The sequence below is a fragment of the Arabidopsis lyrata genome (genome assembly GCF_000004255.2).
Source record: "Arabidopsis lyrata subsp. lyrata unplaced genomic scaffold ARALYscaffold_8, whole genome shotgun sequence".
Classification (NCBI taxonomy): Eukaryota; Viridiplantae; Streptophyta; class Magnoliopsida; order Brassicales; family Brassicaceae; genus Arabidopsis; species Arabidopsis lyrata.
The window spans coordinates 10,368,586-10,440,674 of record NW_003302548.1 but is presented as its reverse complement, the minus strand read 5'-3'; the positions used below and the strand labels follow the sequence as shown (position 1 = coordinate 10,440,674).

Sequence of the window (72,089 nt, the reverse complement as noted above, 5' to 3'; positions counted from 1 at the left end):
CAACCTGTACAGTACTACGGGTCATGATCTAGTTTCTATTGTATTTAACATAATTTGTATATGATTCTTTCCAATTTCATTTAAAAATATTTTATATAAAAATATAGAAAATAATTTTATTTTTAATTAAATTATTATTTATTAGATACCTAAATACAGTCAAAATAGTAGCCATCAAAAAGTAGACAAGATTATATAATTCTATAATTTGTATTTTTGGATGAGCAGATCTTAATCTTTCTTAGTGCATCAAAAACTTCTGGTGTTATTGTTTCGTATTACATCCAAAAAATTATGAAAATTTATAGATTCGATAATTGCTTATTTTGTTTTATGTGTAACTGGTTTTACAGGTACCACATTATTTAGAAAATATGGATCATAACAAAAACAATTCTAGGTTGCATGATATCTAAAAAATATGGTTAGTAAAAGAAAATTATAAGTGTTGTAATATTTAAAAGATATGGAATATAAAGTTGGAGTGATTCTAATTTTATATCATATATAAGAACAAATGGAGTTTTTTTTAATAAAAAAATACGGATTATAACAGGTGCTTCTTATTTTTAAATAGAAAATTTTCATAGATATGAAAATAAATAAAATATATAAAGTAATAAATTATAGAGGTTTATAAATAGAATTTACTGACATTAATAAATTATTGATCAATTATTATATTTATAAATTAATAAAATTTTATGTCACGATATTATTAATTTATAGAAGTCTTATTGTACAATTACACCTATATAAATTAATACAGTTAGGACTATAATATTTTATTAATTTATCGAGTTATTAACTTATCGATATACTTATTACTTCAAAAACAAAATCTGGAATCGAAAAAACGTATTGATTTATCGAGATATTAACTTATCGAGTAATACTTTATATAGGTTATACACTTATACTCTATATATACAGTAGAACCTCTATAAATTAATACTCGATAAATTAATAAACACGATAAATTAATAAATTTGGCCGGTCCCGAGTCGGGCTAGTGTAAAAATTAACCAAATTCGATAAGATAATGAGTTTTTTGAAATCCCTATGTAAAAATATAGTCCCAATAATATCATAAATTAATAATCAGGTAAAATTGTACATATATATATATATATAAATAATAGTTTTAGTGTTTTTCATAAAGAATAGCCAAAGTTTTTGTAAGTTTTCAAATTTTGAATATGCTTAATTTTTTTTTAATAGTCGTATAGGTTTTAAAAATACAACAACGGATGTCACGATTTGTGAAATTTAATTAATGTATATCGTTTGTATATGTGAACTCTATAATCATTGTTATTTTCGAAATATTAAGTGTTTAAGGCTAAAACTATAAAATTTATAACATTCAAAACATAAATTTTATTTAGATCACATTACTTTACTTCGTATTTTAAAAATAAAAATTCACAATTGAAACAAAACTCTCTATAAATTAATAAATATTAGTTTACGCTATAAATTAATAAGTATTAATTTATAGATAAATTAATATCATTATAAATTAATAAAATATCATAGTCCTAACATTATTAATTTATAGAGGTTTTACTGTATATATATAAGAAGCAACATGCGTGTGAGCAAATGATGACATATTAATTATTAGTTTTGAACTGATTTATTATTTGCTGAAGTTTTAATTTTTTTACGAAACTGCTTTTGGTCAATAATTCAAACATGATCAGATGAGCTACTTCATCTTTTATGTAGAACTAGGTGATCTTCTGCGCTACGCCGCAGAATTTTTCTGTTTCTTTGTTTGTTTATTTTAGTTTTATATTTTGATAAATGTAGTTTTTAATTATCTAACTATTATTTATGCAATCGAAAACTATTCTTAGTATATATATTAAAGTACTTTTTCTACCAACATTTTTCAACAATGCATCACTCGCATCATTCTTAAAAATATTTTTGTTCTAAACTAATTTATAAATGGTAATGTTGGGATTATATAAACCTCAAAAATGTGATGGTGGAGTTCATTACGTACTTCTCACCCGTTGTAATATATTATATAGAAAAAATTAAGAAGATGAACTACTCAAACTATTAGCTAATCCACTATATTATATATATATATATATATATATATTCATATTTTGATTTTAAATTACAAATATTATTGAAAAAAACCTCAGAGTATGAGAAAATCAATAAAATATTTTTATTTAAAAATATATATATATATAATAACAAAATAAAGTTCCTATTGATACAATTAAATATGTACAATTAAATAATAAATGTATCATTAACCATTAACTTACATTAATTATTTTAGTGGACAAATGGCAAATGCTAAAGTGATGATGTGTCACTCATATAGAGAGTGTTGGCCAACTTTCATATATATGATATAGATAGGTAGAGATGTTCATACATTGTAGAGAGTGAAACATGCCGAAAGATGAAATATCATTTCTCATTTAGATTTTTACACTCTTGTTCACATTCCTAGACACCTTACAATGACATGAGTATGGATTCTACTATGGGACTGCTAAGATTTTAGGAGGAAAAGGATTCTATCATTGTTGTTGTAACGCTCTGATCGCCATCTATAATGGATTCCACGTCCTTTTTCGGCCCATGAGCCCACTCATGTCTGATGATCGATCTCCTATGATCGATTTGTAGACCAATAGCAAAAGCAGCAACGATTCGATGCTCTCTTCCTCCAAGAGCGCATTCAAGGTCTAATGAAATTCCCGGATTGAGCATTCTTGGCTAAGTATTCACTGATTCAAGATTTCCGGTCCACGGCCCTAGCCTCTGTCCGGCCGATCATTCCGCTGGCATCTTGCATTCACGCCTCCGTTTGACAGAAGCTCGGGACGGAGCCGTATGATGCGGAAGTCTCACGTACGGTTCCCTGAGAAGGGAGTGGCAGAGTGCCAAAAGGGATTTTATGAAACTATTCTTTAGTCGCAAGGTTCTTGAACTCAGGCTTAGGCTTAATTTGATCCCGGAACTTTTTCGTTCTTGGTTTGGTTCGGGCTCCTCTCGATCTTTTTCGTAGTAGGGAAGGGGGAAGGTTTTTCTCATGAAAACAGAAACAGCAATTCGAGGGACTTCTATAACACTGGTTTTCTCCAATCCAGCCCCCCGGGAGGGACTGGATTAGCTGGAAGCGCAGGCCCAGCTTCCTGGGGCTCTAAGCGAGTTTTCTAGGCCGGGTGACCTGGCCAGTGTCTGAACAATCCGGGATTGCCTTCTCCTTTTTCAGTGAGCGAATGTGTGTAAGCCCAGTCAAAGATGACGTTCCGAGTCGGCAAGAGCAATCAGAGTTTAGGAAAGCGTTAGCTTGTTCCCCTCCTCCCTTCCCAACCTTTCCAGCCTCCCTTATAGATAGATCGGGAAGTGCCTTAAGAAGCAAGCAAGACGAGGGAGCGGAGCTTTGTAGACAAGTGAGCCTCCCATAGAGGCAAGTTGGTGAGCCGTATGATGGGCAACTATCTCCTGCGGTTTGGAGAGGACAGCAGAAACGGACGTGGCCAAAACATATAAAGATCGGCGTAGTCACTCATAGGGACCTGCAAACTTTTGATTCCACTACCGAGCCAAAGAAGATTCTTCCCCTAGTTCTACTTGTTTACTAAATACCCACATGATTTTTTCATGTGTTGTTTTCTCATTCACACGGTTCCGACAATCACTTCTTGGAAGGTCATCCATCGTGAAATTGCTCCAGTTCAAGCACCCTTAACTGTGGAGTTCTTTCATGATGTTTGACCAAAAATATAAGTACACTTTAGTGACATAGGTAGCAAAATCAGTTATTTTCAACTTCTGCGCATGCACCATGATATGGTTAAATTTACCTAAGACTACTTTCTCAAATCAGAGATCGATGTAGAACTTTAGGGTCGAATTCCACAAACTTCTTTTATTCACACAGAAAACTATAAGTTTTGAAATTAAGCTAAATAAATATGAGAAAATTTAAAACAAAGCAAACCAAATTTAAATTGATGTAAATTCAGATGGATTAAAGCTTCACACCTAGGGAATTTTTCAGAAAATAGATAAATAGTAGATCTAAAAGTTAATTAGGATTATTAGCAAACTATTATAGAACTCAAATCATTAAGCTATAATCCACCAAATATCGTCTGTATTGACTAACTATGCCTAATAGTAAGAAGTTCCAACTCTCGTTTGTAAACCCCTAAAACTAGACAAGCATTAAAATCAGGTTTGATATGTTCACACAAATACCTAGACCAACTCTCGTCTAAATCTAGTTATTTCGGTCCACCTAATATAGTTCAGGTAACAAGCGCACTATCATGTCTAACCTATTATCTTAAGATCAAGTTCTAGCTAGCTACTCTACAACTAGCATTAAGAACAATCAAAAGTGAAGAACTCTATAGATTTTATCCTAATAGGTTATCGATCTACTAATTCATCTAAATCCCTAATGAGAATCCCTAAACCTAACAAGAGAACTACTCAGACATGATCATCAAAGCAATAAATTTGTTTTGAATAGAAAGTGATATATCTATAATTTGCATGTTTTATGCATTCATTTATCATCGCTTTGAGTCTAGTTTCAATCATTTTTCATATCATTCATCATTGTTTTGCACACTTTGCACGATTAGGTGTGTTTAGCATTAGTCTTGCATGCATTCTGCATTTCTGAGTTGTTTTCAGGTGATTTGGAGTTGTTGACGATCGAATTGGAAGAAGCGAACCAGAATCAAGCAGCATACTCGACTGCAACTCTAGCTTCATCACTCGACCTCAAGGTCGAGTATCTCCAAGCACCAATTTCTATCAACTACTCGACCACAACCCACCTCTGCAATTATCATCGGTTACTCGACCACAATACTGAGGTCGAGTAACCGCAGCACATCATACTCGACCCCGAGGTCGAGTATCCACATCCATCACTCTCTAGAGCCACTCGATTACCACACTCGACCACACACTTGATCGCAACTTCAGAGTCTTCTCAAATCCGCACTCAACCAGACAAGCTGAGCATGGGGAAGAGAAGAGGAGAAGAGGAAGTGTTTGGTCGCGATTTGGAGTTTCACTTGACCACGAGGCCCATCTTTGCCCAGCTTGGCCCATCATCACTGTATGGGCCGATCGAGACGATTCACGATCCGTCTCCTTTATCGCTTTACTTAGTTTTTGCTATAAATAGACTTCGAGGGTTCTGTCCTGAGACATCTAGTTTTTCATCTAGTTTTTCATTCAGTTTTTACCTAGTTTACTGTATCATTTCGCCGCTTTGCTTCTGCAAACTTGTAATTCGAGATTGCTTCCAAGTTATTGAGATTCCGCATTTGATTTTTTTCTATCACATTGTTTCTCTACTTTTAATCTCTTTAATTATGTAATTTACTTTGTTATTCGCGATTATGTCTTTGAGTATGTTGTCTGAGTAGTGACATAGAGTTCTTAAGGATGTGATAGAATGGTTTTGGGATTTGTAGTCTTTTAGATGGTTAAGTTTTAGAATTGATTGAATCCCTTCTGGACTAGTTGTGTTTACTACTTATTTCTGTCTGATCAACTGGAATTCGATCCAAAGCATTCCCGCACCCAGAAGGTGTTCGATGGAATACTTGATCCACTAGTTCCAGAGATATTCATCTCTATCCCAAGGGATTGGCCGTTTAGAGCGTTTATTGATTGTAATAGGTTGAATCGTATTGCCTGCATAGTTAGATTCCGTTAAAGGGAATTAGTGTGGGCTAGCTTTGCTTGAGGGTTTCTATCATGATAGTGAATTAATCTTTTGTTGAACCTGTTGTCTAGGGATAGCTTGATTGCGCTTTGTTAACCATTTGAATAGGCTAACGAGACGACTCCATTCGATTACCTCATCCTTAGAAATTAATCGTCTATTTGATTCATCTGTTTACTTGCCTGTTCATTCATCTGTTTAGTTACCAATTGCTGAGTTTTTGCATTTCTTACTTGTCATATACTCGACCACACCCAGTGTCTGGCAATAGACTGTGCGGTAGAGTATATTTGTTGCATTTTCTGTCTGTTACTCGACCTGTTACTCTACCACACCAGCTCCTGGCATCAGCCAGTTGTGGTAGAGTGTTTTGTGTAATTCTGCTAGAATTTCTGTTTTCTACATGATCACTTAGAACTGTTAGAAAACCAAACTTTGTTTATGCTTGGCTTGACTTAGTGACTTCTGAGCACATCTCATCTGTTTGCATCTCACCTAAAATGGATTGATAACCTAAAGTACTGCAATGACATGATAGTGCTCTAGGAATTGAGAATAGACGAAAAATCTAACTATCAATTTGGCGTCGTTGCCATTTGGTTGTTTGTTTGCTATATTTGAGATTTCAGAATATTTAAGATCACGTTCTTTTTCCGTTTTTATTCAAGTTACTAACTCTGTGTTTTTTTTCTGTTTGTTTGTTTTGATCCAGGTACTGTAAATCACCAGCTTTACTCGACCTCCTCTGGACAGTGCTAAAGTCTGGTTGATCCTCGTTGTATGCAAACTCGATCAAAAGGACATCAAAACCTCCTTTTAAACGAGAACATCGACCGTATTGCTCATGAGTTAAGGGAACAGTTAAACACAAACGCTATCGCTGATGACCAGAACCTATAACTACCAAACAACATTGGTGCAGGCGATGCGCCACGCAACCACAATTAGAGTAATGGCATTGTGCCTCCGCCAGTGCAGAACAACAACTTTGAGATCAAGAGTGGTCTCATTGCCATGGTTCAGAGCAACAAGTTTCACGGCCTCCCCATGGAGGATCCACTCGATCATCTTGACGAGTTTGATAGGCTCTGCAGCCTAACTAAAATCAATGGAGTCAGTGAGGATGTCTTCAAGCTCAAATTGTTTCCAATTTCTCTTGGAGACAAAGCTCATCAATGGGAAAAGTCAATTCCTCAAGGCTCCATCACATCCTGGAATGACTGCAAGAAAGCCTTCCTGGCTAAGTTCTTCTCCAATTCCAGGACTGACAGGCTCCGGAATGAGATTCCCGAATTCACCTAGAAGAATGCTGAGACCTTTTGTGAAGCATAAGCATGGGAGTGCTTCAAGGGATATCAGATGCAATGTCTTCACCATGGTTTCTCCAAGGCCTCCCTCCTAAGTACTCTCTACAGAGGCGTTCTCCCTAAGATTAGGATACTCCTTGATACAACATCTAATGGCAATTTCCTGAACAAAGACATTGAAGAAGGATGGGAGCTGGTAGAGAACTTAGCTTAGTCTAATGGCAACAATAATGAAGACTATAACAGAGCCATCAAAGGAAGTTCTGACTTAGAAGAGAAGCACCGAAAGGATATGAAGGCCATGAACGACAAGCTGGACAAACTACTCCTTGTTCACCAAAAGCAAGTTCATTTTCTCTGTGAAGATGAGACGTTCCAAGTCCAGGATGGGGAGACTCTCCAGTCATAAGAAGTCAGCTATGTGCAAAACCAGGGAGGCTACACGAAAGGCTTCAACAACTTCAAGCAAAACAATCCCAATTTGTCTTACAGAAGTACCAATGTTGTAAACCCTCAGGACCAAGTCTACCCTCCACAGTAACAGAACCAATCTAAACCTTTTGTTCCATACGACCTGGTCAAGGGTTTGTTCCTAAGCAATAGTTTCAGGGAAGCTTTCAACCGCAACATCCACCACCTGGGTTCGCACAATAGCAACAACAAGGTTTCACAACTCTAGACTCAGATATTAAGAACATGCTCCAACAGATTCTCCAAGGACAAGCAACAGGAGCAATGGAGTTAGCCAAAAAGATGGTTGAAATCCATAACAAGGTTGATTGCAGTTATAATGATCTCAACATCAAGATTGAAGCACTGACGTCTAAGGTCAGATACATGGAAGGCCAAACTGGGTCGACCTCTGCTCCCAAAGTTATAGGACATCCAGAGAAGTTAGTCCAGAACCCAAAGGAGTATGTCACTGCTCACGCCATCACTATCTGCCATGATCGAGAGCTGCCGACTCGACATGCCCCTAACTCAATCACTGGGGACAGTGAAGTTCAGGAAGGGGAGGCTTCTAACTGGATTGAAGTCTCAGTTGTTGAACTCGACCATTCAGCTAGACCTCGCCATCAAATTTAGTCCACCTTGGAAGAGAAAGTAGCCATGATTGAGAGAATGGTAAAACGGTTCAAGCCAATGCTACTACCTCCACTTGTTCTTCCAGGGAAGTTCAGGAAAGCTTGGACAGAGAAGTATGAATCTCTTGTAGAGGAACAACTCGATGGGATTGAAGTGGTGATGCCTTTAATAGAAGTTCTCAAGCTGATTCCAGACCCTCACAAAGATGTGAGAAATTTAATTCTGGAAAGGATCAAGAAGTATCAAGATTCAGATGATGAATATGATGATACTCCGTTTCAAGCTACAAGTGAAAGGATTGTTCAAGAAAAGTGGGAAGATCCTGGATCTTTCACTCTACCATGCACCATTAGGCAATTAGTTTTCAGCAATTGTCTGTGTGATCTAGGAGTCTCAGTCAGTTTAATGCCACTTTCTGTGGAAAGGAAGCAGGAATTCGTTCAGTACAGGCCTTGTGACCTAACCTTGATTCTTGCTTATAGGACTTCAAGGAGATCTTTTGGCCTGTTAAAAGATCTACATGTAATGATTAATGGAGTAGAAGTATCTACCGACTTCATTGTGCTTGAGATGGATGAAGAACCTAAAGATCCTCTGATCTTAGGAAGACCTTTCTTGGCCTTAGTGGGAGCAGGGATAGATGTCAGAGATGGGAAAATTGATCTCAACCTTGGGAGGCATATCAAGTTATAATCCGACATCAACAAAACTCCGAGAAGGTCAACAATAGATGGAAAGACTTTTGAGATCCGAAGAGCGGTTCTAGGAGAAGGATTTGAGACTGCAAGAGTAAAGGAACCAACTCTAGCTCAAACTAAACTTTCAAGTTCGATTACTCGATCGAGCACACTCTCAGCACCCGATTGGCTAGAACTCAAAAGAAAGTCTGATCTCCAAGAAAGAACCATACAGAAGCTGGCCTACACTGTCAAAGAGCTTAGAGACACACTAAGTCGAATTCAAAGGGGAGTTCAACCTCAGCTCAACATTGACATTACTTCAAGAGGGAAAGTCACGTCAAAATGGTCAGAAGAAGACTATCCACCAGAAGAGGAAGCAGCTTACTTTGAGGAAAGAGGAATTGAGTACTCAACTGCGCAACTATCGAGAGAGGATGCCGAGTATGATGACAAGATCAGTGAAGAAGAGGACCTCTTAAGTCCTCTCTGTCACACTTTCCCTGCCTAATAAGTGTGAGGAGTCAAGCTAGAAACTTAAAACGACCTCACTTGGGAGGAAGTCCCATGACTATCTTGTACATATTTTTATTTTTCCTTGTTGTTTTTAATGCATTTTGGTAGTGTTTTCAGGAGATAAGTGTAAAGAGCTAAGTGAAGTGGATTTTGGCTCTAAGTGTGCAGTAGTATACTCGTCCACACCCTGCAAGGAGCAAGTGAAGCTGTGATCGAGTATGAATGGGTTCTCAGTTTCAAGATTTTTGAAGTTTCGACGTATTACTCTATCACGCAAGGTCACATGCTGATGAAGAGTCTTGGTCGAGTATAATTGATGGATTTGGCCCAAAATTTTTAAAAATCATCATTATACTCGATCAACAAAAACCAATGGTGATTAAAGGAAGAGGTCGAGTATAATGTTGATTTGAACCAAAACTTCAAAAATTTAACATTATACCCGACCAACAGAACCTACAGAGACTTGGATAAGTTTACAGAAGGTTGCGAGATATTCTAGGATTTTTTCAGTCAATAGGAAAGAGTATCACTAAACAAGAAAACATACGTGAGGTCCACCACCATATACTTTGTCTCCCACCCACGATTTTGAAAAGATAAGGTGATTCTCTACCACTCCTTCCCCATCCCAAAACCGACATCTCCCATCTCTTCTCATCTCACCTTTCATAAAATTTTCACTCTCACCCTCACATTTCCCACTCCCACCGACACTCCTCTCATCATTTCTTCTACCACTCACCACTCATTCTCCCAAACACTCACCTTATCCTTTCCTCACAATCACTCATCTCTCATCACTCACCTCCATCATCTTTCTCGCTCTCAATCACACACCACAAACTCTCATCCTCTCACACACCACCATCACTCACCCATCTTCTCGCCATCACCGGAGAAGCACTCGACTACAATCGGAGAAGGAGACAACTGCAAAGCTTCACTCAACCTCATCTCTCTGCCGCCAAGCTTCACTAGACCTCTAACCGGAAAAATCACTCCACCAACCACCGTAACCTCCATACTCGACAGCGAAAAGCAAAAAGAGAAAGCAAGTCGCTCAACCAACCGACCAAATCGCCATTTCCTCTCCATCCCAAACTAGGCACTTGACCTCGTGTACACCTTGTTACACGACCGCAACTTGAAACCGGAGAAGAAGCCTCCATACTCGATCGCAAGGAGACGATTCCACCGCGATTTGCTCCATCGGTGAAGAAGAAGACCAATACTCGACCGCCGTCTAGCCTCCACTCGACTGCAAATCCAAGACTTACTCGACCATGGGGAAACTCGACCTCGTTTTTGCCATCACTCGACCTCACCGTGGTTCAAATCGGAAAGACACTCGACCGGTTTACTCGATTTCAACCAACACACTGGACCGGTTTACTCGACCTCATCATACCAAAACCGGTTTAGTCGATTTCAACCAAAATTAGTTTATTCCCGAATGTGTTTGCATTTCTGTATTCATATTTGTCTCGTTGGAACTAACTTATTGACATTTAGCTTTGAGTTCCATCTCTTTTCAGGTTCATTATGAGTAATTATAGTGGAAGATTCTCTATGGATGCAGACTATAATGTCGACGAAGCTGAATCCTGGTCCACTAGGCCAGAGAGAGAAGAAAGGAAATATGAGGGTTTCAGAGCAGAAATGGAACGCTCAGTAGCTCGTCATAGTCTGAGAAGAGCTGAAATTTCCAGAGGAAAGAGAGCAATGACGGATATATACGAATTAGTTGATGAAGATTCTGATGGAGAGTATATGCTAGAGCAGTTGCACAGGGACAACGAGGAGATAGCCTTGTAAGCATGTTGATTTACTAGATAAACTCAATGCCCTCGCTATTAGTTGTCTGATGCATATGAATGACTTTGAAGTAAGACCACACCATGCTCTATTAAAACCTCGATCGCATGTATTGATACCATTCCCTATCAACTTGAACTTGAATCTGATTTGTAATTATCATGTTTGCATCGGTTTTGAACTCATCGATAGAATACAAACCAAATTCTACAACTATATCCAATAGCCCTCACAACTAGGTCTCACCAATAAAATCAATATTCAAGAACCTTCTAGACTCATTCCCGTACTATACCATGATAAATAAACTATTTTCACATTTTTTTGGTACTCTTTCTCTCCTGCAAACTTATTCTTTTTCGAACCATTTTATTTTCTAACTTCAAAGGTGTAGACGAATAATTGTATCATCAAAAATTTTTCTAACTTCGCTTCCAACCTTTGTGTGATCATTCCTTTTGAAATAAAATAATGTGATCACTCGAAATTTTTCTATCTCTTTTCTCAAAAGAAAATCATCTCAATCTCTTATATTCTCCTTTCTCTTTTTTTAGAATAAGGGAGAGGGGTATCATTCTTTTCCACATTGGTCTCATTTATTAGTTATGAACGAGGAGTCAAGTTCTGCGAATACTAACTGTATTGACGAGGTGAAAGGAAGAGCGCGAACTTAGCTCAGGATTTTGCAGATTGTGTTAGAAACGTATATGTTCTCTGGTTTATTGATTAACTCTCTGGATTTTCCATTAGTCGGATTGAATTAAATATGCAGCATTAAACTGACCAAGCAATAGTCTAGAAAAAAGATCATAATTTCCAACAAATATTTTGCCTCAATAAAACAACTCAAAAAGAAAAATTAAAATATGACTCAAAAAGAAAAACGTAGTCAGTAATTGCCTCCCCCAGATTTAAACGACACTGTCCTCAGTGGCATTCAAAGCCTAAGTTGGCGAAAAATAAATAAAATGAAAAAAGTAAAATAAAATTCTGAATAAAAACCAAAAACGTAAAAAATACCAGTGGGTTGCCTTCCACTAAACGCTTGTTTTCTGTTATTAGCTTAACTGTATGTAGGTGGAGCATGAGATGTGTTTGATAACTTCTCAGAATATTTATGCCTCGCCATCTATGGTAGAGTGTAAGCGTTGGAGGCGTGCTCTTGTCCAAGGAAGCATGTACGAGCTGCAGCGTCCTTGGATTCGAATCCTGCATCAACAATAGAAGAAACAAGTGCTCGAAAAACTCGTGGCTTGTTTACCTGTGAAGCCTTCTTCGAAGATATGAAAGTATTATGAACCAAAGAAGTAAAAGGATGAGGAGGGGATGAACAATACCTTTGCTGATCAAGACGTGGATGGCGGAAGAGAGGTGCAATATATGGCTCGAGAACAGCTCTCAAACTCTTGGCATTTCCTGCAGTCCTAAAACCAAATGTTGTGGACAGTTGCCTCTCTGCTCGCCGGTGGTGTCGGTCGACACGGTTTGAGTTGGTCGACACCCTTACTGCTGAACAACACTCATTTGCAGGCTGAGCAATTCCAGCCTCTGTTGTGACAATTGAACCCAATTCCTATACAGTTTCCTTGGATGTCTCAACAAATAAGGACTTACCATTGATTGCTGGTCGGGTTCTTGATCCATCCATGTCGAAGTTCATCTTCAGATCACATATATTCGGCGAAATCTGTCCCTTCTTCACATCTATCTTAGCACCAGCTATGGCTAAGAAAGCTCAACCCAAGATAAGAAGATCTTTGGGCTCCTGATCGTAAGCCAAGACCACAAAATCACCAGGTATAAGACATTCACATATCTTCACATGAACATCCTCCAGATTACCTTTAGGGATACGCTTAGAACGATCTACTAGAGGAGCGATCCGTGTTGGCATGTAAACAGTTATACCGAGGCGCACAATAGAGTACATACCATGCAAAAATATTTGACATAAGATCCTTACTATTTTATTGTCTCTTCGACGTAGTTGGTTGTCAATGTATGATATACCTAAAATAATAATTAACCAAATAGAATTAAATGTATACAGATTCATTAACACTAAAAATCAACAATGAACATGTTATACTTGAACGATGAATCTCGTAGTATCAAAGTTCGTGGATTTCAAAGAAGTCCATTTTTAATATTAAAAAAGATGATGAGATATATAGATGAAAATGATAATCTACTTAAACTATAGCATCATGACATGAAATAAGACATTTCGTAAAATTTAAAATATTTACATGCTTTGGAAAATGAAAGATACAGTTGTCATCATTGCTCTACCAATATATATAGAGAGTTGAATGAGAGATTGTCTCTAGTTGATTTTCAGGTTAACCCGTTCAATTATTTTTAAAAAGTTTTATGAAATAAATACAAATCTTGAGATAATTAGCATTCAAATCTTGATATATGAAGATATTATTCCTTAAAAAAAGATATTACTAGATTAGTTAGCTTTTAGTTTTAAATTTTTTAATAACTACTAAAAATATCAAACGGAAATTCAGTTACCAAAATCGGATTGGTTAGCATTTAGTTTTTGAATTTTAGATATATACCATAAAATCCGGAAAATTAGTCAACAATACGATTTATACTAATTGTAATTTGGCAAGAGAAAGCGGAAATATTACAATAAATATAGAAATTATGAATTTATGATACTCAAATATATTAAAAATATTTGTATTGGTAGTTTACTTAACTAAAAGACGACAGTCTGCGAAATTTAAGAAAGGAGCAGATTAAAAAAAATTTGGGTCTAAAAAAAAATCCAACCCGATTAGATGAGCAAATATGTATTTCGAAAATGTTATGAGAAACAAATTAATTTAATAATTTGGATACAAAAAAAGTATAAACTAAACCATACATAGAAAAAAATGTATTAGAAAACAAAAAACACTAGGATATGACCCGTGGTATACCGCGGGTTAATTATTTGATTTTTTTATTTTTATAAATTGATGAATTTATTGTGTATAATATTTTTTGTTGTATACCGCGGGTCACATGCGTTGTATCTAAAATAAAAAATTTTAAGTTGTATTTGTTTTGTTTAGTGTTTAAGATTGTATAATTGTATTTTGATTTGTTATTTATAGGATTTCACCTGTAGTATATTGTCTCGTATTAATATTGATCCAAACCCGTCCAACCATATAATCTAAAATGAAATTAAACATCATTTTGTTATTTTTTTAATAACACTTTTATTTAAATGTCATATAATTCGAGTTAATTTGAAAGTTGCTTTCAAATAGTTTCCATGTATATTTTTAAATTAGTGTGTGTTTTTGGACCAACCCGTAAAAACAATTTATAATTGTATCTTAAAATACTAATTAGGATTTCACCAGTGATATACTGTCCCATTTTAGATAATTGTAAAAATTAAAGAAAGATCCGAATGACTCAATTTCGGGTCTGAATAAAATAACGACATGATTAAATGCTCAATTTGTTCTTAAAAATGTTAATATAGATTACACACATATTTTTATTCATCGATTGAGTAATATATGTCCGTTTTAAAAAATTTGAATTGTAACATATGCAGAAAAAAAAAAACTAAAATTTACTAACTATTTATATATTTTATAATAATTTAAAATAATATAAATATAAGATCAAATAAAAGTGAAATAAGAATCATATATTTATGTTTAAATTAGGTAGAGAGGTTTTAGGAAATTAGTGCAAATTTGTTATATTAGCATTAAATCATCATATTTGATTTCTTTATCTATAAAAATCGTGGAGAATATACCATAAATAAAGCGTTTAAATATAGTAATTAGTTGAGAAAGTATATATATTTTAGATTTTATTAATTATTTTCGTTTTTTAATTTTGCCAAAATTTAAGGAAAGATCCGATTGAAGATTTCTGGGTCAAAATTAAACAAATTTGACCCGATTTGGGTACCCCAAAAACTGCTGCAAAAATGTATAGTAGATTACACATAAATTACATTATATAAGAAAATATATATTGTAATTTAGTAACAAAAATTAACCATATAAAATCCCGTAATTACTAAACATTTTTCCAAATATTTGAAAACACAATATTTGGTTCAAGGAATATACTTTAAGTTCATTACTATAATTAATGATTTGTTATTGATTTTTTTCATTAATGCTTTAATTCGTTTTTGATAACTTTTAGCAAAGATCCAATTAAAATTATTTCCGGGTCAAAAATTAAAATAACCCGACATGATTGGATTCCTTAAAATGCACTTCAAAAATATTACGAAGATTGTTTAGATAATTTTTGAAAAAACCCGCAATTAATTTAATTAATATGATCCTATTGTTTAGATAATATTTGAAAATCTAGTTTGATTATCATTGACCCGTGATATTAAAATGAATGACGTGGATTAATTATGTTTGTAATTAAAAATTTGTAAAGGGAAGATTAAAATGAATGATGTGGATTAATTGTATTTATGATTTGAGATTTGTAATGACATATAATGTAATTTTTTACACTTTTCAATGTTACAACTTATTGATATACTTCCCAAATAGTTTAAGATGAGTGTGGGGCAGTGTCCTACCTCCTTTCCATGTAGATCCGTTCCAGACTGAGATGGTCATTTAGACGTCACTTAAGCGTCTAACATCTAGTCAAACCGCTTTTTAGAACACTTATTTTGTTAAACAACAATTTTAGGTAAAATACATTTGTGACTCTAAAAATATACCTATTATTATTAAACAAATTAATATAGTGGTCCTCAAAATTTCAAAATAAATTGATTGTTTTAGACAGGTGTATAGCCTGTTTGTCTAGAACGGAACTGTGTATGAAATGATTGCATTTTAATAATCTGTCAAGTAGCATTTCATAGTCTATTACGTGAAATGATTGCATTTTAATTCAATCCCAAAGAGTCAAGATGCAATCAGTTATTACGATCTGACAATCATATCGTATCGTATCGTATCGTATCAGACTATAAAAAAAACCACGTTGCATGGTTGGTAGACCTTTTGTATTATGTGTTTACAGTCTCATGGAAGTTGCAGATGTTAAAAAAAGGGAGAAAAAAAAACCATTTTATAATCTGTCACGTGATATGATTGATCTTATTATACTAAGTTACTAATATAATATTAGTAAAAAAAAATAAAATATTTTTAGGTTGTTAATAGCGTATTCTTGATTTAGTGTTCTAATTGAAAAGAATAATGCTAATATAATATTGTTGATCTAGTCAAACCACTTATTAGACGGTCATTCTTTTTTCAATTTTCTGTTTGAGGACATTTGACTCATTAATGTTAATCGTATATAAAATCGATATTGATTAAACAAAATTAATATTAAAAAGGTGTTATGTCACGGGCTTCACCAATCACTAACCGTCTTAATAATACGTGTCGTGACAGCAAGGTGTTAATAAAAGAAAGCGTTGAATTTCATAATGGAAAAATTAACATTGAAATCAAATCATAAGATCGTACTATGATCTTATTACGATATGAAAACTAGGAAAAAAATTCATGTTCCATTTTATAATTTATGACGTGAAATGATTGATCTTATGCTAATATAATATGATCAGATATTTTCAGATTTTTATTCGATATTGATTAAATGTTGATCTAATACTGACCTATCCACTGCTTTTAATATTAATTTCTGTTTAATCATTATTGACTCAATATGCAACGACCAACCAACAAATTTTCTATTTTAGTTTCATTATTAACTCAAGATGCAAAGACCAACCAACAAATTTTCTATTTTAATGACATTTGAAACAATAATGTTAATCGATATTTGATTAAACAAAATTAATATTAAAAAAAACGTTAGGTGTTAACCAAAATTATTTTTTCATTGATAGTTTTTGAAAGAGAGTGATAAATTTTTCGGAATGGGATAGTTTTGCATAATATTAAATGATGACAATCCAACAAGGACGCTGTCAACCTTCGATGAAGTCTCACATTTCTACATACAGAAGTGGAAGTCTTCGTATGGGTAGTGAGATGTACGATTGGCCTAAACAAGTGTGAAGTAGTCTTCTTTACACATTGCTATGATATGGTGAATATAGTGTCTTTCCTGACAGTTTAGCCAGCTTTCTCTACATACTTGGAGGTATTTTAGAACAACAAATATGAGTTTGATTATTTTTGTTTATCGTTAGTTCTTTGAAGTACGAATGTAAAAGCAGATAACTTGGCATGAAATGTTTGTATCCAACCGTATATTATCACCAATGTAAACAATATTTCGCAGCATTAGTTTTCCTGAATCAGTCAAATTTGTTGGAAAAAATAATAGTAACGTGCTTAGCAAAAAACAATTTTGACGGTAAGCGCACAACGATCCATAAATTGAAGAAACAAATTGACAATTCAAACTACATCAGAAAATTAAAATAAATTTATCCTCAACATAATATGGTCACCAAACATTTTTGGAGAACAAAAATAGATTGATTCTCCCAAATATATTTTGACATTATAGGTAATAATTGAAAAGTTTTGTAACATTAAAGTTACATGATATAATATGATATTTGATTTATATTTAACATTTATATTTACTTCGTGGATTTAAGCCTAATTACATATATGATTGAACAAGTTTGTTGAAAAATTGGATAGATAACCTTGATAGCCAGTCCCTTGGGAAGAGTATGAACTCTAATTCTTGGGCCAATGAGAAATCGTATTTGTTATAAATAATGAGTGAAGATTGAAATCTAAAGCCTCGCAAACTCTATCTCCGAACACCATGAACAGGAATGATACATGCCTTTGATTTCGATACCGTTCACGCCCTTTCTGTACATTATACAACTATGTTTGCCATTCGAAGATTTTCATTGATCACATGCATGAGTCGTAATGTATAAACACTAATGCAGTAGTTATTAAGTTAATTAGTGAAATCTTGGTCACATATTATTTAGGTTATAATAAAAAGTAAGTTTCACTCTATAATTAAAAATATATATATATATATATATATGTATTTAACCAATATTAACACTTTAAACACTAAAATAATTATAATACGTCGGTTTTAGGAAATATGGTGGTCTGATATATCATGGGTTACACGGTATTTAACAATGATATATGTATTGGTTTTGGAGTCTTTTCAGGTATTTTCGTGACCGGATATATTTGGAGATAAGAGAGCATTTTGGAGCAAAACCGGAAATAAAAGCTGAAGAGACAAATTTGGAATCAGACCGTGGCATCAGTGTCGATCGACACCGTTCGCGGCCCACCAAGAAGTCTTGACGGTTGAAAGATTTGAAGACTAGAGAATTGCCCAAAGAAACTTCCCTATTTATATTATTAGTCCCTGCACGTTTTTGAGAACAAATAAATAGATTTAAGGGTCATTGTTTAGACCTATCAAGCTTTTATTAAGTATTGTTTTGATTTTTACTTTGAATTCTTTAAGAGTTTGAGCCCTTTAAAAGATAAATGGAGAGAGCTTTGTTTCAGAATTCAAAACCCTATAGAGAGGAGAAGATCCTTCTAATCTCTATTCTCTTCTCTGATTTTCTTTATGCTTTCTATTCAAAACATTTTTATTGCTTTGATGATCATGTCTGAGTAGTTCACTTGTTGGGTTTAGAGATTCCCTAGGCCTGAGCCTGACGCTTTAATCCATCTGAATTTACATGAATTTAAATTTGCTTTGCTATGTTTTAAATTCTCTCATATTTATTTAGAAAATTTAAATGTTGTTTCTCTTTGCTGGGCGTTTTGGGCTTCTTAAGCCGTGTATTTCCTTTTATTGAATGAATTATTTAAAAAAAGAAAAATTATGTATGTATACATACCCAATTTTTCTAATATTCAATTTAGTGTGTTGTAGTGCTATAATTTAAAATAAAATAATCATGTATCCTATACTATTATTTGGGGAGTATACTTTATAGGATACCTTTAACTAACCTTTCTTTTTGTAAAAATTTACTTAAGAATGCCATTAGAGATAAAATTTCAAAGAGTAAATTAATTCAACTTATTAAGGATAAACAAGTCAATTTATACAATTTAATTAATTTAATTTAATTATAAAATCGAAAAATACATTATTATTATTATTTTCATAGACCAATCAAAATGAATATATAAGATTTGATATCTAACTTACCTTATTAATTTGTTATTAATCATTATATTTCACCTCTCATCTTTATATGATTCTATTATTGTGAAACAAATAAATCATCATATCATCCATATAACAATAAAAAATGGATTTTTTCCGCATATGCCATAATTTGAATTTTTAAAAATGAATATAAATTATTCAATTTATGAAAAAAAAAATTTAAGGAGTCAAAAATTTAGACTTGGATAATATATTTCTTTTAAACAAAAATAAATTCAACAAAAATTTCGCCTGAATAACGGGTCAGAATTTAAGTAATTATATTCAATTTCATATATTTTTAAAAAATATTTAATTTTATATACTACGATAAAATTTTAAATATTTTAATTTGGAATATTTAAAAATAGTTTTACTTAATATTTAAAAACAAATATCATCAATACTTAATAAATAAAAAAATTAAAAAATTATACATACACTAATTTGGTTTTCTTAAAACATATATATTTAAAAAATATTTATAATAGACAGTGGGTTAAATATAATGTATTATATGATGAAATGAGTTATGATCCTTATAACTATTTGAATATTTATATTTAAGTTCATAAAATTATTTTTAAAAAATTCTTAATTTTATATTCTACTATAAAAAATAAAAAAATATTTTAATTTGGAAAAATTTAAAAATAGCTTAATATAATATTTTAAAGAATATCATAAATATTTAATAAATCGAAAGATAAAACTTATAAATATTCTAATTTCATTTTTCAAATCATAAATATTTAAAAGATTTATAGCAAGTAGCAGGTTAAATGTAATGTATTATATGATAAAAAGAGTTATGATCTTTATAACCGAAACCATGTTAAGATTATATGATGAGATGAGTTAAATAAGGTTTGCACCTCTAAATATTTAAAATTTTGATTCTATAAGTATATATGAAAATAATGAATGATGGATTGTGCACACAATTTTTTATTGGGATTCTAAAATAAAAATATAGGTATGCACGGGTTGAATTTAATCTTATTATATACATAATTTTTTTTCACTTACTACTAGCATATATCAAATACATACATTTTATTTTTAACCAAAAAACGTAAAAAACCGTAAAAATTGAACTGTAACTAAACCGAATTACATACGCTAAACCAAAAAATCGTACCCCACCCCTAATATTTTCTCATCAAACAAAATAAAATAAAAAATCCTTATATTTCATTGTATTATGTAAAGAATTATTAAAATTGTACTATAAAACAAACAATAATCCAACTTTATATAAATATTTAAAAATTAAAATTTCATCTGTGCTGTTCCAGCACGGGTTATGATTTAGTTGTAAATGTGTAAATATATAGCTCTCATTGGTAACACAAATCTGTACAATAGTTGTAAGCTGAAACGATAAGTTTTTACAGAATAATGCAAAACAATACAAAACAGTGGTACATGAAAGATGTACAAAAAAATTAAAAATAATTGTTTTAGTAAAACTTTTGATATTTCTTTTGTGATTGATAACTGTCAAAGTGATATACCCCAAACAAAAGCCGTATGAAGTTAACATTCAAACCCTATATCTTGAGAATACGTTTGCAAAGAATATAACTATAATATATATATTTATATATATAATTTTTGTGTGTTAGCTAATGGTCCCGAAAACGGTGGTTACAACCTTCTTCATAAAACTATTTCAAATTGAACTTTTGCCGAATACTATAGTCTAATGAAAAATGTCACGAGACAATTAATCCAAAGGTAGGTTAAGCAGTCGTTGTATACTTTTTGTTTGTTATATTGACTGTAGGATTCCCACCTCGATTGAAGATTAACAATGATCCGAAGTGGTGGCTCTTCAAACTTCAAAGGCAAAACCAAATGAGCTTCGTCTGGTCCGCTGCGGTGTGGGTCATAACTGTAGCAGTTGTTGTGATTAGCAAATGGTTATACCGGTGGTCGAACCCGAAGTGCAATGGCAAGTTACCTCCGGGATCAATGGGTTTACCGATCATCGGAGAGACATGCAACTTCTTTGAGGTATATATTCAGATTGTTATTATTAGTATATATTTTATATTTTTAGTAATTATACACTACATTTTTTTTGTCAACATGAATTATATACTACAAAATATAGCATATTTAATCTTAAGTTTTTTTTTTATAACAAAAATACATTAAAAATAGTTTTTAATGCAAAAAAAAAGATATGATAAAGAGACTTGATATTCCAATGTTTTTATGAGATTTATTTTGAAACTATAACTCATTAGAACTAGTTATGTAAAAATAGGAAAAAAATTAAATAGTGTTTAAAAGACATGAATGTTAGATAAACATAGTAATACACATAACCGTAGAGAGACATATATATGTATAAGGACTATGTTGCGTATTATTTTTAATTTCACAGGCTTATTCTGCATTTTTAGAGGTGAAGGGTAAAATATTGCAAAAATATGTGACTTAATGTTTTTTTTTGGTACAATAACCTATAAGAAATATCTTTTTTTAATATTTGTACACTTGATTAAATTATGAATTTAAACTTAAATAATTGTTAATTTATTAATAATTTTTGAAGAATCCACTAATTTAAAGAAGTTTACCGATGCCACCTCCCTTGTTTCATGTCCCAAGAGACAGGATGCGAAGACAAAACATCATTTGTTATTATAACTGATATATTTGAGTTATTACGATTCGATTTAGCAATCACATGTTCTTATGACGATCTGGAAATGATAAAAGACAATAGCGTTCCATTTTATAATAATCTATCACGTTGCAATTTATATCTTTCATGCTAAATTATTGCATTTTATTCATAATTCAATCCTCAAGACGTAAGATGACCAACCATCACTTATTATTATAATACGCGCGGGACAACATATTTTTTAAACGTAGTGATTTTTAAAATTTTATGGTTATGTATTATATATAAAATTTGTAAATTGTATCATTTTATAAAACATTTATATTTTATAGTTTACAATTGTTATTAAGTAATGGTATATCAGGTCATAATTTTTATTTTATACTATCATATACATCGATATATCTAATTTTGGTGTTTTAAAAAATAATAAAATAAGAATATAACCCGTATTGCATCGGATTAATGATATTTTAAGTTTTTATCATTATTGATTTAAACCCGTCCTTCTATATAACCCTTCCCGCCATATAACCCGTTCCACAATATAACTCGTCCTGTGTTATTTTTTCAATGTACATAATATTATAAACTTTTTTGCTGATTTTTAAAATATCAATTATAATATTTAAGAGTTTAATGTTTTTTAAAATTTAATATTTCCTGTAAAATTAAACAGTTATACTGAAAAACCGAAATAAACCGTATGTCCATATACATACTTTTAAATTTGAATGCTTGGTAGGTTAAGCTTTCTGCTCATTCGGAGTTGGATTCATTTTAATCTTATTTATAATATGACTTATTATCATTGTCTAATATTTTAGCCGATGTGGGATGTTGAATACACATTTTTTATTAATTAGGTACTATATGTCCCTTTTTAAAATTTCTTAACTTTATGTATACTATGATGAGACAAAACAGTTAAAAACAAATCAAATAAAGATGATAGAAGAATCATAATTTTAAATCTTAACCAATTTTAAATATATATAATTAAATATGGTATATTTGGTTCATAGTTTTGGATATTTTTTGACCCGATCCATGTTAAGTATAGAATATCCGAATCAGATATCAAATTTGAGGGATTATAATTTAACTCATCCGCTAACAATTGTGCTTCGAAAATATTATAGAAAAATATATTATTAAGATATAAGTATTTTACCAAAAAAAGATAAAAGTATATTTTCACATTTTCTCTTTCGTTTACATTTGTTGATTCATTGATGTGAATCGTATAATCGATATTGATTAAACAAATAGTATTGAAAACCCCATTAAGTGTGAAAACTATAAACAAATCACGTTGCATTTTATAATGGGAAAATCAACATTGAAATCATATAAGAAGATCAGAATATTATCTGATTACGATAGGAAAACTGTTCAATCATGTTGCATTTTATAATATATCACGTGAAATGATATATATATATATATATATATATATATAAGATGATTTTAGATTTATAGGAAATATAGTATTTCAATGGATGATTTTCTAGAAAGTGATTGTCAGAATCGTGTGAATGATAAAAAATACGGGGAAATATCATGTGGTGATTTATAGAATTGGTAAACAAGTATTTAAAGTTTCTCGGAAGTAGAAGTAGCGTACCAGCTGCCGGACAAGGGTAGGGCCTTGGCGGGCCCGAGAGAAGATATAGATGCTCACTAGTAGTGTCGATCGAGGCGCTAAACGTACATCCCCTCATATTAGGGACAATAACATGTTTATACGGTACTCATCCAAATGTTATTTGATCCGGCGATTTCTAAACTTTGTCCAAAATTATACCAGTTGAACTATTCACACTTGATTAAATTATGAATTTAAACTTAAAAATTTGTTAATTTATTAATATTTTTTAAAGAACCCACTAATTTAAAGAAGTTTACTAATGCCACTTCCCCTCTTTCATTTCCCAAGAGACAAGATGCGTAGTCAACATCATTATTATAACTGATATAGTTTAGTTATAACGATTCAATTTAGCAATCACATGATCTTATGACGATCTGGAAATGATAAAAAAAAAATAGCGTTCCATTTTATAATAATCTATCACGTTGCAATTTATAATCTGTCTTGCTATATTATTGCATTTTATTCATAATTCAATTCTGAATACGCAATATGACCAACCATGTTACCAAAAAAAAAAAGATGACCAACCATCATTTATTACTAGGTGAGTTTTCACGCTACGCGCGGGCTTATGTTTAGCTATGATGTTTTACAGTATTATTTTTAGTTTTCATTTATTCTAGGAACTTGTAGATTTTTGAAATTACTTTCATATGAAAGTATGAAAGCTATTAAATTTTATATCATATAATTCATAAATTTCGTAAAATTCACAAGTACAAATTATAGATTAAAATAGAGTTCTTAAGTTTGTGAGAGAATTAAGAGAATTCAAAATAAGAAAAGGTCATCAATGTATGATATGTTCTTATCATCATATTGTCAACATTGCCATGGATTTTTTTTTACTTGTGCACTTTAGTTTGAGGTAAAACAACATCACGAGTTTTCTCTTTCACCAAAATAATTTGAACCTCATCTATAACCCGAAAGAAGAATAATATTGCTTATGGTTGTGTTTCTATTAATTAAACCTTCTGCTAACTTTGTCTCTAAACCCAAGAACTCAGCTTCATGTATTCAAGCCAATTCATGAAACTACTGTTTGCCACATAGAACCTACAATCAATCACTTTGTTCAATTTAACTACAACAAACATACACCCAATTTTATTTTGTATGGATAAGAAGGTGTAAGAACAAAAATGAATGACGTTGTGTGCTACAATTTATTCTATTCATGTTTTCTTTTTTCCTTGTGCATTTTGATCAGTTAAGTGTTAGAACAATATTAATGTTAGTAAAACAATGTAGATATAAACGTTTATAATAACCTTACAAACTCCTTGATAAACTTACCTTTAACTATTTGGTGCATATAAAGCTAGCTATGAGGTTATGGAGTGTAAAACTTATTTTAGCTTTGGGAATGATGGCTTATGAAGAGTCGATGTTTTAAAATGATAGAGGAGAAGTTTAACGGTCATGATAATATGAAATCTAAGTGGTAAAAGTGTATTGATTAATGAAAGGTAAAACTTAACTTTATATTTTTAAACCCGACCCGAATGGTGAATCGGACTACCTTTTGACTCACTGAGTCATTGGGTCAACCAGGTTCGACCACGGGTCAACTGATTCAAATTTGTTTAATGTATTTAATATTTTTAGAGATTATATAGTTTTATAATTATAAAAAAGAAAATTAATCATACCATGTTTAACAAAATATAAAGTCTAACAATAATATTAGAGTGATTAAAATTTTTAAATCCAACAAAAACCGTTTGAGAAAATCGAAGAATTAAAAAAGTTCTTAAAATAATTGAATAGTGAATACACTAAAAACCAAAAACATTATATTTTCTACAAAAAAAAACATTATCAAATGAATTCTGTTAACCCAGGCTCGGCCGGTTCAACCAATTCACTGGATCGCGGGTTAATGGCAGGTTTTTATGGTTTTTTTCTGGTTTTAAAATTGACGGATATTAATAGTAAACCTAAACCGGAGAAGTGTCTGGGTCGCGCATTAACTGGTCGGACCAGATGGTTTGGGTCAGGCGTAAAAACACCGGTTTTTAGCTTTAAATTCTATCTGGACATTTGGCACTCTTTTAAGTGCTGACGTGTCACTCATATGGAGAGAGTTGGCCAACTTTCATATATATGGGATACAAAAGTTCTAGCTGCAGTATATGGACCTAAAGCAGGAACGAAGAATAACTAAAAATGCTGAAAAGGCTTGTTTTGAAGTCATATGGAAGCCTAAAACCGAACAGATTGGTAATCGTTAATGCGTTTAGTTGTTGAGCAAATTAATATGGTGGTCCTCAAAATTTCAAAATAAATTGATTGTTTTAGACAGGTGTATAGCCTGTTTGTCTAGAACGGAACTGTGTATGAAATGATTGCATTTTAATAATCTGTCAAGTAGCATTTCATAGTCTATTACGTGAAATGATTGCATTTTAATTCAATCCCAAAGAGTCAAGATGCAATCAGTTATTACGATCTGACAATCATATCGTATCGTATCGTATCGTATCAGACTATAAAAAAAACCACGTTGCATGGTTGGTAGACCTTTTGTATTATGTGTTTACAGTCTCATGGAAGTTGCAGAGGTTAAAAAAAGGGAGAAAAAAAAACCATTTTATAATCTGTCACGTGATATGATTGATCTTATTATACTAAGTTACTAATATAATATTAGTAAAAAAAAAAAAAATATTTTTAGGTTGTTAATAGCATATTCTTGATTTAGTGTTCTAATTGAAAAGAATAATGCTAATATAATATTGTTGATCTAGTCAAACCACTTATTAGACGGTCATTCTTTTTTCAATTTTCTGTTTGAGGACATTTGACTCATTAATGTTAATTGTATATAAAATCGATATTGATTAAACAAAATTAATATTAAAAAGGTGTTATGTCACGGGCTTCACCAATCACTAACCGTCTTAATAATACGTGTCGTGACAGCAAGGTGTTAATAAAAGAAAGCGTTGAATTTCATAATGGAAAAATTAACATTGAAATCAAATCATAAGATCGTAATATGATCTTATTACGATATGAAAACTAGGAAAAAAATTCATGTTCCATTTTATAATTTATGACGTGAAATGATTGATCTTATGCTAATATAATATGATCAGATATTTTCAGATTTTTATTCGATATTGACTAAATGTTGATCTAATACTGACCTATCCACTGCTTTTAATATTAATTTCTGTTTAATCATTATTGACTCAAGATGCAAAGACCAACCAACAAATTTTCTATTTTAATGACATTTGAAACAATAATGTTAATCGATATTTGACTAAACAAAATTAATATTAAAAAAAACGTTAGGTGTTAACCAAAATTATTTTTTCATTGATAGTTCTTGAATGAGAGTGATAAATTTTTCGGAATGGGATAGTTTTGCATAATATTAAATGATAACAGTCCAACAAGGACGCTGTCAACCTTCGATGAAGTCTCACATTTCTACATACAGAAGTGGAAGTCTTTGTATGGGTAGTGAGATGTACGATTGGCCTAAACAAGTGTGAAGTAGTCTTCTTTACACATTGCTATGATATGGTGAATATAGTGTCTTTCCTGACAGTTTAGCCAGCTTTCTCTACATACTTGGAGGTATTTTAGAACAACAAATATGAGTTTGATTATTTTTGTTTATCGTTAGTTCTTCGAAGTACGAATGTAAAAGCAGATAACTTGGCATGAAATGTTTGTATCCAACCGTATATTATCACCAATGTAAACAATATTTCGCAGCATTAGTTTTCCTGAATCAGTCAAATTTGTTGGAAAAAATAATAGTAACGTGCTTAGCAAAAAACAATTTTGACGATAAGCGCACAACGATCCATAAATTGAAGAAACAAATTGACAATTCAAACTACATCAGAAAATTAAAATAAATTTATCCTCAACATAATATGGTCACCAAACATTTTTGGAGAACAAAAATAGATTGATTCTCCCAAATTTATTTTGACATTATAGGTAATAATTGAAAAGTTTTGTAACATTAAAGTTACATGATATAATATGATATTTGATTTATATTTAACATTTATATTTACTTCGTGGATTTAAGCCTAATTACATATATGACTGAACAAGTTTGTTGAAAAATTGGATAGATAACCTTGATAGCCAGTCCCTTGGGAAGAGTATGAACTATAATTCTTGGGCCAATGAGAAATCGTATTTGTTATAAATAATGAGTGAAGATTGAAATCTAAAGCCTCGCAAACTCTATCTCCGAACATCATGAACAGGAATGATACATGCCTTTGATTTCGATACCGTTCACGCCCTTTCTGTACATTATAGAACTATGTTTGCCATTCGAAGATTTTCATTGATCACATGCATGAGTCGTAATGTATAAACACTAATGTAGTAGTTATTAAGTTAATTAGTGAAATCTTGGTCACATATTATTTAGGTTATAATAAAAAGTAAGTTTCACTCTATAATTAAAAATATATATATATATATGTATTTAACCAATATTAACACTTTAAACACTAAAATAATTATAATACGTCGGTTTTAGGAAATATGGTGGTCTGATATATCATGGGTTACACGGTATTTAACAATGATATATGTATTGGTTTTGGAGTCTTTTCAGGTATTTTCGTGACCGGATATATTTGGAGATAAGAGAGCATTTTGGAGCAAAACCGGAAATAAAAGCTGAAGAGACAAATTTGGAATCAGACCGTGGCATCAGTGTCGATCGACACCGTTCGCGGCCCACCAAGTAGTCTTGACGGTTGAAAGATTTGAAGACTACATAATTGCCTAAAGAAACTTCCCTATTTATATTATTAGTCCCTGCACGTTTTTGAGAACAAATAAATAGATTTAAGGGTCATTGTTTAGACCTATCAAGCTTTTATTAAGTATTGTTTTGATTTTTACTTTGAATTCTTTAAGAGTTTGAACCCTTTAAAAGATAAATGGAGAGAGCTTTGTTTCAGAATTCAAAACCCTATAGAGAGGAGAAGATCCTTCTAATCTCTATTCTCTTCTCTGATTTTCTTTATGCTTTCTATTCAAAACATTTTTATTGCTTTGATGATCATGTCTGAGTAGTTCACTTGTTGGGTTTAGAGATTCCCTAGGCCTGAGCCTGACGCTTTAATCCATCTGAATTTACATGAATTTAAATTTGCTTTGCTATGTTTTAAATTCTCTCATATTTATTTAGAAAATTTAAATGTTGTTTCTCTTTGCTGGGCGTTTTGGGCTTCTTAAGCCGTGTATTTCCTTTTATTGAATGAATTATTTAAAAAAAGAAAAATTATGTATGTATACATACCCAATTTTTCTAATATTCAATTTAGTGTGTTGTAGTGCTATAATTTAAAATAAAATAATCATGTATCCTATACTATTATTTGGGGAGTATACTTTATAGGATACCTTTAACTAACCTTTCTTTTTGTAAAAATTTACTTAAGAATGCCATTAGAGATAAAATTTCAAAGAGTAAATTAATTCAACTTATTAAGGATAAACAAGTCAATTTATACAATTTAATTAATTTAATTTAATTATAAAATCGAAAAATACATTATTATTATTATTTTCATAGACCAATCAAAATGAATATATAAGATTTGATATCTAACTTACCTTATTAATTTGTTATTAATCATTATATTTCACCTCTCATCTTTATATGATTCTATTATTGTGAAACAAATAAATCATCATATCATCCATATAACAATAAAAAATGGATTTTTTCCGCATATGCCATAATTTGAATTTTTAAAAATGAATATAAATTATTCAATTTATGAAAAAAAAAATTTAACGAGTCAAAAATTTAGACTTGGATAATATATTTCTTTTAAACAAAAATAAATTCAACAAAAATTTCGCCTGAATAACGGGTCAGAATTTAAGTAATTATATTCAATTTCATATATTTTTAAAAAATATTTAATTTTATATACTACGATAAAATTTTAAATATTTTAATTTGGAATATTTAAAAATAGTCTTACTTAATATTTAAAAAAAAATATCATCAATACTTAATAAATAAAAAAATTAAAAAATTATACATACACTAATTTGGTTTTCTTAAAACATATATATTTAAAAAATATTTATAATAGACGGTGGGTTAAATATAATGTATTATATGATGAAATGAGTTATGATCCTTATAACTATTTGAATATTTATATTTAAGTTCATAAAATTATTTTTAAAAAATTCTTAATTTTATATTCTACTATAAAAAATAAAAAAATATTTTAATTTGGAAAAATTTAAAAATAGTTTAATATAATATTTTAAAGAATATCATAAATATTTAATAAATCGAAAGATAAAACTTATAAATATTATAATTTCATTTTTCAAATCATAAATATTTAAAAGATTTATAGCAAGTAGCAGGTTAAATGTAATGTATTATATGATAAAAAGAGTTATGATCTTTATAACCGAAACCATGTTAAGATTATATGATGAGATGAGTTAAATAAGGTTTGACACCTCTAAATATTTAAAATTTTGATTCTATAAGTATATATGAAAATAATGAATGATGGATTGTGCACACAATTTTTTATTGGGATTCTAAAATAAAAATATAGGTATGCACGGGTTGAATTTAATCTTATTTTATACATAATTTTTTTTCACTTACTACTAGCATATATCAAATACATACATTTTATTTTTAACCAAAAAACGTAAAAAACCGTAAAAATCGAACTGTAACTAAACCGAATTACATACGCTAAACCAAAAAATCGTACCCCACCCCTAATATTTTCTCATCAAACAAAATAAAATAAAAAATCCTTATATGTCATTGTATTATGTAAAGAATTATTAAAATTGTACTATAAAACAAACAATAATCCAACTTTATATAAATATTTAAAAATTAAAATTTCATCTGTGCTGTTCCAGCACGGGTTATGATTTAGTTGTAAATGTGTAAATATATAGCTCTCATTGGTAACACAAAGCTGTACAATAGTTGTAAGCTGAAACGATAATTTTTTACGGAATAATGCAAAACAATACAAAACAGTGGTACATGAAAGATGTACAAAAAAATTAAAAATAGTTGTTTTAGTAAAACTTTTGATATTTCTTTTGTGATTGATAACTGTCAAAGTGATATACCCCAAACAAAAGCCGTATGAAGTTAACATTCAAACCCTATATCTTGAGAATACGTTTGCAAAGAATATAACTATAATATATATATTTATATATATAATTTTTGTGTGTTAGCTAATGGTCCCGAAAACGGTGGTTACAACCTTCTTCATAAAACTATTTCAAATTGAACTTTTGCCGAATACTATAGTCTAATGAAAAATGTCACGAGACAATTAATCCAAAGGTAGGTTAAGCAGTCGTTGTATACTTTTTGTTTGTTATATTGACTGTAGGATTCCCACCTCGATTGAAGATTAACAAAGATCCGAAGTGGTGGCTCTTCAAACTTCAAAGGCAAAACCAAATGAGCTTCGTCTGGTCCGCTGCGGTGTGGGTCATAACTGTAGCAGTTGTTGTGATTAGCAAATGGTTATACCGGTGGTCGAACCCGAAGTGCAATGGCAAGTTACCTCCGGGATCAATGGGTTTACCGATCATCGGAGAGACATGCAACTTCTTTGAGCCCCATGGATTATACGAGATCTCACCCTTTGTCAAGAAGAGGATGTTAAAGTCAGATAACAATCTTTTTCTTTATATATTTTTTATATAACGAAAGGATACCAGCTTGTATAATAAAGTCAATATTTTCAGGTACGGGCCATTGTTTCGGACCAACATTTTCGGATCCAACACCGTGGTTTTGACAGAACCTGATATCATCTTTGAGGTTTTCCGACAAGAGAACAAGTCTTTTGTGTTTAGCTATCCAGAAGCCTTTGTAAAGCCATTTGGAAAAGAAAACGTGTTCCTCAAACATGGGAACATCCACAAGCACGTCAAACAAGTCAGTCTTCAACATATTGGCTCTGAGGCCTTAAAAAAAAAGCTGATTGGAGAAATAGACAGAGTGACCTATGAGCATCTTAAATCAAAGGCTAGCCAGGGTAGCTTCAATGCTAAGGAGACAGTTGAAAGCGTACTTGCATAATTTTTAGTTTTTTTTTTTTTTTTTTTTTTTTTTTTTTTTTTTTTTTTCTGTACAGTTTTATTAATTGATACTTCTCAGTACTAACAATCTTTAACGTTTATGTGCAGTTGATAATGGCACACCTGACCCCGAAGATAATAAGTAACCTCAAACCAGAAACACAAACAAATCTTGTGGACAATATAATGTCCCTAGGATCTGAATGGTTTCAGTCACCGTTAAAGCTTACGACATGGATTTCTATCTTCAAAGTCTTTATTGTAAGTTCTTTAGTTTCTTAATTAAGGATTTCTATTATTTAGATTTATTATATGCTTAATATGATAATGTTATCTCAATGGCTTCCATCTAGGCCCGAAGAGACGCACTGCAGGTGATAAAGGACGTTTTTATGAGGAGGAAAGCGTCCAGAGAAATGTGCGGAGACTTCCTCGACACAATGGTAGAAGAGGGGGAGAAAGAAGAGGTCATTTTTAATGAAGAAGGTGCTATAAATCTCATCTTCGCTATTCTGGTAGTCGCTAAAGAATCAACCTCTTCCGTTACTAGCTTGGCCATCAAATTTCTTGCCGAAAACCATAAAGCTCTCGCAGAGTTGAAGGTAAAAATACAAATATAAAATAAAATAATATATATATATATATGTGCATATATATATATATATATGTGTGCATATATATATATATATGTATAATCCAGAAAGCCCCAAAAAAGTCATTGATATGACGAAGAAGAACAAAAAGAAGCATATGGATAGGGGCTGATATGTTTATTTAAAATTTGGCAGAGAGAGCATGAGGCCATCCTTCAAAATAGAAATGATAAAGAAGCTGGAGTTGGCTGGGAAGAATACAGACACCACATGACTTTCACTAACATGGTAAGTTTTGTTATATATAAACCAAGTGGTGGTGGTCCAGTGCTTTCCACTTGCAGATGAGCGATTCTGTTGGTCCAGGCCAGAGATCGACTCCCTGCAAGCGCGACACTTCTGGATTTTACCCTATTTGGCCACTGCCACACCCTTAGCGATGGGATATCGTGAACTCGGTATGTAAGGCCACCAGGACCACACTTGAGGGTTGAGGGCAATGCCCAATACGGTGCTAGTCGGGACCACCAGTGGTGGGGCCCGGACAACCTGGTTAAAAAAAACCTTTGACAAAAAAAAGTTTTGTTATATATATATATATATATATATATACTAGATTTATTTTTTAAAGTTAGTATATAAATTTTTGTAAATTGTATCTCCTTATAAAATATTTAATTTTATAGTTTACAATTGTTATTAAGTAACAGTATACCACCAAATAAACTGAGGATATAATCCGTATTAAAGCGGCATGTTAATGATATTTTAAAATTTTATAAATATTGATTCAAACTTTTCCCGTAGTTTTTTAACCCTCCCGTGATTTGTTTTCTAAAAATAATGATTTTAAAATTTAATAATTATTTATTATATATAAAAATTTACAAATTATATCATTCTCTAGGATAGTTATATTTTAATAAACTAATATGTATTAAAGCAGCATTTTAATGATATTTTAAAATTTTATAAATATTAACTCAAACTCGTCCACTATATAAACATTTTCCGAAATATAACCCGTTCTGTAATTTTTTAACTCGTCCCGTGATTTGTTTTCTAAAAGTAGTAATTTTAAAAATTTAACGATTATTTATTATATAAAAACGTTTGCAAATATTATCATTCTCTAAGACATTTATAATTTATAGTTTACAATTGTTATTAAGTAATTTTTGGTTTTATACAATGTTTTCTAAATGAGACTGATTTGATATTTCTAGTGTTGGTGGTATTAAAAACAATTAAGGATTTAATCCGTATTAAAGCGGCGGATTAATGATATTTTAATTTTTTATTATTGTTGATTCAAAAACCTGTCTCGCCAAATCCGTTCCGCCAAAAAACTCATTTATTGTATTAATATTGATCTTATTTATGATATGATTCTTAATCATTTTCTAAATATTTTAGTCGATGTGGAACGTTAAACACACATTTTTTCGTCAATTAGATAATATATGTCCGTTTTTAAAATTTTGAATCACAATATATACAGAAAAAATTGATTTTTTTACTATTATGTATTATATGATGATTCAAAACAGTTAAAACCAAATCAAACAAAGATGATTGAATCATAATTCTAAATCTTAATGAAATCTTCTAAATATCTAAATTATTAAATATAGAATATCTAAATTATTAAAAAAAAATTTTCTGTTGACAAAAAAAAAAGAATATCCGGTGTATGAGTTGGGTTAAATATAACCCAACCCAAACAAATTTTTTATGAGCAAAATTTGTAAACGGGTCAGATATTCATTGTATCCAAATGCATTTTGCCCATCCGCTAAAAATGTACTTTAAAAATAATATATATATATATATATATATATATGTATTAATAATAATAATAATAATAATAATAATAATAATAATAATAACTATTTTAAACATTTTATCATAAAACATACACTATTATCTAAATATCCCCAATTTGAATAATATAAAATTATCTAAATTATTTTAGTATTTTTTTTCTTCTCTCTCTTCCTAAATTTTTTAAGTGTTTAAATCAGTCAAATTTGTTAACACATACATTATTTCAATTTTTAATTCTATATTTAAACTTATTTTTCTATTATAACTTAAATGAAAATGAAAATATTACATTAAAGTAACTTTATAAGTAAGGCGTCAATGTTTTATATATTATGACTCATGCAGGTGATCAATGAGACTCTTCGAATGGCAAACATGGCTCCTATAATGTATAGGAAGGCTGTGAACGATGTCGAAATCAAAGGCAAGTATCACTCAAAGTCAAAAATCTATTCTATATTATACTTTAAAGTCAAGATTGTTGACCAAAACAAAAAAAAGTTGTTGAGATTGATGGAGAATTATTTGGTACAACAGGATACACAATTCCAGCGGGCTGGATTGTGGCGGTTATACCTCCAGCCGTCCATTTCAATCATGAGATTTATGAGAATCCTTTGGAGTTCAATCCATGGAGATGGGAGGTATAAACTTTTACTTACTCTTGTTTTTGTAAACAAAAACATGACTATTATAACTCAAATTAATGAACATATATGGACAGGGGAAAGAGTTGCGGTCTGGATCTAAGACGTTCATGGTATTTGGAGGAGGAGTGAGGCAATGTGTCGGCACGGAGTTTGCGAGACTCCAAATTTCTATCTTCATTCATCATCTTGTAACCAAATATGATTTCTCACTGGCCCAAGAATTCGATTTCATCCGTGCACCACTACCTCACTTCCCCAAAGGACTGCCTATCAAGATTTCCCAGTCACTCTAGTTTCTTGTTTAATCATATATATATATATGTCACTAGTGATGAATTCGGGGAAGTATTTTCAATGGGGGCAATACTAAAATAATAAATAAACCTAATTTCATAGTATGCTTTATTAAATAATAATACTATTACAAGTACTTTTGCGATGAATATATCGATAAAATATTCAAAAATAGAAACTCCAACGTTACTTATACTAGATATGTACTCGCGCGTTGTGCAGAATTTTAATTTAAAGTCTCTTTTATTAATATGATATTTTGAGCATAAAATATAAAACTTAAAAGATAAATATTTGAACATAAATATAATAATTCAAATTTTAAAGATAAATCTATATAAACATTAAACTTATTTTACGAAGCGATATACAATATATATATCGTTGACGATAATGTTTCTTTGTTAAATAAATGATTTGATATATATTACAAGGTAACAAAGATCACTAAAAAATTTCGCGGGAAGAATAAACTGTATTGATGAGCATCCCATGATCTTTTATCTCTAAAAGAGTTTATTTCTTATTGATATTTCATGAAAACATTTCTTAAAGAGATTTAACGTTAGTTATCGATTGTTGATAGAAATGTATATACTATTTATGATTAAATATTGATACGAACATAACATCATTCTATATAAAATACGAATATACCAAGTTTCAGGAATATTATTTTGTGTAAAAGTACCATATTGTTATAACGTCTTTAGGGAGCTTGTTTCACCCATCGAAGCAAGTGCAACGTATCATAAGAGAATTCTCGACTAAGTCATTAATGTACGTATCTTATTTCACTTTCAATGATTACATGGCCAAACGGTTAAACCCAACTTTGAATCTAATAATCTGTTTAATAATTAATGTATGTCATATTTTTTTTCTAAGAACTCATTCATTTCACATAATGAATGATATCTCAAAGATTTTACCTTAGTCATATGCATTATCTTTCTAAGTTTTAGAAATTTATTTTCAAACACTTTTAACAATCAAATTTTCGTAATCTTCTATGATGCACTCGTTGCCTTTCGACATCTATTTCTTTTTTCACCTTCTATTGACTTACATATAATAAATATTGTGCATTGATTTTCAAGACATATCATAACTATTTTTTTCTTAATTACTATCTTTCAATACTCAAATCTTTGGATTAAAAGCATTTGATTCAATTGATGAAATATCAAACTTGTTTTTATTTTTTTTATCATGTTAAAAAATTGTAGTTCCACTTGAGAATATGATACACAAATTATATATCACTTTTTTTTTTAACGGCTTACATATTAATTTTTGTATATTTTGTTGTGGAACTCATTAATAATGTGATCATGATTTGTTTATTTAATAAAAAATGGATGATAATGTTTTAAAGTTTTCAAGGTTTTTTTTTTTTTATAATTTCACAAGATAAAGTGTGACTGTTACAATATAATCGTCTTAAATTACAAATTTAGTAAAAATTTAGTAATAAATAAAAATATGTAGTATATTGTTCTTAGAAACTAATGTTTCACTTTCAATTTTGTTTTCTTGTTTTAAACTTTACATTATAATTACATAAATTTAGTTTTATTCTACCATACATTTAAAATTTAGTTTCATTCTAAAACTTGTTAACACATTTAAAAATTTGAAGTATGATCATTTTTAATTTGTATCTGTTAAAAGTTGAAATATATTATTACTATTAATAAACATTTTCATAGTATTATTTTTATTATTTGATCATCTCATTTATTTAACTTTATTCGTTTTTTATTTTAATTAAAATTTTTATTAATTATAGGTAACATAAATATGCACTAAATGAACATTTTAAATTTGTTTTAATGTAAAATAAATAGTCTTATATAGGTAGATGCGTAGGTGGATATCCTAAATGGAGAGAGAACTCTCTAATTATATATATATATATATATATAGATTTTAATGAAAAATAAATAGTCCTATTTAGGTAGATGCTTAGGTGGACATTCTAAATGGAGAGAGAACTCTCTAATTATATACTATAGATTAGGCTAATCAAAGGTTGTCTTATAAAAAAATAGAACATTTCGACTTATCAGCAACAACAAATATTTTTATTGTGATTTGAATCCCTTGTGAGGCAATGCAGAGTCATATATATGTTCACTAAAAATTTCCTTTGTTTATAACGCGCCAAGATAGACTTTTTTTACTAACATGAGCCTGAGTCTGTTAGTGAGCATGAGTTTGTGTAGTGGAGCATTATTGGTTCCTAGGTCTTAAAAAAAAAAACAAAAATTATTGGTTCCTAGGTTGTGTGGATATGTCAAAGAAGAAATTAAAGAGAAACCTAAAGTTTTGAGTATTTTGATTGGAGTTAGAGATTTTTGCGTCTCTATAAACATGTGACAATCTGAGAAAAATATGAAGGGTCCACCAAAGTTGTTTGGATTCTGGAAATTATGGTCACTAAAAAGTTAAGATGAATGCTAAAATAAAAGGATTCAAGATGATGTTGGATCTATTTTACCTTTTTCTATATTTCCTTTGTTGGTGTGAATTTCTTTTTTCTAATTAGGATTAACAGTGTATAAATATCACACAATTGTACTCAAGAGTTATACAAGTTTAACAAGCGATACTTTAACAAAAAAAAAAAAGTTTAACAAGCAATATTTACATTATTACTTTACAATGTATGAGAGCACGGAAAAGTTTAGTATCGATGACTACAAAAAAAAAAAACTATGATTCAAGCACTACGCGTTGTCGCAAAGGAAAATATCGTGTATATTCGAATTCTTTTTATTAAATTTTATGCCAGTATTTTATATATTTAGTAATTATATGATATACATTAATATAATATTTCAACTAGATAGATAGATTAGTACAGAGTTTTAGGTTTTTCCTACATGATATTATTTATGTAAACTTAGTATCTCAACTATTATAGAACACACATACATTAAAATTATTTTCCTAGAAATGCAAAAAATTATAAAAAAAGAAAAAGAAATAAAGAGATGCGTCTTCTAGATAAATGTTTTTAAAATACTAAAAATCGTGAGTTGTACAAAGAATTATACAATTGTTTTAATTTAAAATAATGTATATTAAGAAATAATTTAAGCAGAAAATAATGTTGGTTCTTAAAATTAAATTATTTTTATTCATTGTAAACCTAAAATTCATGAAAATAACAAAAGAAAACCAACACTTATGTAACAAAATATATAAATAAATAGAGTAAAATTACATGAGTGTTAGATGGACAAAAAATAGTAAAATAACCAATCATCTAAACAAAAACATTACGATGTAAATAACATGAATATAACTAAAAAGATTATGCTAAAGCGACTCGAACCTAAGCGAAAAAAGTACCCAACAAATAGTCATCATGATTAGAAGTAATCTTTTTAAAATATTTTTAAATGATTATAGATGTAAAATATATTCAAAGAAAGATGATAACAAGATATAATCCTCGGAGGTATATATTCAGATTGTTATTTTAGTATATATTTAATATTTTTAGTAATTATACACTACATTTTTTTGGTCAACATGAATTATATACTACAAAATATAGCATATTTAATCTTAAGTTTTTTTTTTATAACAAAAATACATTAAAAATAGTTTTTAATGCAAAAAAAAAGATATGATAAAGAGACTTGATATTCCAATGTTTTTATGAGATTTATTTTGAAACTATAACTCATTAGAACTAGTTATGTAAAAATAGGAAAAAAATTAAATAGTGTTTAAAAGACATGAATGTTAGATAAACATAGTAATACACATAACCGTAGAGAGACATATATATGTATAAGGGCTATGTTGCGTATTATTTTTAATTTCACAGGCTTATTCTGCATTTTTAGAGGTGAAGGGTAAAATATTGCAAAAATATGTGACTTAATGTTTTTTTTAGTACAATAACCTATAAGAAATATCTTTTTTTAATATTTGTACACTTGATTAAATTATGAATTTAAACTTAAATAATTGTTAATTTATTAATAATTTTTGAAGAATCCACTAATTTAAAGAAGTTTACCGATGCCACCTCCCTTGTTTCATGTCCCAAGAGACAGGATGCGAAGACAAAACATCATTTGTTATTATAACTGATATATTTGAATTATTACGATTCGATTTAGCAATCACATGTTCTTATGACGATCTGGAAATGATAAAAGACAATAGCGTTCCATTTTATAATAATCTATCACGTTGCAATTTATATCTTTCATGCTAAATTATTGCATTTTATTCATAATTCAATCCTCAAGACGTAAGATGACCAACCATCACTTATTATTATAATACGCGCGGGACAACATATTTTTTAAACGTAGTGATTTTTAAAATTTTATGGTTATGTATTATATATAAAATTTGTAAATTGTATCATTTTATAAAACATTTATATTTTATAGTTTACAATTGTTATTAAGTAATGGTATATCAGGTCATAATTTTTATTTTATACTATCATATACATCGATATATCTAATTTTGGTGTTTTAAAAAATAATAAAATAAGAATATAACCCGTATTGCATCGGATTAATGATATTTTAAGTTTTTATCATTATTGATTTAAACCCGTCCTTCTATATAACCCTTCCCGCCATATAACCCGTTCCGCAATATAACTCGTCCTGTGTTATTTTTTCAATGTACATAATATTATAAACTTTTTTGCTGATTTTAAAAATATCAATTATAATATTTAAGAGTTTAATGTTTTTTAAAATTTAATATTTCCTGTAAAATTAAACAGTTATACTGAAAAACCGAAATAAACCGTATGTCCATATACATACTTTTAAATTTGAATGCTTGTTAGGTTAAGCTTTCTGCTCATTCGGAGTTGGATTCATTTTAATCTTATTTATAATATGACTTATTATCATTGTCTAATATTTTAGCCGATGTGGGATGTTGAATACACATTTTTTATTAATTAGGTACTATATGTCCCTTTTTAAAATTTCTTAACTTTATGTATACTATGATGAGACAAAACAGTTAAAAACAAATCAAATAAAGATGATAGAAGAATCATAATTTTAAATCTTAACCAATTTTAAATATATATAATTAAATATGGTATATTTGGTTCATAGTTTTGGATATTTTTTGACTCTATCCATGTTAAGTATAGAATATCCGAATCAGATATCAAATTTGAGGGATTATAATTTAACTCATCCGCTAACAATTGTACTTCGAAAATATTATAGAAAAATATATTATTAAGATATAAGTATTTTACCAAAAAAAGATAAAAGTATATTTTCACATTTTCTCTTTCGTTTACATTTGTTGATTCATTGATGTGAATCGTATAATCGATATTGATTAAACAAATAGTATTGAAAACCCCATTAAGTGTGAAAACTATAAACAAATCACGTTGCATTTTATAATGGGAAAATCAACATTGAAATCATATAAGAAGATCAGAATATGATCTGATTACGATAGGAAAACTGTTCAATCATGTTGCATTTTATAATATATCACGTGAAATGATTGATCTTACACTAATATATATATATATATATATATATATATATATATAAGATGATTTTAGATTTATAGGAAATATAGTATTTCAATGGATGATTTTCTAGAAAGTGATTGTCAGAATCGTGTGAATGATAAAAAACACGGGGAAATATCATGTGGTGATTTATAGAATTGGTAAACAAGTATTTAAAGTTTCTCGGAAGTAGAAGTAGCGTACCAGCTGCCGGACAAGGGTAGGGCCTTGGCGGGCCCGAGAAAAGATATAGATGCTCACTAGTAGTGTCGATCGAGGCGCTAAACGTACATCCCCTCATATTAGGGACAATAACATGTTTATACGGTACTCATCCAAATGTTATTTGATCCGGCAATTTCTAAACTTTGTCCAAAATTATACCAGTTTAACTATTCACACTTGATTAAATTATGAATTTAAACTTAAAAATTTGTTAATTTATTAATATTTTTTAAAGAACCCACTAATTTAAAGAAGTTTACTAATGCCACCTCCCCTCTTTCATTTCCCAAGAGACAAGATGCGTAGTCAACATCATTATTATAACTGATATAGTTTAGTTATAACGATTCAATTTAGCAATCACATGATCTTATGACGATCTGGAAATGATAAAAAAAAATAGCGTTCCATTTTATAATAATCTATCACGTTGCAATTTATAATCTGTCTTGCTATATTATTGCATTTTATTCATAATTCAATTCTGAATACGCAATATGACCAACCATGTTACCAAAAAAAAAAAAGATGACCAACCATCATTTATTACTAGGTGAGTTTCCACGCTACGCGCGGGCTTATGTTTAGCTATGATGTTTTACAGTATTATTTTTAGTTTTCATTTATTCTAGGAACTTGTAGATTTTTGAAATTACTTTCACATGAAAGTATGAAAGCTATTAAATTTTATATCATATAATTCATAAATTTCGTAAAATTCACAAGTACAAATTATAGATTAAAATAGAGTTCTTAAGTTTGTGAGAGAATTAAGAGAATTCAAAATAAGAAAAGGTCATCAATGTATGATATGTTCTTATCATCATAATGTCAACATTGCCATGTATTTTTTTTTTACTTGTGCACTTTAGTTTGAGGTAAAACAACATCACGAGTTTTCTCTTTCACCAAAATAATTTGAACCTCATCTATAACCCGAAAGAAGAATAATATTGCTTATGGTTGTGTTTCTATTAATTAAACCTTCTGCTAACTTTGTCTCTAAACCCGAGAACTCAGCTTCATGTATGCAAGCCAATTCATGAAACTACTATTTGCCACATAGAACCTACAATCAATCACTTTGTTCAATTTAACTACAACAAACATACACACAATTTTATTTTGTATGGATAAGAAGGTGTAAGAACAAAAATGAATGACGTTGTGTGCTACAATTTATTCTATTCATGTTTTCTTTTTTCCTTGTGCATTTTGATCAGTTAAGTGTTCGAACAATATTAATGTTAGTAAAACAATGTAGACATAAACGTTTATAATAACCTTACAAACTCCTTGATAAACTTACCTTTAACTATTTGGTGCATATAAAGCTAGCTATGAGGTTATGGAGTGTAAAACTTATTTTAGCTTTGGGAATGATGGCTTATGAAGAGTCGATGTTTTAAAATGATAGAGGAGAAGTTTAACGGTCATGATAATATGAAATCTAAGTGGTAAAAGTGTATTGATTAATGAAAGGTAAAACTTAACTTTATATTTTTAAACCCGACCCGAATGGTGAATCGGACTACCTTTTGACTCACTGAGTCATTGGGTCAACCAGGTTCGACCACAGGTCAACTGATTCAAATTTGTTTAATGTATTTAATATTTTTAGAGATTATATAGTTTTATAATTATAAAAAAGAAAATTAATCATACCATGTTTAACAAAATATAAAGTCTAACAATAATATTAGAGTGATTAAAATTTTTAAATCCAACAAAAACCGTTTGAGAAAATCGAAGAATTAAAAAAGTTCTTAAAATAATTGAATAGTGAATACACTAAAAACCAAAAACATTATATTTTCTACAAAAAAAAACAGTATCAAATGACGTCTGTTAACCCAGGCTCGGCCGGTTCAACCAATTCACTGGATCGCGGGTTAATGGCAGGTTTATATGGTTTTTTTCTGGTTTTAAAATTGACGGATATTAATAGTAAACCTAAACCGGAGAAGTGTCTGGGTCGCACATTAATGAGTCGGACCAGATGGTTTGGGTCAGGCGTAAAAACACCGGTTTTTAGCTTTAAATTCTATCTGGACATTTGACACTCTTTTAAGTGCTGACGTGTCACTCATATGGAGAGAGTTGACCAACTTTCATATATATGGGATACAAAAGTTCTAGCTGCAGTATATGGACCTAAAGCAGGAACGAAGAATAACTAAAAATGCTGAAAAGGCTTGTTTTGAAGTCATATGGAAGCCTAAAACCGAACAGATTGGTAATCGTTAATGCGTTTAGTTGTTGAGAAGGAGGCTTGTTTTGTTGCTTGAGTATGTGGTACAGATGATTCTTGGTTTTTTAGATCTGAGTGACTTTTACTTTGTATATTGATAGGAAAAGTTGAAAAGCAGTATGAGATGATATTGAAAGGACAATACATAGTATTTGTGTTTTGACAGTTAATCCAAATACCACCACCTCAGTGATAATTCATGTGAGTAACTATTCAATGTTGTGTATATGGATTTTGTCAACTTGAGTTGTATCTAATGTTTTCATTTTTTAATTCTCGTGTAGGTTGTACATGATAATGGTTTTGTATCCTTTTTATGTTCCTTGCCCCTTGGTAAATATTAAATTGTTTGTTTTTAAATTTAGGTTTTGGTAGTGTTTATAACTAAGCTACGAAGTGGTATGGGGACATTTGTTTGTGACTATTTTTTTAGAGTTATATCGGGATGTATGAAAAGAATATATTATGTCTGTAAGTTTTGGTTATTTTTTTTTGTTAAAGCCTTGTGGAGAATTAGAATATTTGTTGGGTTTAGAAGCATTAACCCATCACTGAAATGGGCTCGACCCATTAATATTGCACTCTAATAGATTTGTAAACACATATGGCCCATAATTAAAAGTTGATGTGTAAAATTTGAAAGCTGAGTCATATTAATGAAATGTTTTGATTGGAAGAATATAAAGCTGATGTTTCATCTCCAGAAGAGCCTAAATTGTTGACGTGGCGGAAGGATGGAGAGAGTTTACCTCCTTTCATATATATGATTATAATACATGCGATCAGTTGTTACGATATGAAGACTACAAAAATTCACGTTGCATTGTTTTTAATGGTAAAAAAAACTCTCACTTTTCTTAAAACTATTTAAAAAATCCTCAATTTTTTGTGGGTTTTTAAACCTTTATCTTTTCATAATTGGTAAAATAAACCCTAATATTAATAAACTCAACTTAATTTTTTAAAAGTTTTATATTAAAACACTAAGAAACAAAAAAAATTAATTATGATTTTTTTTCAAATTCGAATTTGCAAAAAACAATTTCTAAAATTAAGGTTTTTGCGCTATAAAAATTCATTCATAATTTAGTTAAGATTAGGCAAATCACTTTTGTTACCATTAGAAGTTATGTTATATAAACTGTAAAACTTTATAGGATAGCACATCTGATTTATTTGTTCGAGTTTTCAGGTTTCGGATAAAAATATAGTTAAATAATTATTAACTATATGTAATTTATATATTTTTTTTTGTATATCGTAATATGTATATAGAAATATTAACTTTTAGTAAGTCTTATTTAGTTTGTCCTATGAAAATATTTTGATGTGGAAACTCATGTACTTTTCGTAGTATTATAAAATTTGGTTAGGTTTCACGTTCGACAATTTTTGTGATCGAATAGAATAAACTTATATTAATATAAACTCATATTCAGTTCAATATAAGAATTTCTATATTATTCGTAACAAGATCTGTTTAGTCTCACATTGATGAATTTTGTAACACAGCCGAATACAATTAACTTTTTTACATCATGACTTAAAAATTTTCAATTTAGAAAAAGATTGTAAACTAAAATTTTAGAAGAAAAATCCTAAATCAAATTTTTTTATTTTTATTATGTTTTAATATAACGATTTGTTTGAATTTAAATTGAGTTTATTAATAATAAAGTTTATTTTACTATTAATGAAAAGATGAGAGTTTAAAAACCAACAAAAAAAAGTGAAAGTTTTTTATGTGTTTTTTTTTTTAAAGTGAGTGTTCTTCTACCCATTTTTCTGTTTTTGATCATCAAGTGAAATGATATATCTTATACTAAAATAACTAGGTTTTAACCGTCGAACAATTTATTTTATAAAAGTATCAATTTTTCAAAATTTAATGATTATGTATTATATATAAAAATTTATAAACTGTATCATTTTATAAAATATTTATATTTTATAGCTTACAATTGTTATTAAGTAATATATCAGACCAATATTTTCGTTTTATACAATCTTATCTAAATGAGACTGATTCGATATGTCTAATATTGGTGGTGTTAAAAATAATAAAATAAAAATACAACCTGTATTGGAGTGGATAAATGATATTTTAGATTTTTATTAACATTGATTTAAACTCGTTCCGCCATATAACTCTTCACGTCATATAATCCCATCCCACCATATAAACCGTCCCGCAATATAAAGCATAAATTTTTTATACGTTCAAATGTCTATATATTATAAACTTTTTCTTGATTTTAAATATATCAATTATAATATATAAAAGTTCTTAAAAATTTAAAATTTAACTTTTCCAGTAAAATTAAACACTTTAACTGAAAAACCGAATTAAACCGTATACAAACTTTTAAATTTGAATGCTTATTAGATTAAGCTTCCTGCTCATTCAAATTTGGATTCATTTTAATTTTATTTATAATATGACTTATAATCATTGTCTATAAAATTTTAGCAGATGTGGGACGTTGAATTCACATTTTTATCAACTAGGTAATATATGTCATTTTAAAAAATTTCGAATCACAATATATGCAGAATTTTTTTGTATATTTTTCTTAACTTTATGTATTGTATGATCATACAAAACATTCTCAAAAAATCAAACAAAGATGATAGAAGAATCATAATTTTAAATCTTAAACATATTTTTAAATATTTATATTATTAAATATAGAATATCTGGTATTATTAAATATAGAATATCTGGTTCATTATTTTGGATATGTTTTGACACGATCTATGTTAAGTATGGAATATCCGAGTCGGATACCAAATTTTTCTGATCACAGTTTGACCCATCCGCTAACAAATGTAGTTCGAAAATACTATAAAGGTATATATATATATATATATATATATATATTCAGATTATTAAAATATAAGTATTTTACCAAAAAGAAAAAGTTATATGTATATTTTCCACATTTTCTCTTTCATTGACATTTGATTCATTGATGTTAATCGTATAATCGATATTGATTAAACAAGAGTAATACTTGGGTTCACCCCTAGGGGTGAATCCTTTTATTCACCCCCTTTTATTTTAACCAATCAGAATTGGCCATATAATAAAAAAAATTAAACTCATTTAATTATTAAATTTAATCTATAACCACTCTTTTGTAAACCCAAACCGATATATAATCTCGGTACAAAATCTAAACCCTAATTATTCTTTGTAAACCCAAACCGCCATTTAAACTCGTTTTATCGTTAAAAAATCTAACCTAATCGTACTTTTTAACCCAACCCGATATTTTAACTTCATTTAATTGCAAAATCTAAATCCGTTTATAAACCCAAACTAATATTTAACCTCGTTTAATTGTTAAAAATCTAAACCCTAATCGTACTTTCTAAACCCAAACCGACATTTAACCTCGTTTAGTTGTAAAATCTAAATTTTTTTATAAACTCAAACCGAGATTTAACCTCGTTTAATCATAAAATCTAAACCCTAATCATACTTTCAAAACCCAAACCGATATTTAAACTTGTTTAATTGTAAAAGCTAAATCCCTTTATAAATCTAAACCGATATTTAATCTCGTTTAATCATAAAAACTAAACCCTGACGTTTTCTAATAAACCCAAACCGATACATAATTTTGTTTTAGTGACAAATTAGATTTTATAATTAAATTAAATTTTTATTATTATTATTAGGTGGCAAATTCTGATTGGCTAAAATAAAATGGGTGAATATAAGCATTCACCCTTAAGGGTGAACCCAAGTATTTTTATTAAACAAATAGTATTAAAAATCCCGTTCACCCTCTGTTTCAATATATAATAGGTTTAAGGTAAATGCACACATATTTAGATTATTTAGTTTTCTTTTAAAAACATTATTTATATTTAGTTTAAGAAAAATTCAATCAATGATAAAAAAAGACGGCAAAATATAAATAGTTATAAATTGTCAAATGCATTTAAATTCACATTGAAACTAGCAAAACATCTTATAATATGAAACAAAATAAAATCTCCAAAACATCTAATATAATGAAACAGATGGAGTATCTGTTAACCAGTAAAAAAGGGTTGCATTTTATAATATATCACGGTGAAAACTATAAACAAAAATCGCGTTGCATTTTATAACGGGAAATTCAACATTGAAATCATATAAGAAGATCGTAATATAATCTGATTACGATATGAAAACTATTGAAAAAATCAAGTTGCATTATAGAATCTATCACGTGAAATGATTGATCTTACACTAATATATAAGATCTTTTCAGATTGCTAAGAAATATTTTTTTTTTCCAAATTTCCCATCTAGATGACCTTTTTTTTTTGGGACAAACGTTTGATATTGCTTAATAATTGGTTTCCGTACAACAAAGGAGGAGAGCCTCCTTAGACAGAACATCGGCTTGGCGATTCAAGTTTTTAGAGATGAAATTGAAGTAGCAGCTATTGAAATTAGAGTATAGATTAAGAACGACATGAAGAATCCCGTGAAGTTATTTCGAATAGAGCTTTAAATCAAAAGATAATCATTGATTAACATTTGACTCATTAATGGTAATCAATATTGATTAAACAAAATTAACATTAAAAAGCGTTAGGTGTTAACCAAATTAAAAAAGTGTTCTCCCTCCGTTTTCGAATAGTTGTCGTTTTAGAGAAATTTTTTTGTTTTTAATTAGTCGTCGTTTTCAGTTTTCGATGCAAAATTTATTACTTTTTTATTTTTAATATGCAACTTGATTTACTATTGGTTAAATTATGTTTAGATAGATAATTAATGATATTTTTATATTGAAAAACTAACAACATTAATAGTTTCTTAATTTGTGTGTATATAGTTAAAACGACAACTATTCGAAAACGGAGAGAGTACGTGTTTAGCAGAAATAATGTTTATACGCCTATTTAATTATTAAAAGAAAAATGGGCCTTTTTATATTTATTTTTTTAAGGTTATAGGTATATAAGATCTTTTTTATAAAATTAATACAAATGTTTTGAATGATTAAGAGGTTATATATCTAGGTATGTACATCTCTCCAAATTAGAGATTAGAACATTTTATATGGTATTTTCTCAAGTGTTATTCTAACGAGCGATGACTATTGACACTGGATTATATTGTTATTTTAAACTTAAGCAAGAGTTGATTTCTTAATAATTTTTGAAGAGCCCATTTTGAGAAGTTAACCAATGTCACCCCCCTGTTTGATAAGAGGCAAGATGCGAAGACTAACCATCATTTATTATTATAATTGATAAGTCAGTTATTACGATTCGATTTAGCAATCGTATGATCTTATAACGATCTGGAAACGAGATTAGCGTTGCATTTTATAATAATCTGGCATGCTAAATTATTGCATTTTATTCATAATTCAATCCCGAAGACGCAAAATGACCAACCATCATTTATTATTATAATTGATGCGATCAGTGTTACGATTATTAGACTATAAATAATTCAAGTTGCATTTTAGTAAATATCACGTGAAATCATTGATCTTATGGTAGTATAATAATACGATATATTCAAATTATTAAAATATAAGTATATTTTTGAGATAATCGTTAAAATGTACCATTTAACAATACTAATTAGAATATTGGTACCCTAAAAAAGAAATTTATAGGAATTGTATACTTTTAGGGGTAAGTATAATTAATGTACCTCCTTCCTTTTCGAAATGATAACAAAAATGTCATTTCTTTTTACATTTTTACGTTTGCTTGTAATATACCAATTTAAATCAATTTAACGGATTGGATTCTACTTCTCTCTCATCTCGCTTTAACATTTTTTAAAGAGAGTAGGCATTTATGGTTCTTGCCGTTCGGTGAAGAATCTGACTTATATCTGACATCTACTAGCGTTTTCGTGAACTGTTCTGTTTTAAACGTGATTTAGACTAGCGTGTACTCAAAGAAAGATTGCGAGTGAACCTTCAGTCAGATCGTCACGAAATGTTTTAGGTAGCTTCAAAACATCAAGGGGAAGATTTTCAACGGTGGGATTTGAAAGTGGACGGTTGATTTCATTTTGTGATCACATCTTTCAGGCTGAGCGTTCTGTTATTTTTCCATAATTTTACAGTTTAGGTTGAATGTTGTTTTGGTTGTTGTGGTTGGTTATAGGTAGAGTTGAGCTACTGTTGGTGACTGTAAAGTCACTGGTAGTTGTGGAATTGTTGCTTTTGGTTCGAAAATCATCCTTGTTTCAAGGTGAGTGTGTAACCATGAGCTTATCTAAACGATTAAGATTGTTTGATTTGTTTCTTGTGATGTATAGGCTGGATTTTTGATGGATCCAGGCTGTGTCAATGGGTGATTGTCATTGGTTTGGTTTGTTTTCATGAATTATGTTTTGATTTGTGATCTTAGTTGCTTGAGTGTATAGCTCGTAGATGGGAGGATCGCCTCACTAAGTATTTATTGAAATACTTATGCATCTCTTTTCTTAGTGCAGTTAAAGATAAAGCGTGACCGTAAAATCATGGCGAGGAGAGGAGGATGATCTAGGGTCTCGTTGGCGTTATTTTATTAATTTTAGTATGATGAAATCATGGATTTTAAGATGTTAGATAATTTGTTGGTTTATCTTGGTTAATTTTTAATAAGTTGAATTGGATTTTTTGATATGAGTTATGTTGGTTTTGCCATGATTTTTAATTTGGAAAATTAATTAATGTATTTGTGTTGTGAACTGTGTCTTTCATTAATAGAAAAGGGGATATATATACAAGGATAATAGCAGGATACAGAGAATAAGGTAAAACCCTAATGGGTCGTGGGCCGGTTATGGAGTCCATCCATATGGTTTATAACACTCCCCCTTGGAAGACATAACCGTGCCCGATACTAAACCGGGATCTCTATAATGCGCTGGGGAATGTTGCCTCATTAAAACCTTACCAGAAAAACCTAGTGGGACAAAACCATGGTAAAGGAAAAAGAGTACAACACGCATTACTCCCCCTGATTTGAGCATCACTGTAGATCCTTAAGTCCGTGCATCCCGATCTGATGAATGAGCTTCCGGAACGTCAAAGTCGGCAATGATTTGGTGAATAAGTCGGCTGAATTCTCACTTGACCGGATCTGTTGAACTTTGACCTGACCGTCCTTCTGTAATTCATGAGTGAATAAGAGTTTTGGCAAAATGTGCTTCGTCCGGTCTCTCTTAATGTAGCCATCCTTGAGTTGAGCAATACAGGCTGTGTTGCCTTCAAATATGATGGTCTTTGATGTAGTAGTAGCTGCGCCTTAAGGAAGGCTGCCTACGTACCCGTGGAAGGGATCAAGCTACACGTAGTTCCTATTCATTGACCATGCCATAATCTGATCTTCTGAATAACCTGCATCAGCAAATCAAACTAAATCAAAGCAAACTGGCCCTTCTTTGGTTAGATCAGTATAGAACAAAACCCAAGTAAACAACGCAGGAAGAATAGACTTTAAAACTTAGCCAAACCTTCCTTTAACCCTTTCCAGTGCCTTTGGGTTGATCATGAACTAAATTTAGACAGGAGACTCACGGTAAAACAAATGTTTGGTCTAGTATAGCCAAATTCATTAGAACTCCTATGGCACTGAGGTATGGCATTTCCGGACTGAATGAATCACTATCCAATCTGAGGCTTCTCACCACCATTGGGCCTGGTCAATGGGCGGGCCTGGTCAATGGGCGGGCCTGGTCAATGGGCGGGCCTGGTCCTTATTAAATCTCCTTGAGTACTCTTTCAGTGTATGCCATTTGATGCACAAGGATTCCATTATTCACGTACTCAGGTTGTAATCCCAAACAGAACTTAATTATTGCCTAGGTCTTTCATTTCAGATTCTTTCTTTAGATATACTTAACTGTTTGGTCGATTACCCAGAGGTTTAAATCATTTATATACACTGCTATGATAAAAATACATGGACTGATCGGATCATTTTTATAGCCTTCTCTGATGAGATATTCGCTTAACCGGTTATACCACATACGTCCGCTTTGTTTCAGTCCATATAAGGATTTGTCCAGCCTTATGCAGTGCTGTTCTCGAGAATCTTTCTTATCTTTGAGCTCAATACCCTCTGGTAATCTCATATATTATCCAGTGGACTTATATAAATATGCAGGCATTACATCCATTAGCCGCAAATCTTTATCTTTTATATAGCCAGACTTAGCAAAGATTTAAATGTCTTAGCATCCACCACAGGGGAGTATATCTCCTCCATTTCTGGTCTTTGTGTGAATCCTTGTGCGACAAGCCGTGTCTGATATATCACACTTTCACTATGTTTATTTCACATAATCACAAAGACTCATTTATCCCACTGGCTTTACATTGAATGGTGTCCTTCGTATTGGACCAAACACATTCTTCTTCTTAATGATTATTAGCTCCACGTTTTATGGTCTTGTACCATTTTAATCAATCAGGTCTTTGAGTGCACTCTAGTATAGACGTGGGCTCCTGATCCTCATTCATTTCAGTTGGTACCTTGTACGCAAATATTTTATCATTGATGTCGACATCTTTTCGGTTCCATTGTATTCTAGACATGATATAGTTTATAGAGATCTCTTTACACCTTCAGGACCTTGAGGTTTGGCGTCCCAAACCTCATTGATTGGTACCTTAGGGTTATGTCTATTAGCCGGCCATGTCTATGGTTTCTTGAACCTTCTCGGTTTCCCTTGCACCTTTCTTTGATTTCCGAGGGTTCTTGTCTTTGGAACCTTTTGGGTCTACCACATTTCTTACGTGTTGTAGCCTCTGTAGTAACTTGATTGTGTTCCTTGTGAACATCAATACGTACTGGTGCATTACAAGCTGGTATGTACGATTTTGTTACTCTCTTTGGAATTATAGGAATCTTGGCAACTGTTTTAGCTAGCTTTTGCAGATATATAGTCTTTTGGATCTCTGATGGAGTCCGAGGATCTTGCCATGTGAAGGATGTTTGATTCCATGTAAGTTCTTTGACCAGCTTGTTAGTCTCTCCACCCAGTGTTGGGAAAACGGATTCATTGAGATGACAATCCTTGAATCTGGCCTTTGGCTCGAGATACTTAATGATGGTGGGAGAATCATTGTTAACGTATATTCCCATCCCCTTTTGAGGTCCCATCATTTGCTCTCTGTGGTGGTGCAATGGGTACATAGACTGAACACCCAAATGTCTTAAGATGGGAAACGTCTGGCTCATGACCCGTTAGCAATTGGGATGGGGAATATCTATGCTCACTAGAATGGCCTGATGCGTATAAGCTCTTGTTGCATGTAATATTGTGTGTCCCCAAGCAGCTACTGTCAGTTCAAGTATGGACATGTGCCACGGGGTATACTACTCTCCCCCTCATGGACATACTGTAGCCATAAAGTCTTAAGTATGTGGGCTCATAGACTTATGGTCTGGGCCAGCAATCTAGCAAACACCAAGTTTCTAGTTGCTTTGACTGGTGATGACCTTAGTATGGGTTTCCCTTGTGTATATGCTGCACACGTGAGGTCCTTAAGGAGTGTGCCCTTTTGATTTTAATATCAGCTTTACGCATCATGTTAGAACCAGGCTGGCCAATCCGGTCATGCCATTAGTGAATTTCTCAGTAAACCCTTTTGTTTACTGTATTAGCCTCTATCATATTGACCTCGGCATAGTAAAGGTCTATGACGCGGGTATAGTCTCTAAGACATTCTCATGGTCTTGGGTGCTCTTAGTAATATATGGGAATCCTTTGTTCCCTTCACCCTTAGTTTCAATGTGGAAACCATTCAAACACTTTTCTTTGAAACTCAACAAGGCCCCTTTGAGCTGGGTGAATATGAAGCATCTGAGGATGCGTGCCCTTGGGAATATGGGCCTGCCATGGGCCTGCCCTTAGCCTTCACTAAATTTAGCTATACCCGCAATTTGGCTAATCAACCATGTCTTTGGATATTTCGTTGGCATTCCGAAGTCTCATAGTCATCTATCTCATGGTCGAAATCTTCTTCACCATTGTGATGAAATGAGCTTCTAGATTCTTTTCAAACTCTCTTGATAGAGATCAATGAGATGCTTAGGAGTCATGCACGTCTTAGTCCAATGGTTTCCCCATTCCTCATCAGTGGCAAACAAGTTTATTTGAGTGTTGTGGTTTGGGTATACCACGGCCTCTAACTCGATTACGACCAAAGTCGGGTCGGCGGTCTTAACCATATGAATGGTTTCCTTGATCATATAAATTATAATTGCCATGATACTTATCTCTTTGGACGTGGTTAGACTCTTTAGTCTCTTTAGGCTCTTTAGCCCAATGGGCTTCTGATAATGGGGTAGGACCAGGAGGTCTCATTTCACTATTCATAATTCATTGTTTTGCTCAGCAAGTAGCAAAACAAGAGTTTAGACTTGCATATGTGGTAAAAACTTTTTTTTTTTTTTTTTTCACGATATTGTTGCTGAGGCAATATATTGTTTGTGTGAAAGGTCGAGAATGCTTTCTTTAGCAAGTCATTCTCAGTAATTTCCTCACCACGGAATCTCACTATTGACACTATTTTAAATAGTGCTGAGTTATACTCATTCATGGATTTGAATTCTTGGAATCTGAGATTCTTTCGATCGAATCGGGCTTTTGGGTAATAGCACCGTTTTTTTTTTTTCAACTCTGTCCTGAGGTCCAGAGGATTCTTAATAGTGAGGTACTGATTTTGAGACTCTCATTGAGGTGATGGCGTATGTTAGTAATCGCCTTATATCTTTCTCTTCTGGTGACATTGTTTCCTTCTATAATAGATTCACCAAGTCCTTTTTCCTTTAGGACAATCTTAGTGTCCAAAGCCCATTTTAAATAATTGTCACCAGAGGCATTGAGTGCCGTGTATTCATAATAGTTGATTTCTGATATCTATAATATATAGAGTTAAATGAGAACTCATGTAATCGGTTAGACCAAGTCATGCGGTATTTGAGACCGAGCCATGCTTGTCTTCAGCAAGTGTTTTCTAAACAATCATGTTATATATATATATGGATGAAATCAACCCTAGAAGATTGATCTAGTATGCAACAACCAAACAATCGGATCATACTAGATTAGGATATTAGGATTTCGCGGTTAAGTTTTAGGGTTTTAGCATCCGCGATTTATAGTAGTAGGGTTTTTGCTAGGATTTCGGTTTTATGTATGGAACTTTCTATTTATGGAAACTTTCCTTATATGGAACTTTCCTTTTATGGAAAATTTTTATTTCTCATCTAAAAAGAAATCCTAAACAAACGTGTACTTTAGGGTTTTGGAATATTTCCTTATGAAGGGATTTCCTATTTTGGTAGCTTTCCATTTTGGGAAACTTGCTATTTTAGGGAATCTTTTATTTTGGGAAACTTGCTATTTTACGAAACTTTCTATTTCTGGAAACTTTCCATATATGGAACTTTCTATTTATGGGAAAGTTGATCTTAAACCATGACTAAGGGTTTATTAAACCGGTTTAACCTAGGATTTAGGGTTTCAGTTTACTTTCGGTTTAACTTAGGGTTTATATTAAAACATTCAATCTATCATGCCATTAAACATCTTTCCATTCACAGATTATTATAAACAATTTTAATACGTAAGTAAATAGTAATAGCGATTGACTTACGACTCTTAGTGGCAAATTAACAATGATCAATACTCAAATATAATTAGAAGGAATACTATATGTAATATTCGGTCTTAGAACAGTTAAGCATAATTCAATTATGAATTAAATTTATAGCAATGACGTGATGAATTAAATAATAATTTTAGTATACTAAACTTAAAAGTTTCAATCAGTTTATGACTCAAACGTATAATAAAACAAAATACGAATCATGCAACTATTATAATTAGTCTCTGGTCAATTATCATAAACAGTTCTTATACAGCCAAATCAATTACGTTTGACAAATGAGTCTTAATATAAAGTAATAATCAATATAGAACAAATAACTATATTTTATAGTTCAATACAACGTGAGGATCTAATATACCAAACTAAATCATAGATTAAATAATTAATAAACGTTTGTGGGAGTATATTCAATCTGTGCAGTATTAGGTTAAATACGATTTACATAATAAAACTTTGAAATATATATATTATATAATTATACAAATAAATTTAGTTTTTATCAAAACAAATTTACGCAATCAGATGTTAAACAAATATCAAAATAATAAACAATCACGTCACGGTAAAACATTAAACGAACAGGTTCTTTATAATGATTTATGGTATATAACAGAGAAACATAAGTTAACGATGAATCAATTATACAGACGTATATAAAGTGCGAACGGTATCATCTGAATAGAATTAAATAATAAATTCAATATGCTAGATGTATGTGAATTAATCGATCTATGACTCAAACATGTGAAATAAAATATTATTTCGTTATGAGAATAAAATAATGCAGCATGACTATATTGACCAAAAGATGGAACGTAGATGCTTTTTAGTAATGACAATAAACTATATTATGTGAAACTCAGATGAACCAATGACGCATAATGATATTCAAGCGTTAATCAACAGATCTCGTATAACGATATAATTAAATAAACAATCGATATTAAAGCATTAACAACCGACTGATTGTAAGTACGAGGTTACTTACCTCGACGTGAAAGAGAGATTATGAGATCGGAAAACGGACGAAGGCGGCGACGGGTTTTATTAGCTGGGTGGCTAGGGCTCGTGAAGTTTAGGGTTAGGGTTTTTTTTTTTTTTTTTTTTTTCCGAGCATGTGTCTTTCATTAATAGAAAAGGGGATATATATACAAGGATAATAGCAGGATACAGAGAATAAGGTAAAACCCTAATGGGTCGTGGGCCGGTTATGGAGTCCATCCATATGGTTTATAACAATTTGGAGATATTAGTTAAAAAATTTTAAAATAAAAAAAAAACGGGTCGGGTTGTTTTAATTTTTATCAATATATATTTATAAGTTTCTAAATTACCTAACAAAATGCTAAGACCCGTAAAATAAGCTACCTATTGGTATATGTGGCCATCAAAAGACAAGAACAAACTAAAGGCAAGGTTTGAGGGAGTTCAGGAAAGAAGTAGTTTTGACTTTTGATCATAAATTTCCAACATAAGAACCTCGTGAGGATTTACAGAAGCCTGCTTGAGGTTAGCCAAGAAGGCTTGTATAAATTAACCTCTCGTAATTAATACATTGGATTAACAAAAATGCTTGACAAGAAGATGAAAAATCACATAAAACTTCAGAGCATGCATGATGAATTTTTTAAAAATAGCTTTTTTTATAAGTTTCTAAATAAACTAACAAAATGCTAAGACCAATAAAGTAAGTTACCAAATAGGATAGATGTGGCCATCAAAAGGCAAGAACAAACTCAAGGCAAGGTCTGGGAGGGTTTAGTAGTTTTGATCATATATCTCTAACCAGGGGCAGACCCACTTAGAGAGAAGGTGGCTCAGTTGACATGCCTAAGATAATCAAATAGTTATTTTTGCATGTAAAAATCTCAAAGTACTAATAGCTCAGTTGGTAATTCTATGTGTTTTAATACCCCAAACTCAAGTTTGACTATCCAACTTGGTATTCGTAGTCTTATTCTTTTACCATTTTAACTTAAAATACATGTTTTTATCATATATATATATATATATATATATATATATATTGATGTACAGTGTTTTATATACCTTTTCTAGTTACTTATAAAAATAATTTTTAAAGTATTTATGTAATATAAAATAAATTATATAATATTTCTTTTAAAAAAATTATTGATCCAAGTAAAATTAATCTCTGGGTCCGCTCCAACATAAAACCTCGTACGTGAGGTCTTACACAAGCCTGCTTGATAAGGAGATGATGAACAGGAGCATTGAGATTAGAAAGGAAGCGATGAAGCTCATTAAGATCAACATCTGCAAGATGATCATGGAGAGGAGTAGTTCTAACGAGAATGGTGAGGCAACGAGATTCAAAGGCTTCTACGTCGATTAACCATGTTTAGTACAAATAACCAGCAATCCAGAAATGAATGAAAGCTTATGAGTTGAAATAACTCTTTTTTCTCTAATGGTCTACTAACTAGTAGAAGGCTAGTGGTAATTTCCATTTTCGGAGGAGTTGTATGTAGGTCTAGGTTATAAATCAATTTCCCTCAAGCGTAGAATTATGTAATCACTTTTCGTTTGTCAGTCGAAATGTGATATGAGCCAAAGCCTTTGACGTGTTTCTAGTAACAGGTGCCGTAGTGATTTAGAGAATTGAATAGCTTAAGCTAAAGAACAAAAAGATTTAAAACTAGCTTTCTCTGAACCCCAAGCTCTCTTGGAGATTAAGGTTAATTCTTGGAAGTTGAAGTTTTCATTACCATGAAACCCCTTATATAGGTCACGACATATTCCTATCATAATTCTAATGTAAAATGGAAAACACTCAAACGAAATTTAAAAAGAAAAGCCTCAAAACAATTTAATGGAAAATCACCAAAAACAATAAAACTCTAATCACGTATCAAAATGTTGTCATGCTTTAGACCCATTAGAAAAGCTGGTGAGTAAACTACTGGATGGCGCTTACACTCACACTAAAGAGATTAATCATGTGGAAAAAGCTTGGGTTAATCAGGTGGTAAAAGCTTGGATCATCCCTGGTTACCAAAGAAAAATAAATTGTGCCCAATAACACATACTGACAAAGCACAACTTTTAATGGGAGACATAAGATGATGAACATTTAGAAATGTTTACAGTTTCATACAACAGAACTGAACCAAACCAAAGGTAACAACGAAATCAGGAAACATGTGTGAACATGATATTGTTTGAAACAACATAAGCAAGCTGACATCTCCAATTCAAGAATTATTGGGAATTTGTAGACATGAAGTTTAAGTGTTTAGGGTTCGAGGAACAGGAGTGCACTGAAGAGGCTGAGCCATGGTCAACGTCATTGTTCCACCCTCCTTCATGTTGATTTTTTCTCCTTTGATTCTCCAATCAAAGTTTTGCACCATCACTCCAATTACACTTCCAACGACGGCATAAGCTAGATGTGATCCAGGACAAGCTCTCCTTCCGCTACCGAAAGGAATGTATTTTAGCATGTCCTCTCTTTTCTCATCTTCTTGCCCTAATCTTGAAGAAGTTAAAAACCTCTCTGGTTTAAACTCCTCAGGATCTTCCCAGAAATCAGGATCTCTCATTATAGCATAAATATTAACAAAAAGTCGTGTTTTCTCCGGTATGTAGAATCCTTTGATTTCACATGTTTCTTGGAACGTCCTTACCACAGGTCCTGGAGGATGCAATCGTAGCCCTTCTTTGACTATGGCTTGCAAGTAAGGGAGGTTCGGTAGATCAGTTTCTTGAACCAACCTTATATTACCTACAACAGAATCAATTTCTTCTCTCAGTCTCTCAGAAATCTTAGGATTGTTAATGATCTCCGCCATGGTCCACTGTATAGTGTTCGCCGAGGATTCAGTGCCGGCACTGAACAGATCCTGCCAAAAGTAAACATTTTGTAGTGAGGAAAACCAATGTTGTTTGCTTACGAATCCACATAATTAATGAGAGGAACATCTACCACGAACAAGGACTTGATTTGGTCTCTAGTGATCTTGTACTCTGCCTTTTCGTCTCCATACGCTTCCAACAACATATCCAACATGTCAGTACATTGATGATGCTCCTGCAATTTCTCTTCATGTTTAACAAGAATCTTCTCCAGCAGCTCGTCAAACTTGTTGGAAACACTCATTAATTCCTTTGCGAACAATGAGATCCCGAGCTTCTTAAGCGGTTTGTGAAACATGGCCCCCAAGAAATGTTTCTTTGTCAAGAAAATCGACTCGGTTACCAAGCCTCTGACTGTCTCAGCCTCACCGTTCTCCTCGGAACAACTCCTCCCCATAATCATCTTGCAGATGGTGTTGTTAGTGAGCTTCATTGCTTCATTACGAATCTCAACACACTCCTTCTTCATCGCCTTATCAAGCAGGTTTTTGTAGAACCGATCCAGCTCATCTGCACGGATCTTTCGCGACTGTTGGAGTGCCTGCGGTCCGAGCAACTTTTGGACCATGAACTTCTTCATGAATTTCGAGTAATCTCCGTAGGGAGTGTTGATGAAGCTGGACGATCCTAAAATGAGAGACTCCTCGATTGGAGGGGGAGGGCGAGAGGAGACATTCACGTCTTGGGCCTTGAAGATCTCGTAGGCCATTGAGGGCGAGGAGACAAGGACTATGGGGAAGTTAAAGAAGCGGAGGTGGAGGAGAGGTCCATATTTGGATGCGATTTTCTGGAAAGACTGGTGGATTGGAACAAAGAGGATAAGGTGAAGATGCCCAATGATCGGTAATGATGGAGGGCTCGGAGGAAAATCACAGCCAGCTCGTGAGTCTTTTGGTTTCCTGAAGAAAAGATCGTAAAAGAGGCGTGACAAAAGACATAAGAGGACGAAGATGAAGCAGTTTTCAAAGTCAACGGTGATCATTGATGCCATTGTTGCTCAAAGTGCAGAGAGGCAAATGAAACAAAGTAGTCTTTTATAATTAAAAAAAATATATACCATTCATTGATCTTGCTTTGTTTATTACCTAAATATAATATGTTTTCTCTTTGAATAGCGTCAAATAATTGAAAGCTGAAGTCATTACTTTTTAATAAAACATAAATCATAATAAGTTGGTCTCTGTGACACGCACAATCAAGTTTCATATATAATCGGTTTTAAGCGTGTCCATCGCCCAAGGTCACATCTAAAATACTTCTATCAACTAGATTTTAACCCGCGGTACACCGCGGAATGATTTAGTTTTAAAGTTAGTATAAAAATATTTTGTAAATTATATCTCCTTATAACATATTTATTTATATTATAGTTTACAATTGTTATTAAGTAACGATATACAACGAGTCCACGAGACAATTATTAATAAACTGAGGATTTAACCCGTATTAAAGCGGTATATAAATATTGATTCAAATTCGCCCGCCATATAAATCCTTTCCGAAATATAACCCGTTCCGTAATTTCTTAACCCGTCCCATGATTTGTTTTTATTTTAAAATTTAATGATTATTTATTATATATAAAAGTTTACAAATCATATCATTCTCTAAAACATTTATATTTTAATAAACTAAAAATTTAATATGTATTAAAGCGGCATGTTAATGCTATTTTAAAATTTTATAAATATTGTTATTAAGTAACATTATACCATGGGACAATTTTTGGTTTTATACAATCTTTTCTAAATGAAACTGATTTAATATGTCTAATATTTGTGGTATTACAAAAAAAAGGATTTAATCCGTATTAAAGCGGCGGATTAATGATATTGTAATCTTTTTATTATTGTTGATTAAAAAACCCGTCCCGCCAAACCCGTCTGGCCAAAAAACTCATTTATTTTATTAATGTTCTTATTTATGATATGATTCTGAATCATTGTCTAAATATTTTAATCGATGTAGAACGTTGAACACACATTTTTGTCAATTGGATAATATATGTCCGTTTTTAAAATTTCGAATCACAGTATATACAGAAAAAAAAATTGATTTTTTTTTTACTTTATGTATTATATGATGATTCAAAATAGTTAAAAACAAATCAAACAAAGATGATATGAGAATCATAATTATAAATCTTCTAAATATCTAAATTATTAAATATGGAATATCCGGTGTATGAGTTGGGTTAAATATAACCCGACCCAACAAATTTTTTTGTGAATGATTTTTTGAAACGGGTCGAATATCCAACTAACCCAGAAACATTTTTACCCACCTGTCACCAAAGTGTTGCGAAAATACTAGTATAAATAGGCATTTAATATTATGAGAATCAATTGTTTCTCCCTCTCTCTTGCTAGGCATGACCAAAAGCTAACCGTAACCGTATCTCGGACCGTAACCGGACCGTTTTTCAACCGTAACCGGACCGTAACCGTATAAAACGGTTAAACACCGTAACCGTTAACCGTAAAAAAAGATTAGTTACGGTTAAAAAATATACTAACCGTAACCGTTAATTAACCGTAAATGTATCAAAACCGTTAGTTAACCGTACGGTTAATCACACAGTTAACCGCATAATTAACCGTGCAGTTAAAACTTTAAATACATAATTATTCCACTATTAAATTTAATGAACTTCACTACTCCACTACTTCTTTTTCATAAATCAAATCATAAATAGTTTAGATAGTTATTATTTATATTCAGGTACTCGTTTCTTAATTCTCACAACTTCTTTTCTATAGTATTGTTTGGAATAAGACAATAACTCAATCATTATAATTATGTCCATTTATTTAGTTATTCGTTGGTTTACTTAACTAAAAAAAAATATCTAATTAACTATAAATATTATAAGCATATAATCACATATATTACATACTATAAAATAAAAATTATTTGATATATTTTTGTTAAATTTTTTATTCTAAAGGTTAAAAAAATTCCAAGCTTTTGTCTTTGATATTAACCGTATCGTAATAATTAAATTATTGTAAACGTATTTAACTTTAACCGTTTTAACCGTATATATAGTGGTTAAGGTTACGGCTAGAGAAAATTTATAACCGTAACCGGTGGTTAATAAACCGTAACCGCAATAACCGTAACCGTGGTCATGCCTATCTCTGGCTATCACATTCATATTCAGATTTTACTTTGAGTGGATAAATAAATAAATAAACAGTTTCGGTTCTTGATATCCTAGTTTTACCACTACACTACATTCATCTCTTCTAGTGCACCGCTTACGGCTTCCTCGTGATGCAACGCATCCTCTACATATTAGAAGACAGACATATCAAGCCTACACACAAATATAAATTTATAATTAATTTATGTTATATCGCTTAAACGAAATAGACATTGAAAATGTTTATGTCTTTTACAATTAACTGTGTATAAACTATCGGTTACATTTTATTTTTCAACATTTTAAATTAAATTCAAAAGAGTCCATTCTGATGAATATCATAGTTTTCAAAGTTAATAACTCATAGGATCGTGACACGTGTCAAATCTATCGAACTCATATTTTGACATGTGTAAAACAAAAATTTCCTTTTATTTATTTTTGAAATAATATAAGGAAACTATACGCACATGTCAAATTTATCAACGTGTAAAACCAAAAATAAGTTATAAGGAAATAATACATATATATCTTATATAAGAAAATCTAAAAATTTAAAGAAGATAAATATAAGGAAACTAGATGAATCTTATGAAACAAAAATAGAAATTTAAGAAAAAAAAATTAAGGCAACTATACATATATATCTTATAAAAAAAAATTAAAAGTAAAGAAGATATAATTATAAGGAAACTATATCTATCTTATTAAATAAAATTAAAAATTAAAAAATTAGTTACTAATTCTAATTTAAAGCTACTAATTCTAAAAAAAAGATTATTAAAAAAGATTTGTGATATTATACAATCTTATTGTATAATATGATAACTAAAGAAATTTTATAATCAATTATTAATCGTAGAAGAAAAAGGATTCTAAATACTCACTTCTATAGATAAACAAATAGATCGATAGACAAATTAAGAATAAATGGCGATGGAGACAAATTAAGAATTATGAAGGCGATGGACCCAAAATATAATTGTTGTCGAAAAAGCTCGACCCGATGTCAGAGGAGATAAAGAAGGTGGAGAAATAAGAGCAGTTGTGGAAAAAGGGAAAGATGCGGTAACGGTGGTGTTGGTGTTGGTGACGGTGTTTCAAGCTTGGTGATGGTGGTGGTAAATATTGATGAAGGTGGTGGGTTGGAATTAGCAAGATTTAGTATTGATTGTGATAGTTGTGAGATTCAGTTGTGGTGGTGGCTTGGTGGATCGGAGTAGTGAGACTCGGTGGTGATGCCCGACGAATAAGAGAAATAGTGATATAGAAAAAAAAAAAAATATGGTGGTGAATAAATCTAACGAGATGGAGAGAAAGAAAAAGAAACAGGAGATCAACCAAAAATAAGATAAATCTAATGAGAGAAAAAGAGAGATTTCAGACTTCTCGCCGGCGAGAGGAAAGAAAAAAGAGACAACGAAGAACACATGAGTAATATTGGGAAAAAATTGACAAAAACCATATATCAAATAGACATTGTTTAGATAATATTATTTTCTTAATTCTTTTTTAATCTTAGGTTATTTAGTCCATATTCCCTAATTTCTTCTGAATTTGTCTTTTTGTTTTGAGGATTTCTCATATTATCAAGTAAAGTTACATAATGTGGATATACACTATCTCATATTGTCACAATTTTGTTTCCATCTTGGCCACATTGAAATTATAATGAGTTATACACTCTTCCGATGAATGTAGATAATTTTAAATCTCAATAATGAGCATTTATTAAAGAGATAATTGGCTGAGAGACAGAGATCTGAACTATATTTAGTTTTTTATTATTTCTTGTCAGAACGCAAAACAAAGAAAATTTTAGCCCCTCTTTTTGCCAGAAATAGCTGTTGGGGTCGGATCCCACACATCTTCGGTAGGATCCACTTGGATCTGTCCACGTCATTATTACATAATAATCCTCTTGGATTTCTAGATGTTTCATTGCGAGAATCGAGCTCGACCTGTCGGAAGTTCGATTCAGTTTACTAAAGAGCTCGATCTTTATCAGTACGGAGTTCGCTCTTATTCAACATATAGTTCGCATAAAAGAAGGCCAAAGTGAGGAGAATATTGTTCGAGGTTCGCGGCAGCGTCAAGACGTAGGAGTTCGGAGTCAACAAGAAAGAGTTCGGAAGATCCACGCGAAGCCCAAGATAGTTCAAATTCAAGCCGTTTCGGTCAAATTGTAACCTACATAATTAATGCGGATCAATGCGATTATGAGCAGTAAATGACCGCATTGATCATATTTTCTCTATAAAAACAACCTCAAACGCATGTGTTTGAGGGAGAATAACCTTTTATCTCTTACGATCAAGCAATACAACATACTATTTTCTTTTACAATTTCGCAAGGCTTTTTACTATTTTATTCTTTCCAAACTCTTTCGCTTTATTTAGTTTCTTGGTTACTTTCCTTTTCAAATCCTTATTTTCATTTGTTGATTTTAGAGTTTATCTCCACAAAAATACTTAAAGACAATCGAGTGTGAATCCTACATCCACATTTTGGCGCCGCCTGTGGGGAGTTACCGCAAAACTCTTTAATCTCAAAATCTCTCTTTTTTTCAAACCAAGAAACTATTGCTGATCAGCAAGCTTTGAGCAATGCAATTGCCTTGCTTACTCAGTCAACCACCGATCTGACCAATCAGATGGGTATACTCGCTAGTGCCAATGCCACTTTTGGTGAAAGGTTAAACTCAATCGAGCAAACTTTAACGAGTGTTCAAACCACTCAAACAAATTTGTCAAACGCGCAGAACGTTGTTTCAAGCCGTTTAGATAATTTCTCCTCAGCGCGAACAACAGCGTATCAGCGCAGGCTATTCCAGACTCCCATACAAAACAGATCCGGGAGTACTCAAATTCCTCCTACAGGCCGTCCTGCTAGTACTAGCAATCAGACAACCGTAGGAGATGGGTCCAATCCAACCGGGGATGAAAATCCCCAAAATCAGGGCAATCTTGCTATTGACGAAGGACTCCTTATGAAGAACCTGATGTCATCCTTTCCGATGATTTCGTCAAAGTTCGTCAAGAGCTTGATGAGATGAAGTCGAAGTTTCATCAGGCGACCAGTTCGGCACCTGAGATCGATCGAGTAATCGAAGAAACTCGACGAACACCCTTCACTTCGAGAATCTAGAACCTTTCGGATCAAAGATTCTCGAAAGGTCAAATTACCAACTTACGATGGTAAAGGTGATCCTAAAAATCACCTCGCTGTTTTTCAGATCGCTGCTGGCAGAATTAATCTAGAACCAGACGAGGAAGATGCCGGATATTGCAAACTATTCTCTGAGAACCTATCCGGATCGGCTTTATTATGGTTCACTCAGTTGGAGTCTGAATCTATTGATAGTTTGAAGGAATTGTCCTCCGCATTCCTAAAACAGTATTCCATGTTCATGGAAAAGGCAACCTCTGATGCAGATCTATGGAATTTAACCCAAGGTCAGAACGAACCACTTCGCAAATATATCGCTAAATTCAAAGAAGTGATAGCCAAAATTCCTGGGGTGTCGCACGCTGCTGCCCTTTCTGCTTTAAGGAACGGACTTTGGCATGAATCCCGATTTCGGGAAGAAATCATCGTCAATCGTCTGAGCACTATCCAAGATGCTTTATTCAGAGCTACTAATTGGATGGAGGCAGAAGAAGAAAAGCTTAGCCTCGCTAAAAAGCATCGGCCAGCAAAATTGGTCGTTGGAAATCCAACTAAAAAATTCGAACCAAAAGATCAAAAACGGTTCGGAGTTAATCCTGCTACTAATGCCGTAGGAAAACCCTCCCCAAACAAAGGAAGATACAATTCTTTTAATACCTGGGTTAGAGATGAGAGTGCCTATTGCGATATTCATAGAGTAAATGGGCATTCCACCAAAGATTGCAGCGTACTCAAAAAGCACCTCACCGAATTGTGGGCGGCTAGAGAGCTCGCTAATTTCAATATCGAGGAGTTTGTGGAATCTTATCATAAAGAAAAAGAAGATTCCGAAGCGTCCAATCCTCCTGAAAAGAAACATAAGCCCAATGGGCCCGGAACTCCGAACACTCCTAAGAAAAGGATCGATGTTATAATGGGAGGATCCAAATTATGCCGAGATTCGATCTGATCAATCAAAAGGCATAAGAAATCAGCAGCAATTCAAACCGTTGTGGGTTTCCAGTCAAACAAACAAACACCTTCTATTTCTTTCGATAATTCGGACACTCAAGGATTAACAAGACCTCATGACGATGCTCTTGTGATAACTTTAGATGTTGCGAACTTCGAAGTAACTAGGTGTCTAATTGATACTAGAAACTCGGAAGATCTCATATTTCTAAGCACTTTGCAAAGAATGGGAATCAGTAAGGCTGACATTATTGGTCCACCGGCACCATTAGTAGCTTTCACGAGTGACACATCTATGTCCTTGGGGAACATAAAACTACCAGTGCTCGTCGCAGGGTGATATAAACCCCAATGATTTGAGGTTACTTCTCGGCCAAGAAACGGATCCGTAGAAGGCTGAAAGCTATCTCCACGATCCAAGATAAGATGATTAAACGTGAACAGACTCGGTGCTGGCTGAGAGCTCTCTCAACGAGTCAAGATTAGGCGGCGTGACGGCAGAGTGAGGTGTACCACACGGATGGAATGGATCTCCGTGATAAAACACTTGAACACTTGTTTTGGAGTGTCTCGACAAAAACAAGAGAAAGCGGCGATCTTCTTAGAAGAAAGTTCTAGGTTTTATTTCATCAAAAGGTAAAAAATACATGAGGGTTTTTTGGAATCTCTTATAGACATTCCACGGCCACATCAGCCTTTTACATTAATCAAAACAAATAAAAAAAAGGAAACCAAATAACCAAAATACAATAATCGTTCGAGAATAAAAAGAAACTCTCTCTAACTCTCTTAAATTGAAATAAGATGAAAACATGCACGAACAAACTGTTAGAATTATTTAAATAAATAATTCAAACACGTACCTTAGTTTATGGCTCCAAGACAGAGGTGATGGTGGAGCCAGCTTGTGTGTGGATCATAGGCCACTGGTCTTGATATGGTGACGTTGGTGCAGCTGTAATAGGTGGTTTATCTTGCTCCAACTGTAGTTCATTGAATCCGGTACAAAGCTGGTCTAGTTCGAGGCTGAGTAGTGATTCCACGTAGTTGTTAAATTTCTCTCGTAGAAACTGGGCTCGGGATCTTGTTAATGGTCTATCTGGTATGAAAGGAGCATCAGGTAATGGTGGTATGTCTTCCCCTAGGTCGTCAGCTTGATCCGGTGAGGTGATATCCTCATCATTCCCTCCTTTTTGAAGAGGTTTTGACCCCAAAACGTCTCCATTATCTACAGCAAAACTCTCCAAGTCAGTGACGTTGAAGGTATGTGATATGTTAAACTCACCTGGTAATTCGAGACGGTAGGCGTTGTCGTTAATCCTCTCCGCGATTTTGAATGGTCCGTTGTTGGTGTCGGATCCCGCACCAGAAGTACGAGACCAACCAAAGATTGCCACGTAGTCAAGATAATAGGCCCATAAAGAATGAAGCCCATCGGACCCAGGAGTCGAAGGAACGGTCGAAGTGGTTGTCACCACTTCGACCATCCGAAGTGATTACATTGCGACATGAGTTCGATGAAGAAGGCATGGGTAAGATGGTTCAAGGATATTTGGGCCAGAAAGGCGAGGCCCACGAAGATCAGAGTCAACTCAAATTCAAACGTTGAGCATTAAAGTCGAAGAATCAAAACGGACACATTTAAGAGGGAATAATTGTACTTAATTATTCATTTTAATGACAATTCTCTATGTATAAATATAAAGGCCAATGGCCATGTAAAGGGATCTTCCTCTGAAGAGAGAAATATGATAGCAATTTTCGTAACAATTCACAAGTTTTTATACATTCATTTTTGTCTCTCAAGAATAATCTCTCCCACTTAATAAAATACTTGAGTGTGTGAATCCGACATCCACATTTTGGCGCCGTCTGTGGGGATTGATTAGGATTCTTGAGTGGTCAGATTTTTTCTTTATCACACTTCCGAGATAAGCAACAATGTCCGGAGGAGATGCCGCTGAGACATCATTGGCCGAAACCCTCAAAGCTATGCAGCAAACCATGTCGGACATATCACAAAAGTTCTCGGATGTGGAAAAGGCCGTCGATACGTTGCAAACATCCCAGGTATCTCTTAGTCAAAACGTCAATAATATACAAACTCGTGTTCGCTCTCTAAGTGCAGGAAACCCGGTGGGAATCCGAAGAGGGATATTCAACTCGCCAAGTTCCGCTGCACGAAATGAAACCAGCGGACAAACAACTCCTGGTGCTACTAATAACGTGGCTCAGACGTTGGAAGAAGAGACACAGCTCGGAGATGAAGAACAACTTGCAGCCCAATACGAGCAGGAGAACCTCGACCAGTTTGAGACCATGAGGAAGGTTAGCCAGGAATTAAAAGAAATGAAATCAAAATTTCATCAAGCTACAAGTTCGGAGCCAGACATCAATCGAGTCATTGAAGAGGCTAGGCGAACACCTTTCATCTCGCGAATTGCGAGTTTGAGGATCAAAGATTCCCGGAAACTCAAATTGGACCCTTACAGCGGATTGGAAGATCCAAAAAGCTATCTCGCAGCTTTTCTGATCGTTGCGGGAAGAGTCGAATTGGATGAAGCTGATGAGGACGCAGGCTATTGCAAGCTGTTTTCGGAGAATCTATGTGGCCAAGCTCTAATGTGGTTCACCCAATTAGAGCCGGGTTCGATCAGCAATTTCGACGAACTATCAGCCGTATTCTTAAAGCAATACTCCATCCTTATGGATAAAAGCGTTTCAGATGCCGATCTTTGGAACTTATCGCAAGGATCTAACGAGTCACTTCGAGTTTTCATCACCAAGTTCAAAGGAGTGCTGTCAAAGCTCCCAAGAATCTCGCAGCAATCAGCTTTATCTGCCCTACGAAAAGGATTGCGACATGATTTAAGGTTTAAAGAAGACTTAATACTTCATAAACCAGACACAATTCAGGATGCACTCTTTCGCGCGAACAACTGGATGGAGGTCGAGGACGAAAAAGAAAGCTTTGCCAAGAGAAATAAGCAAGAAAAGCCAGCAATCACCGCCCCTGCCAGGAAGTTCGAGCATAGGGAAAGCAAAGGACCAAAGAAGTTTGGGTCGCAACCCTTCAACAATACCGTCGGAAAACAATTCCAAGGGAAAGGAAGATCAAACACTTGGGTCCGTGATGAAAGTCTATATTGCGACATTCATAAAGTAACCGGACATTTAACCAAGGATTGCAGCGTTCTTAAAAAGCACCTCGCAGAGCTTTGGGCTAGTGGCGATCTTTTTAAATTTGATATAAAAGATTTTGTGAAAGAATACCACGAAGCAAAGGAAAACTCCAAAGATCAAGATTCCAAAAGACCAAGGTTATCCAACGAGGAAGAACCAAGGAGTTCGAAGGGTAAGATCAATGTAATTCTAGGAGGTTCCAGATTTTGCGGAGATTCAATAAGTTCCATCAAAAAGCATAGACGAAATGTCTTACTCAAAGCAAGCTTGAGCGAAGAAATTGATTTTCAAGGTGCCTCAATATCATTTAACGAAGAAGAAACACGGCATCTCGAAAGACCGCATGATGATGCTCTAGTCATTACTCTTGATGTCGCTAACTTCGAAGTATCAAGGATCCTTATAGATACAGGCAGTTCGGTCGACTTGATCTTTTTAAGTACTCTAGAAAAAATGGGAATCAGCCGAGGAGACATAGTAGGACCTCCATCTCCATTAGTTGCGTTCACAAGCGAGTCAGCCATGTCTCTCGGAACAATCAAGCTACCGGTCCTTGCCAAGAAGGTATCGAAGATCGTGGACTTCGTTGTCTTCGATAAGCCCGCAGCTTACAACATCATCCTCGGGACTCCCTGGATTTATCGAATGAAAGCAGTCCCCTCTACATACCATCAATGTATCAAATTTCCAACATCAAATGGGGTGGAAACAATTCGGGGAGATCAAGAAGCTTCACGGACGTGTTACTTAGCTAGCCACCGTTTGAAGATCCAATAGCAATTAACAAAGCCCGCAAAAGAGGGACTAAGGCAAAAACCTCCTAGTGGGCAGGAAAAAGAGGATGAGGTAGTCGAAGTGGTATTGGAGGAAGACAAACCAGATCGGAAAATTCGAATTGGAGCAACTTTGACTGGCCAAATAAAAGAAGCTTTGATCGAACTCTTAAGGAAAAACAAAGCATCATTTGCATGGTCAGCAGCGGACATGCCTGGCATAAATCCGAGTATAATTTGTTATGAACTAAACGTGGATCCAAGCTTCAAACCGGTGAAACAAAAAAGAAGAAAGCTTGGAGTGGAGCGGGCAAAAATAGTAAATGACGAAGTGGATAAACTTTTGAAGATAGGGTCCATAAGAGAAGTGCAATATCCGGAATGGGTAGCAAACACTGTCGTTGTCAAGAAAAAGAATGGGAAAGATAGAGTGCATCGATTTCACAGACCTGAATAAAGCATGTCCCAAAGACAGTTTCCTGCTCCCGCATATAGATCGACTTGTAGAGTCCACCGCTGGAAATGAGCTGTTGACGTTCATGGACGCCTTCTCGGGTTATAATCAGATAATGATGAACCCCGAAGATCAAGAGAAGACGTCATTTATCACAGATAGAGGTATCTACTGTTACAAGGTAATGCCTTTTGGTTTGAAAAATGCAAGGGCAACTTACCAAAGGTTGGTGAACAAAATGTTTCACAATCACCTCGGGAAGACTATGGAAGTCTACATAGATGATATGCTGGTTAAATCATTAAAGAAAGAAGATCATGTTAAACATTTGGGGGAATGTTTTGATATTCTCAATAAATATCAAATGAAGCTGAACCCGGCGAAGTGCACATTTGGAGTCCCATCCGGAGAATTTCTTGGCTATATCGTAACAGAAAGAGGGATTGAAGCCAATCCAAATCAAATTAACGCCTTTCTAAACATGCCATCTCCAAGAAACTTCAAAGAAGTACAACGGTTGACTGGGCGGATTGCGGCTTTGAATCGATTTATCTCGAGATCGACAGATAAGTCATTGCCTTTCTACCAAATTCTAAAAGGGAACAAAGGATTCCTTTGGGATGAGAAGTGTGAAGAAGCTTTTGGGCAGCTTAAGGCATACTTAACCACTCCACCTATACTCTCCAAACCGGAAGAGGATGAAAAACTTTACTTGTACGTATCAGTTTCAAACCACGCGGTTAGTGGAGTCTTGGTTCGGGAAGACCGTGGGGAGCAGAAACCAATTTACTACGTGAGCAAGTCAATGACGGATCCGGAAACCAGGTACACAATGATGGAAAAGCTTGCACTTGCGGTGGTAACTTCGGCTCGGAAGCTGCGTCCATATTTTCAGTCCCATCCGGTTGAAGTATTAACTAACCAACCACTCCGAACAATACTTCATAGTCCAAGTCAGTCCGGACGTTTGGCGAAATGGGCGGTGGAATTAAGCGAGTACGACATAGAGTTCAAAAGTCGAATCAGTATGAAGGCTCAGGTCTTAGCAGACTTCCTTACCGAACTACCAATACCTGGAACGATAGAGCAACCGGAGAACCAAATTTGGAAATTACACGTAGACGGGTCTTCAACAAAACAAGGATCTGGAGTGGGAATCAAGTTGGAATCTCCAACATCAGAAATTCTAGAACAATCATTCCGATTGTTATTCGATGCTTCCAATAACGAGGCAGAATACGAAGCCCTTATTGCCGGACTTCGACTAGCACAAGGAGTTGGAGCTAAAGAAATATTGGCTTATTGCGATTCGCAATTAGTAGTTAACCAATTTAATGGAGATTATGAAGCCAAAGATTCAAGAATGGAAGCGTACCTCGAAGTGGTAAAGGATTTATCTAAGAATTTTTAGAAATTCGAATTAATCCGCATACCTCGGGGAGAGAATACAACTGCGGATGCACTTGCCGCATTGGCGTCAACATCAGATCCCGGGTTAAAGAGAGTTATTCCAGTAGAATGCATTTCGGAGCAAAGCATTCAAGACAACAAAGAAACTCTCGTCATTACAAGATCTCGAGCAGCGGCACGTGACCGCGGCGAACCAGATATCGAACCGCCTTCAAACAAACGAAGGAAGTCAAAGGGATCAAATACATCTAACAAGGAACCCGTTGTTTTAGCTGAAGAAGTGATTCCAGAAACGATGTTAGAAACCGAGCCATTAATCGAGGAGAATATTCTTGAACCAAACGAACATCCCGAACCAGAGCCACGGATATTTCACAAAGTTGACCAAATTCCGGCTAAAGACTGGGGGGCTGACTAGAGGGAGCC

At 32.3% G+C, this 72,089-nt stretch overlaps 2 protein-coding genes across 3 annotated transcripts; one reads left to right on the top strand and one right to left on the bottom strand.

Moving 5' to 3' along the window:
- The first annotated feature begins 20,950 nt into the window (after window positions 1-20,950).
- LOC9299916 (cytochrome P450 708A2) lies at window positions 20,951-35,158 on the top strand. Of its 2 annotated transcripts, XM_021023334.1 has the most exons (9): window positions 20,951-21,314; window positions 31,227-31,276; window positions 31,358-31,682; window positions 31,802-31,954; window positions 32,047-32,295; window positions 32,482-32,574; window positions 34,459-34,537; window positions 34,651-34,757; window positions 34,838-35,156. In XM_021023334.1, the coding sequence occupies exons 1-9, from the start codon at window positions 21,156-21,158 to the stop codon at window positions 35,054-35,056; spliced, it is 1,434 nt and encodes a 477-aa protein (XP_020878993.1). In that variant the 5' UTR covers window positions 20,951-21,155; the 3' UTR covers window positions 35,057-35,156. The 2 variants fall into 2 exon arrangements, with proteins under 2 accessions (XP_020878993.1, XP_002865585.1); XM_002865539.2 differs by lacking the exon at window positions 20,951-21,314 and having other exon boundaries at window positions 30,863-31,276; window positions 34,838-35,158.
- A 22,594-nt stretch (window positions 35,159-57,752) lies between these two features.
- On the bottom strand, window positions 57,753-59,603 carry LOC9299915 (cytochrome P450 705A5). Its single transcript, XM_002863793.2, has 2 exons — window positions 58,649-59,603; window positions 57,753-58,565 (listed from the first exon to the last, which is right to left on the bottom strand). Exons 1-2 carry the CDS (start codon window positions 59,567-59,569, stop codon window positions 57,951-57,953), a joined length of 1,536 nt encoding a protein of 511 aa, XP_002863839.1. The 5' UTR covers window positions 59,570-59,603; the 3' UTR covers window positions 57,753-57,950.
- Window positions 59,604-72,089: the final 12,486 nt, after the last annotated feature.

What these genes read in the sequence shown, in the direction of transcription:
- LOC9299916 (XM_002865539.2), top strand. Translation starts at nt 31,068, where the DNA reads ATGAGCTTCGTCTGGTCCGCTGCGGTGTGGGTCATAACTGTAGCAGTT. An exon ending in CTATCTTCAAAGTCTTTATT is followed by an intron (nt 31,955 to 32,046) that starts GTAAGTTCTTTA and finishes GCTTCCATCTAG; the next exon opens with GCCCGAAGAGACGCACTGCA. An exon ending in AAGCTCTCGCAGAGTTGAAG is followed by an intron (nt 32,296 to 32,481) that starts GTAAAAATACAA and finishes AAAATTTGGCAG; the next exon opens with AGAGAGCATGAGGCCATCCT.
- LOC9299915 (XM_002863793.2), bottom strand. Translation starts at nt 59,569, where the DNA reads ATGGCATCAATGATCACCGTTGACTTTGAAAACTGCTTCATCTTCGTC. An exon ending in AAATCAAGTCCTTGTTCGTG is followed by an intron (nt 58,566 to 58,648) that starts GTAGATGTTCCT and finishes TACTTTTGGCAG; the next exon opens with GATCTGTTCAGTGCCGGCAC.